Genomic DNA, 72089 nt, shown 5'->3' on the forward strand with positions numbered 1-72089 from the left:
CACCGTTGTTTTTATGAGGCACACACGGTACGTAAGTCTTGAAACAAATATTAAGATAAACTAAAATAAAGATAATGCAAATGCAAATGCGATGGTAAAAGTAAAGATGCGGTGATAAATATGTAAACTAGACATGCAAACTAATAAAGATAACTATGCAAAGTTTTTTTTTGTATTTTAGTAAATAATTTGTATTTAAAATAAAAAAGAGCATACTAAGTAAAGTAAAGGGGATTTGTTATGCTTAAAATTGGACCAAGATTTATGGTTTCACTTGACCACTCTGACATAAACATGGTGGCACGAATATAGCTTCACATAACAACGTAATGCCAATGAAACTTAATGTAGTGATTGATACCATATACATATGGGTATCATGTTCTAATGTTAAGATGATGCAACACATCTCACTAATACTTCATTGAAAATACATAACTTCATAAACCAAGTTTAAGATTAAACTAAGTATTGCCTTTGGTAACCGATTTGACATGACATGAATAACAAAAATGAAACATTGATTTAACGAGATCATCTAGTTGTCACAAAAACCAACATAGCACAAGTGTTCATATATCCCAAGTGAGGTCAACAATAGAAACGTAATTAATATAGTAGCAATCCAATATCTGTCACCATCCAATTACTACTACTACCAGATTACTCAACATAACACACACATCCCCATCTCGGGTTCTTAGATACATAGTTTGGTCACAACAAGCATACATGAATGTGGTAACATATGCATCTATCAATACATCAAGCACATAATGAAAATTCACATCTCATAACTCATCTCAAAAGATCCACCAAAAGGGAAATACACATATGGCCACAATCATGCATGGCAGCTCATGTGGTTCTAAATCAATGAAGTGCATACCAATAGTCTAGGGGTGGACTATTCCCTCTTAATTATGGATACCATGAGCATGATCTTGATGGAGGCAGAGGAGTATCGGGGAGGCTGGGGGCGAGTCTATTGGCATTTTCCCTCCAATCTTCGCAGATTCTATCTATTTTTTGTGGCTTCTCTTTTTACGGCCGCATTCTTGTGAGACCGCGATAATGTGTATATGTAGAGATGATTTAAGTTCAAGCTGCATCAGCGATTGTGAAAACCAAGGAAAAACCAGATCAATGAGGTACTGGGACCCCCCATGGTGCGACGGGACGTTTTGGACACGCCATGGGGCCTACTCGATGCCTCGTTGCCCTCCTTGCCCTCCTGGTGACCTCCTTCTGCACGAATTCTTCGTCCTTTTCACAATATTGACTTGGAAAAAAGTACTCTGTTTGAGATTTGGAAGGTTCCTACAAGTCCAAAATACACAAAAGAATGATTTTCTGTTCTGCAAAGTTAAATAAAAAATATTGGAATTTCGTGGGAAATCCTGTAAGTCAATGTAAAACCATGGTGGAACCTCTGTTATAATGCAAACATGAAGGAATATGACATAATAAATTACAGATTTCATGGCAACATTTTACATGTATCACCGCTCTATACACGCAACTGTAATATAGAAGAAAATAATTGCAATCTAGACGTAGATTCGTAATTTCCACTATGTCATGGGATGAGAATGATCATTGAGAGAAGGGGCATTGACTTCCGAAGACCAAATAAATCTATCGTCCAACTTTTTCTTGTCATCACTTCCACATACTTTCCGTACAAAACGACTTCATGCACAATATGTTGTTGATTATGATATTTGTTTGTCTCTCCTCACAATTAATGAATATATACTACTGTGGTGACTAAATTAAATAAGAATCCAAATGTGCAGGCAATACATGTTCTATAATTGAGATCATAGTCATCCCTTGTGCTCTATGACACCATTTCATCTCCAAGAGAGCTAATTGTTTCCTCACTCCGAAAAAACATACCTAACATGGAAGAAGATAATTGCACTCTAGAAGTAGATTTGTTCCTTGTCTTGTCCCCATGCACCAAAATGGCAGCCGGAGACGAAGAGGAATTTTTGGTAGGAGTTTAGTTTTTCTGTTAGCTAGGTTTTCTTGTGTGGTGACTAAATTAAATATGAGATCACATATACAGAATTCAGATCATAGTGACTTCTTGGGCTAGATGACATCATATCACCCCGGAGAGAGACAAGGGGAATCTACTACATGAGCAGTATTTTTGTCATCTACGTTTCTCTTGTCTTAACTTTTTATGTACTTTCTATACGGACCGATATCATGCATATTTATATGTCATTGGTTATGATTTTCCATCGTATAGATTTCCTTTGCAGTGACTTGTGCGTACTTTCCATACAAACGGTCTTCATGTCGTAAATATATTCTTCATTATACTTGTTCGTATGTCCCAACACTTAATGCATATACACTGGCATGTTGATTAAGTTAAATAAGAATTCACATATGCATACATTACATGTTTTATAATTGAGCACATACTGATCCTTTGGGCACTATGACATCATCTCATCCCCAAGAGAATGCAATTTTGAGTTCTAACATTTCAAAAAAATGACATGGCACTTCTATTAGGAGATGGTTCCCTACGATATCCATTGTGAACTACCGAAAACTTAGTTGTCCTAAAAACAAAATAACCGTACTAGGAGCACAAACCTAACATCAAAGAAACAAGTACACTCTAGATGCAGATCTATGGTTTCTACCTTGTACTAGCATGAGAACGGCCGCTATACGTTACTGATTTTTCTTTTTAGTTTCTCTCTGGTAGTTAATGAACATATTAGTGTGGCGATAACATTAAATAATAAATCATATTATAAATATAAGGCATGCTACAAAATTGAAATCACATTGATCTCTTGTGTGATGACATCATCTCATCCTCAAGAGAGTGAAGTCTGCGCTGCTTTATTTCTTCCGACTCGTAAAGAATTTACACGGCTCTTCTACTATAAGACAAGGGGAATCTACTGCATGAGCTAGATATTTTTGTCGTCTAGGTTTCTCTTGTCTTAACTTTTTTATGTACTTTCTATACGGACCGACTTCATGCATTGATTTGTTGTCGTCGATCTTTATCTTGTCGTAACGTGATGGTACTTTCCGTACGGATTGACTTCATGCATACATATAATGTTGACTATGATATTTGTTTGTCTCTTCTAGCAGTTAATGCATATACACAGGTGTGGTGGTTAAATTATATAAGATTTCACATATGGAGACATTACATGTTTTATAATTGAGATCACAGTCATCCTTTGTGCTCTATGGCATCATCCCGTCCCCAAGAGATTCCAATTTTAAGTTCTAACTTGTGAACAAAAAAATTACACGACACTTCTACTAGAAGATGGTTTCCTACAATGCCTGATATGGACTACCTAAAACTCTCAGCTACCCTTTAAACAAAACTATCGCATTGGCTAGGAGCAGAAACCCAACATCGAAGAAAAAAACGCATTCTCGATATAGATATTGGCTTCTTCCTTGTAGTAGCACGAGAATGGCCGCTAGAGACAAGAAGGCCGGCGGGGTTATCGTCGGGTAGCTTCTTCTTGTCATAACTTTCCTGTACCTCCGTACGAACCGGCTTCACGTAGTGATACATTATTGATTGTCCTTTCTAGTCCTCTTCAGTAAGTAATGCACATATGAATGTGGCGGTTAAATTAAATAAAAAAATCACGTGTATTCAATTGAGATAATGTAGTGAACCCTTAGACGCATTCGTAAAAAAAAAACTTAGGCGCCATGGCATGCTGCGCAAATGATATCATGGTGATCTCCTAGGCACCATGCCATCATCCTCGATCGTGATCAAGATAGCGTGACCTTCGTCGCTTTCTCTCTTCTAATAACTCGCAAAGAATTTACATGGCTCTATTTCTACTCTGAGATGGCATCCCATAATGTTCATTGCTGGCTCCATAAAACTCTTTGCTACCTCCAAAAGGAAATAACAAATTGAGGACGCTCGATTTCTGCAGGAGTTTAAACAGACAGCTAGATGTTCATTCAAAAAAATCGACTACCTTCCAAAAAGGGGTCCTAATTACTTACGCTGCACACACTAGTACAGCCAGTGTCCACCCCATACACGAAAATCTCCCGTATCCCAATCATGTCTTGCACAAACATGAACAAACAACAGAACATTGATGTGGGGTTCGGAAATGGACGGCCGGGATGGCCAGCCGGTCCATGGCCGGGAGCCGAAGACCAGGCGCACGCCGTCGCCGCTCGTCCCGAGGCCGCCGTGAGTGACGTCCCCGGTGCGCCGAATCGCGCAGCCCATCCATCCTCTGTGCTGTGGCGTAGCGCGCGGTCCACAGGCGCCCCCGTAGGCCGGGTCGAGTTGGAATAAAGCGAGGCTGACCTTAATAACTAACTACTGCGTGTCGGATCTGCGCCCGTACCCGCTAGGCAGTCCATGGTGCCACGTCAGCCGTCGCCTGGGGCGCTGTTGGCTGGCTACGGGTACCCTGGGCCGCTTCTTCTCCGGGGGTATTTATAGGCGCCGAGAGAGAAGCGCTCCTCACACCGTCCTCTCCGATTTAGAACAGGGGCCTCCTCGCCATTACAAAAGCTTCCTTCCTTCCAGATATCATTGGCAGATACATAGAGGCCACGTAAACGGTGGTGTAAGGATAGGCCGTGAGATATAATTAGTGGTCACTTGGGTGGGCTGCTGGTACTCTGGCGATCGCCGGAGCGATGACGACATCGCCGGCCGGGTCGGCCGGGTCCCCGGGGTCCCCCGTGGCGGCGCCGGATCAGGTGGCCGCGCGCGACGCCGTCATCGGGTGGTACCGCGGCGAGTTCGCCGCCGCCAACGCCGTCATCGACGCGCTCTGCGGCCACCTGGCGCAGATCGGCGGCGCCGGCTCCGCGGCCGAGTACGACGCCGTGTTCGCGGCCCTCCACCGCCGCCGCCTCAACTGGTTCCCCGTCCTCCACATGCAGAAGTTCTACTCCGTCAACGACGTCGCCGCCGAGCTCCGCCGCGTCGCTGACGCCCGCGCCGCCGTCGCCGCGGCGGCAGCGTGCTGCTCCGACGAGGAGGCCGCGTCCACGGTGATCCAGGAGCCCATGATGGACGAGCCCGTCGCCGCCGTTGAGCAGGCGCCCGCGCCCGTGCCGGAGCACGTGCACGAGCCTGTGCAGCAGGTCGAGGACGCGGCTGCAGCGGTGGAGGAGGCGCACCCTGAGGAGGACGCCGACAACGCCGTCCCCGTGGTGGACGCGGAGCAGGAGCTGGACGGCGAGGATTCCTCGGGAGATTCGTCGGAGCGGAAGGCTGCCTCCACGGAAGACGACGCCGTCCCCGACGGCCGTAAGTACAACCATCCCTATTTATTTATTTATCCATCCATCCATCCTCGCTCTCGTGCACAAATTATTAATCTCATTTCCAGCGGCCTCCAGAAAATTTCCTATTCCGTCATCCGCATTCGAATTTCCCCGAACCGGCCGTGTTTCTTCCGTTGGTTCATCTGCCCAACCGATCTTCAGGCGGTTTCGGCCAACGTTGGATCCGGTCGCCACCTGCCTTCCATGGATTTCTCCGCAAGCTTTCCCACTTTTAAAAATAAATATCCCCTGTTTTATCGGGGCCTAGTCTAGCATAATAACCCAAAAAGGGCCCGAATCAGGCTTCGAAACCACGCTTTGTTTATTATGGTACGGTACCCTGGCGCCACTACTGTTGCTAAAGCGAGCGAACGGCCAGGTTAATGCATGTTAACGTGCCGGGTCGTGGAACCGCCGCGCGGGGCTCCACTCCGGTCTGGTGGTTAGGGTGAAAAACCTTGAGCGAGAGCGCCAATTATTTCCGTGCAGAGTCCCACCGAAGGCTTAGCATATCGGACGGCGGAGGCAGGCTCGGCCGGTGAATCCCGGCCGCCGGTGCCGGCGGCGGCGGCGGCCCGGCGAAACGGGATCCGTAAAACCCTACGGGCTTTCCCTCTGTGAGGCAGCTTTATTTTGTGTTAGGTTCGGCTGCAGTGCACGCGCGCGCCCTCGGCCACCCTTTTGGTGTCCCGTGGAAAGGACTGCCCAGTACGGCCGCTACCGGCCAACCGGTAATTACCTCATGCTCACTTTACCGCGGCCACTTTACCGATTATTAATTAATCAATCAATCAACGTTAATTAATTAATTATTATCGGGCGGGTGGCGCAGAGCAGAAGGCGCCGCGCCGTGACGGGGAGTTTGGCGCGCCCGTGGCCTCGTCCTTCTCGCTCGCGGCGGCGCACCATCGAGAGCATCGTCCTTCTGCTTTGTAGCCTGGTACAGCCTGCCTGCCGCCGTGGGGTTCCTCCATCTGGTGCACCAGCGATGATACTCTGTATTTCCGAGTAGAATATTTCAGGTGAATCTGCCCAGCATGTGCACCGGGGGTCTCACGCTCTCACGGGATTTGGCGAGGACCGTCTCGACAAAACTAGCGATGGCACCAACCCTCAAGGAGCGCTCTCTGCTTTGGAGCCGTGCTCTGACTTTGGGGCTCTGTGTTTCTTGAGTGCTGCTTTGGCTTGTGAGGTGATGCGAGGATGGTTTGTCATCTTCATCTTTGGGCTAGAGTGACGAGTTATCATGCTTGGCTTTCCTACATGGTAGTACGTAGTAGAGAACAAAACTCAAGGAAAATAAGAAAACAATTGGACATGCTTTATATCGGGAGGCCAATATAAAGTAGTAGCAGTAATGTGGAGATGGACAAATTACTTGTATCTTGATTCGTCATCTATGTCTTGGAGCTTTGTCGACGACACCTGGCGTTTCTGCGCCGCGCGACGTATGTGTGTCGCGTGCGAGTTGACTTTTTTTTTCTTAATCTAGGGTAGTTGACAACAAGAAAATTTCGATAAATTATTATCTCTGAATTGCCATGGTTAAACATGGAAGGTTTCCTAATTGTTGTCTACCTAGCTCACCGGTGATTCTCGCGGAGAGCGACACAAGTGATTTTCAACCCTGTAAATTGCAAAATTGACCGGGAGGTGATGTCTTCGTTTTTTCTAAAAAAAAAATCAGATGCCGTGTCTTTGCATTTTTTTTTCCCTCTCTCTGGGGAAGCTAAAAAAATCAAAAATTGTGACACATCATAACCTGTCCTAGTAGTAATTCGAGGGGTAAACACCGGCCGAAAAATCAATTGTCAAATCTTCTCCAAGTCACGAGTCTTGTGTACAAGTCCTACAGGACTTTTGGGAGACATGCCCTGCGGCAGGAAGCGTGGCAAGCGATCAAGCCTCCTCGTGCTGCCGTGGGTCTCATGAGGAGGAGCGTGCGCGTCAGTCCAGTCAGGCTGCCTGCGTAGCGAGGTGGAGCCCGGCGGTCTGCCGCGACGACCCGTCTGATCGCAATCAAACGGAAGTATAAATGGACCCACATGACCACCGCCGTGCAAAATTAAATTCTCTGCCCCACGGCCCGTGCTGCACGTGTCGGACGGCCACTCGGCTGGACGTTCCAGAAGCCGCAACCTCCGGCAGCCGAGGCTGGATCTGGCAGCGCCGTTCCGATCGGAGCGTACGTGCTCGTCCCCGGTGAGCTGTACACGTGGTTGGGCTTCTGCCTGGCTGGTGGGACCAAGAACAGTCCACCTGGACCATCTGGCCGCCCTCCTTCTCGAAACACCCCTACTGGTCTCCTCCATATAGCGCCATCCTTGTGGAAATCAGTGTGCATCATGGGGCCGGGGCTGCTGCTTCGCGTCAGTCTTCAGCCAGCCGCCTGCGGGGCACACGCAGGGGTAGGTGTCTGTTCAGAGCCAGTGAGGCGTGTTACGCACGTGATTATATTATGATCATCTTATGCGTTTCTGAATTGATAATTCAGGTTAACAGCGTAGCCAATGTCCGCATATGCACGTGGCCGTTTTTACATGCTTCGCTGACGCGATCATCGTTGCAGCTATACCTTGTCAGCTTGCTGATAGCCATCACCAATCTCTGGAAGCTAGACTTTATTCTACTCCGTACAACTGTACAAGATTTTCGGCGACCTCTTCAAAATTAACGACTGAGAGACCGCTACCTTTGGAAAGGAGAGGAGAAAAAGAAAATCTTGTGTTCTTCATGTCTCTAGGATAGTATGATTGACAATTGCGAAAGGAGGCAATGCATAGAATGGTCTAACATCACGATCTTGATGCCTTTTTCTTCTTCTCGCAATAATTGAGCACGTATTGGTCCCTGCTTGCAGCTTGGTGCTTGGTGCTCGCCCTGCCCCCACACTTATGCTATACTGTGCAAATGTCCATGTACATTCAGCTTCAGGGAATCTCCCTGTCTACACCCCGTCTTTCGTTATTGCGTTATCACGAAAGACAGCCTCTCTTTTCCTGCACGCCGTAGGCCGTACCGCGTAGAAAATGACACGGAGTAGACTACAGCTTGGGGTCGAGGACGTTTCCTCCTGTGCTATGATGGGGATCTCGGAAGATCTAATAATGAAACCGCACCATGCTTTGGTTTTGTATATATGTTTGAATCATCAAAAAAATGGGTGATCAGCTGGACCCTTCGTTGCCGCGTGACTGTGCCCACTAACGAACCTTAGGGGTAGGTGAAGATCAGATTGTGCCGTTCCAGAAAAGCTGAGACCAAATAAATTCCGTATTTCATAATTTTTTCTTACGGAATCTCCTGTCCAAAACCTGCTGGTGATGACCTACCATGCATGCTAACCTCATTTCTCGTCTTCTGAACACCTTTCATGCCACACCTGCTTCTTGTAAATGTGTTTCTTATTGCGAGCTAAAGGATGAGCCAACGAGAACCGAATTTTACTAATGACACAATCCCTCTGTATTTATTTACTGCATTTGCTGAAGCAGTAGTTTTTTTTTTCTCCCTCAAGAACGATACAACACTTCAAAACATTTTGCGTCCCTTTTGCACTCGAACTAGTCGAAATGCACAGTTGTGCAAATGCTCCGAACCCTCTCTGAGATTCTATATTGCTCAGCAGATAACACCGATCAAGGATCGCAAGGCAGCCTGCCAGAGAGCTACCCTATCTGCTCCGACCACGAGGACTGCATCGCCCGCCCCGAGAGGATCAAGATCCAGAAGGGCTTCATGGCCAAGGAGTCCGTCAAGGGGCACATGGCGAGTTCCATCTTTACACCACTCGGCAAACTTTCCTTATTGGAAGAACTAGAGATGCTGTAGGAAGTAGTAGCACTTCCACTGATCTACCATTTCATAACAGCTCTTTGTGAAGGTCCTGTTTTCTAACGGATGTTTATAACCTTGTGTTATCAGGTTAACGTTGTGAAGGGCCTGAAGATATACGAAGATGTGTTCACCACATCTGAGCTCGTGAAGGTTGCTGATTTCATCAATGGAATTCGTCAGGCTGGCAGAAATGGAGAGCTTTCAGGTAAGTTGTGTGCTTCTGCTTTGGCGCCTCTTGGTTCTTGAAATGTTAAAACATTGGCATTTGCGCATTTGTTTCGTCGGCCGCTATTTATTTTCCTGCTTTTTCTGGTGTCCATTCCTTTCTGGTTACTTCTGTTGTGTCCACAAGACCACAACTAACCTTTGATATTATCCAGTTGATGCTTTCGAGATACCAGATATTCCTTACGGCTGCTAGCACCTAATTGTGGTCCTAGTTCGGCCACTACTGCTTTTTCTGTCGGGGGTGATGGTTTTGTCTGATATACTTCTGTGTAACTGACTCAGTATCTACATATTGTAGGTCATAGCAATTGTCTTCACATATAGGCTAAATTAGTATAGCGACTGTCTCCATATATAGGCTAGCAGGTTGTAGGCTAAATTAGCTATTATTATTACATAGAACACTGCCGGTCATCCTAATCTAGAAAATACAAACTTGAATTTTAGAAGAAAAAGTCATCAACCTAGTGACTGCAATACCTGGCCACTTTGGACGTGTTGTCATCCTAATCTAGGAAATACAAGGGCATTGCACCCAAAGCTGTGCATGTTGACTCATGTAAGACCTCAGCCTGATAGCCTTGTTTGGTTCCTGAGTATGATTTAGTGTTAAGTTTTGACATAGAGACCACAACCTTGTTATGGTTATATATGGTTTTGGCCATATTTTTTATAATAAGAAAGTAAGCTGCCTGAACTTGACTAGCTTCCTTATGGGCGCTTGGCTAATTTGTCTCTTGAAATGTTTGCCCCTGTGCTGTTGCCTTCCCCATTTTGATGCTAATTCTCTAGTTTCAAAATTTAGGTGAAACATTCATATTCTTCAACAAGCAGATCAAGGGGAACAAGAGGGAGATCATTCAGCTCGGCGTCCCTTTATTCCAACACACCACAGAGGAAAGCAATTGTATGTTCAGGCAAAATGGCAGCCCATACTACGTTCTCTTGAGCATACATACAGTTGCAAGAATATTCTTTTCGGTGTGTGGGATATTTGCATGAATATCCCATCTCCAGACAATGAAAGGCCCTAGTGATTGATGTCGTAACTTACACCTGTCTTGGCTTCGCCTTGTGTGCAGGTCACATAGAACCAATCCCAGTTGTCCTGCAGGCTGTCATTGACCACCTTGTTCTTTGGCGCTTAATACCAGAAAGCAGGAAACCAAACAGTGTCATCATCAATTTCTTCGATGAGGTAGGTGTTGTTCTGCTGTTGTTGTTTAATTATAGAATACACATAACTAAATGAAACCAAATGAGCTTTTGCTTCTGTTACTGTCGTGAGATTTGCTGTCAAATTCGAGCCACAACTGAGTCTGGACACACTTTTCTTCCCCTTTAAAACTAGCCACTTGTGTATACAAATAGCAAACTGATTTTGGAGATTACAACTAGTGAATTCTTTTAGGGCCAACTATCCATATTCAATATTTGTGGTCCTTACAAGAAGATACGCCCAAATCATTGCTCCTCATGAAGTGTAGTAGTACTATGCAGCTTTGCACGGTGCAAGCTCATGGTAAAAGTCACGGGTGTGGAAAAGTGAAAAAACGTGAAATTGTTTCACAGGATGAAAGGAAAAAAAAGAAGAATCCCATTTCATATGTACTTGCTAGTACTAATGTCATCGAGAGTTCATCTGTCTGAAACTTGTCGAGTTGTTGGTCTCTGACAGTTCGTTAAATTGTTTCACAGGATGAACACTCGCAGCCCTACTTCAAGCCTCCCCATCTGGACAACCCCATTTCCACTCTCCTGCTGTCTGAGACCTCAATGGCATTTGGAAGGTCACTTGTCACCGACAACAATGGCAACTACAAGGGACCCCTGACACTCTCACTGAAGCATGGGTACGTACACTTAAACAGCAGTGTTTTGATTACTGAAAAAAAAATCTTCAAACTGAGGAGAATTTGCATAAAATTGCACGAAAAATGATTAAATTCAAAAAATATTCAGCGATGGTCAGGAACACTTCTGCTTACCACTTAACTTACTATCAGTGGCAATCCACATCTTCCTGAATTTTTGCTCTTACTGTTTCATCTAGTCAAAGAAAGCATTCAGCTGTTACTATAGCTTACTATTATTGATGATCTTTGCAGATCACTTCTTGTGATGCGAGGGAACAGCGCGGACATGGCACGCCACGTCGTGTGCCCGTCGTCCAACAGGCGCGTGAGCATCACCTTCGTGAGGGTGAGGCCATCGACGCCGGTGGACCTCAGCCCGCTCCCATCGCCCACCAAGGCCATGACGCTCTGGCAGCCTCCGCCGACCGCGGCAGCCGCTGGCATGCAGAAACAGCCCCACGGAGGGAACGGGGCCATCATTGGCTACGGTCCTGCGCCGCAGGCCATGCTCGCCCCGGCGTGGGGAATGGCCGTGCGCGCGGCGCCCATGATGATGGTTGCGCCGGCGAGGCCAATGGTGATGGCGCCCTCAAGCAACATCAACAAGAGGATGGGGCGCGGCGGTACCGGCGTGTTCCTGCCGTGGACTGTCGGGCCCAAGAGGTACAACAAGCACCTCCCTCCGCGCATCCAGAAGCGCCGGTTCTCGGCGATGATGTCGCCGATAGAGACACAGGGCTGAAGAAGCACCGGGCAGACAGACATTGATCCACCACGCCACGGGCGGCGTATTCGTTCGATCTCGTAGGCTGCATACCTCCGGTTCGTGGAGCGGGTTTTCTTCTTCTTCCGAGGCAAAGAAAAAGTTCAGAAACGCGCGGGCAGTGTCTGTCACTGCCCTCCCTGTGTATTTTGTTGGTGACTGACTCTCGTCGTCGTCCTCCTCTTCAGAAGTGGTGTTGGTATTTTTTCTTTCTTGTGGGGTTTGTTCTGCCTGTAATTTAGCTGAGTTTGTGGCCTTGTGAGTAGCACAAGGCCGAAGCGGTACGTAGAAAATATGATTAGGGATAGGTGAGCTCAGAATCAATCAAAAACGTTTTTTTGTCTATCATCTCCGGTTCCTAGACAGAACTGGATGCATATGGATGTTGCTGTTCATGTTCTTCCGAGTTTGAGTTTGCCTATCTATATAGAGGTAGAAGATGAATTAGTTTCGTGTTGCTCCCTTGTGGAATGTGGTCATATGGATACATCTGGGAACAGCAGGAGAAAAGAAAAATCACCTTGACTTACATAATCTAATTTGAGTTCACTTATTACAGCATCCACCATTCCAACCGGTCAATTAAATCTGATGGGTCAGCTTCCCATAAAACCACTGAAAAGCAAATATAAACCAGCAAGCGTGTTTCAGGTGACCAGTCATTTGTTATTTCAAAAGAAGCATACTATCACATAACCAAATATGAGTTTCACCTGAAACAAAATGGCACATGTGAATCGAAACCCAAAGTGCTCTCTACAAGTCTGCCCTGCCATGGGACCAGCCAAAAAAAAAAATACAAACACAAGGCACAGAGACGATCGAGGAAATTCAGTCCAACATTCTTCATCAGAGACCAGGTGTGCTGTTGTTACGGTGAAGGCAAGTCGCAACCTCACTGCATGCCCACTGAAGAATTTGCCTGTATCCAGGGTAGAACTGCACATAGCAACTTAGCCTGACTTTGACAGGAGACACAAACGATGCGGGCAGCTGCCACTCTGTTTCCCACTTTCACTCCATTTTTCTTTCGTCTTCCCAGAGATTTGAACAGCAATATGAAACATGAAATATTTTTTCCTTATTAAATAACACAGACTTCATGCGGTTCCAAGCATGAACTGTACATGCATCACAGCAACTGCACTCTAAATCATGAAGAGTCACAACTACGTACATCATCCATACCCAACACAAAGATTCTTGAGGCTGGAACACATCCTCCAGTTGCATAATAGCATCCTAAATTTCTAATGTAGTACCCCACCTCCCCTCCATTCCATATCGTGCTGATTTAGTACAAAATATTGTACTAAATTAGCGATGACTAATATGGAATGGTGAGAGTATAAATTAAGGAGTTTACACCAAAAACAAAAGAATAAAATGTTGGTTCTGGCACCGCCAGTTAAGAGATGTATTTATATCAGCTTCGATAAAATGCAGCTCACTCCTCCTTTATGGCACCTTTGTCCCTGGCACTTCTGTTTCAAGTTGATTTTAGAGTCAGAAATATCAGAAGAGCAAACTGAAATAGACAATAATAGTTCAATAGTGGATGGTGCAATGGTGCTCCAATGTCTTAATTATACATTTATTAAAAATATATAGATGAATGCCTCAATATCTCTTCTAGTCTGAAGTTCTTAGTTAGGCATCACAAACCAGACATCACACAAGAAAAAAAAACCGGTACCAACTGGGGAATGATATCCCTCCATTGGCTATACGTTGTTAGATAGAATACAAAACCTCTCCGTGCTTTTTAGCACGAATAGCACCCCTTAGGAGTCCGCGCTTTGCGTACGATTCGAACTCAGGATTGGCGGGTTCGGCACCTTGAACTCCTGCCACTGAGCGCGTTCTCACCACTGGTCACACAAGGAAAAAACAAGTACAACATACGAGAATTACGGTGGAGAACCTGCAGCTGCTCCCCACCCCAAATCCCACCCTGAGCTTACCATCTATAGCCGTTCGTTATTAGTACCTGTACGCAGTTTTTGCCTTGTATTACAGGGGAAAAGTAGTATCTGCAGCGTATCAATTTGTTTCTTTAATGCCCGCTAATGTCATACAGAAGGATCAGATAGGCATTAATCCACCCCCCCCCCCCCCCCCCCACACACACACACACACCTCCTTCCATTGGGCTGGTCACCCCTCTCCTTCCTCCCCCTCCCCTACTCCAAACGTCGGCATTAATTTCCACTCATGCCTCCTGTCCTCGACTCCGTGGCGGCCCAGATCCATGTTCCGCCATCAGGAAGTATGCAAGCCTCGTCGTCTTCTTCATCCCCTTCGACAGCAACCGCCGCCAGCCCCTCCATCCCGATGCCACCATCGGCAAGTGGTCCACTAGTGAAGCTGTCACCAGATCCGGCCTCCAGGTGCCCCTCCTATGCAAACTCTATGTTTCTAGAAGGAATTGATGCCAACTTTTTCTTTTATGCGGTCCTTTGGTTGGTTCGAGTGTTACGGAAGCAAAATCTTTCTGTATTCTCTCATGCCTTTTGATACTTCATTGTCCTCATCATGTAGAGTGATCTAGCTTAGCTTGTGTTGGAAGGAATTAGTCTAAGATTTTTGATTTATTAAGACCGCACATACAATTCTCTCCCCCCCCTCTCGAGTATCCGATACTTTTCTCTGTTCTTCAATGGTGATTCAGTGAGATTGTACACGGGACCATGTGACATGATGCAAAATTATGATGTTATAAAAGGGATCCAGTAGGTCATTGTATCCTATTTTTTGTGCTCGTGTTGCAGAGATTCATATAAACCATTTTCTTGATGTTTTTGTTGAACCAAGAGGTCTATTCTTGGTCCAGCAGACATTTTTTTTTCAAGGGAATCTCGACAATAAATGTCTATAGATAGCTTGCTCTGGATAATTTCATTTGTTAATCTGTATATGTAAAACATGTATGAGAAATTAGTATCAAAAATCAATTTCTGGATCGCATACAATACTTTTTAATATCAGAATTTATTTATTGGGTCATATAAGAAATTTGTTAATATCAGAAATTAATTGGATCCAATCTGTACCGTCCTGTTCTTGTGACAATTGCACCAGCACATTTAGTGCATCCATGTGGTGTATTTCCTTTCAGAGTTATAGTCATTTAAATCTAAATTTCCTAATTAATAACACTACTTTGTCCAGTGATCGCGAAGTAACACTACACCGACCAGGATATGGGGGTACGGCATGTCCATGAGCCATTAGTTTGCGTCCTCCACTATGTTCTATAGCTTCTAGTGACCAATATATCTGGACTGAATACATAATCATCGTGATATATCTGAATTGGAAAACATGCATAAACACAAGTCTGATAGTGTAAATTAGGCAATAGACAACTTAAATCCACACGAGTATCATGCATTAGCATATAGGGTATGGGATCGTCATTCAATTAACTCTGCATCTGTCATACAGAATTGCTGAGGTTCACAGTTCATCAAATTCATAATATGAAAAATTGAAAAGTAAACACTTCTTTCTTAAAGACTACATTAAAAATAGAGTGTTATATGAACACTCCTAATACTACAGACCATCTATTTTACTCTATGGCAGAACTAGTCAAGAAGTGAGTCATTCATTAAATAAACATGTTCAGTTTGTATCGATCTCTTAATTGCAGCAGATAAGTCTTAACCTATTCACCTGTTAGGAATCCTAGTTATGCAATCAACTAGACAAGACACTAACGTAATGCAGATTGCAAAAGGTAGTTCTCGGCAGGAGCATTATGCATAACACCCAAAGGTCAAACAGAGACAAACCTTGCAGCAGCATCCTTGGGCGCAGGAAATGTGGGAGGCCAGACCATCATAAAAGGATAAATGTGAACAAAGAATTGTTCATGTGCTGTCAAGTCGACTTTAAGCAACTCCCTGCGCTTAATATCCAAGTAGAGTATGGATGTACCCATCACCACGAAGATAAACTCAGCATTGTCCCCCGCCTCTTTCATTCGGACAACAGTATGCTTGTCCCCCACAGTGTGGTCCACCGTCCTCAAGGCAGCAAACATCTCACGCAGACAAACGGTATCCACCAGCGACCAATTGCTAGTGGTGCTACTATGGAGCCAAATGCGAAGTTTCAGATCCTTTAATTGAATGAGATAAACCCCAGAATCATCATCTGTCTTTGCTAACTGGACATCTCTATCAAGAAATTCCACCCCTTCGGGGAGCTGAATTGTGAAGGAACTCGAGTCCTTCAGATCCACCACAAGGATGCCGCGCAAGATGGCCGCCACACATCTCTTATTGTCGGCAAGGACAATGCTTTGACGGCTCAAAGCGCCCGCCATATAAATCTTGTTACCAATAAGCAGAGGTTTTGGTTCCGACGGCAGATAGGGAAACTCTGTTGTGACTGAGGTGTGCTTGCTCCAGACACCGCCTTGCAGCGTATAAACGTGCACCGTGTATCCATGATCGATAGACTGCATCAACAACCACAGGTAGGGCATGCCGCTGCGGTCACCTTCTCTGAAGAGGAGCTTCTCAAATGTGTAATTGGCAGGAGTGACATGGTCGAGCGGGGGTAGCTCCGGGACAACAGGCATGCTTCTTGATGGGAAGAGCGGGCTGTACACTCGAATCGTCAGTCCGTTGCCGCCGTGCTCGGAGATGATGATGACGCTGCCGTTCGAGCAGTCCCAGATGAAGGAGTCCAGCTCGAAGCTGGCACGGCGGCAGACGGCGGTGAGCTCCGGATGCTGAGGCAGCATCTGGACGAAGCGCGGGGCGGCCGTGGCTCCCGTGGCGATGTAGAAGCCGAGGGGGCGGAGCGGGTGGAGTTTGCGGAATCGGCGGAGGAAGGCTGGGTCGGAGGCGTGGCCGAGCCACCGCTTGCTGACGAGGGCGGCGCGGACGAGGTCCGTAGGGAAGGCGAGGCGGGCCATGATCTCGCAGAGGAGGTTGTCGTCGTCGAGGACCTTAGCCTGCGAGGGGGGCTGCGCCGGCGTTGGGGAAGTCGGCGGCCGCGGCCGCTTGGGTTCCATGGCGATTTGGTGTGTGAGATTGGGTTAGGATAGAAAGGAGAGGTAGCACGGTAGGATTTTCACTTTGACGGGACAGGCCTTGAACTCCAGCCCACCGCCTACCCAAGTCCAGCCCACGTGATCATTTTTCCTGTTAGTCAGTCGTAATTACATACTACCTCTCGTCTCAATTAATTAACCCATGCGCATGCCTAATCAGTAATCACATGCTTGAGCCTCTCTCCGTGTCAATTAAATCCGATCGGAGGAAGTAGTACCACTTGTGATCCCTGTGGTAAGCGGGAGCCTCCTTCCCGCCTAAAGCAGCTTGTTTATGGGCCTCCCTGTCGCAGCGTAACAAAAGGTAGTCCGTCCTTTTTCGTTATCTTTTTCTTTTTTCTATTTTCTTTTTTTCGTTTGCAAGACATTTGAAATCTAAAGTTTTAGAGAGATGAACTTTTTGAAATTATAAAAAAAAAACAATTTTAAAACTAAACATTTTTTGGAATTAAACATATTTCAAAGTGAACATTTATTAAAACTGAACTTTTTCAAAATCCAAACAAATTTTACTTTTGAACAAATTTCCAACATAAACAAATTTAGAAATAGAGAAAATTAAAAAATTCAAATCTGAACGAATTTCAAAAATTTCGAAATCCAAACAAATTTCGAAATCTGAACCAAATTTCAAATCTAAACAACTTTCAAAATCTGAAAAAAAAATCGAAAAATTTCGAAATTGAAAAAAGTACATAAATTGAAAAGGTTCGAAATAAACTGAACAGAAAACCGTTGAAAAACCTGAAAATCGGAAGAAAAAAACCAGAACCTAAAGGGGACGAAAAGCAGTCCTTCGTTAAATGGGCATGGCCCAGAGCTGCTTGCCCTAAGCGGCGACCCAGGTTTCCTCCGCAATGAGCGAAGAATAGGCTTTGCGGATCCCTCTTCTCTAGGTTTCCCTATACCTCGCCCAGCAGCGCGCGCGAGGGAGTCATCGCCAGCAGGCGGTCCCGGGTGGGCCGGCCCATTGGCTTGTTCGCTTACAGGAAATAAGCAGTACCATCTTAACATTCGTACACGAACCTAACTGTAGCCTAATAGTTTCAACACTTGTCCGAGGTGACCCGAGTTCGAACCCAGCCACGTGCAGGATTCCCAATAATTTTTCAAATTTAAGAAAAAATTAATTTCGAGCTAAATTTGAATTTTGAACAACTTTAGAATCTGAGCAAAATTTGAATTCGAACAATTTTTCAAATCTAAGAAAAATTTGAATTCGATTTTTTTGAATATGGGCAAAATTTCAATTCGAAGAAATTTGGAATCTGAGCAAAAATTGAATTCTAATAGTTTTTCGAATCTGAGCAAAAGTTGAATTCAAACATTTTTAAAACCGGTCAAAAAACAAACAAATAGGCCAAAATCGCACAAAACCCACTAGAACCTTCTAGAATATTCATAAAACCGGAAAAACCGAAACCATTACACCACCGATTGCTTCTGTGTTCAACGGGCCGCGGCTAAAACAGTTTGTTCCCATAGCGATGCCTATTAACACGCGCCAATGAGCGATAAATAGGGATTGGCCTATTCTTCGCTCATTGCGGGAGCGAGCGGGCGCTCCGCTCAGAGCGGGATAGAGCAGGCCCAACCCGTTAGCAAGGCAGCGTCTTCCTTTGTTTTTCTTCTTCGGGTTTCTCTGTTTGCTTTGATTTTTCTCCGGTTTTGCTGGTTTCTTTCCTCTAGTTTCTGTTTTGCCGAATGGTTCTTCTAAACTTTTCAAGTTTTGAACTTTTATTGAGTTTGAATTTTTTTAAATTTTGAATGTTTTTTGAATTTTAACAATTTTTAAGTTTGAACATTTTTTATTTTGAACTTTTTTGAGTTAGAATTTTTTAGGTTTAATCTCTTGTGAAATTTGAAAAAAAATTTATTATGAACATTTATTAATGTAAAACTTTCTATATTTGATTTTTAAAAAATTGTTTATTTTTAAAAACGGTTTGATTTTGAATTTGTTCGGTTTAGAATTTGTGTAGATTTTCATTTTTTGTTCGATTTTAAATTTGTAAAGATTTTGAAAATCGAAGCAAATGTGGAAATTAAACTGTCACGAACTAGATAGAACGGGAAAAGAGCTACATAATAAATGGGCCTTGCTAGCTTAGTTCCTTTAAGTGGAGCTCCACTCGCTCCCGCTTAAAGCGGTGAATAGGTCCTCCCGGTCCCACTGGCGAAAGGCCAGAGGAGTACGAATGCATCGTTTTGGTGGACGGGCTCCATGTAGCCTGTTTTTTCAAAGAAAAAAAATCAATTTGCACTTTGAAGTTTCTTTTAAATAAAAAGTCTTACATGTAGATAATAATGACTTCTACCTTGTGTGTAAGAAATCGGTGTGAAATTATATGTACCATACTAAACGTGAACAGCTTCGATTTTTTTTGTAGTTTTCAGTTTTCTTTTGATTGAACGCCGTTTGGTCTACATGGATTTTTTTTATGGATAAGACTCGGTACTTTGTAGTATTTTTTGTGGTACCTGCGAGTTGGTGTATTGGTGGTGAGCTGTTGTGGTGCATTGTTTTTTTTTTTGTTCTTTATCAGTGTGGTGTATTGTTTGTGTACACGTAGCAGTGACATGGCTGGGATAGTGGCGGGTCCGAGACACCATGATCTGCAGTATCTGTCGGGCGTTTGTGTAGTTTTCTACTTGATATTTGTAGGGCCTTGCTAACGTAGGTTTGGTTTGGCTAGGTGGCAAACTTTCGCGAGGTCATCCTTAAAATATGTATGTGGTCGGTCCTGGTTGTCGATGCGGTCTATCGATCATCGATATACGGTGCACATTTATATGCTACAAGGTGGTGTTTGGAGCAAACATACCTCATCCACAACAGAGTTTCCTTATCTGCTGTCGGAACCAAAACCTATGCTCATTGATAATAAGATCTATATGGCCACCACTTTGAGTCATCAAACCATTGTCCTTGTCGACAATACGAGATGTAAGGCGACCATCTTGCGGATCATCCTTGTGGTGGATCTGATTCAGACTTGAGTTTCTTCACAATTGAGCTTCCAGAAGGGATGGAGTTTCTTGATAGAGATGTCCTAAAGGCAGATGATGGTCTGAGGTCTAATCTCATTCAGGTGAAGGATCTCAAACTTCGCATTTGGCTCCATAGTAGCAGCACAAGCTATTGGTCGTTGATGGATACGTGTCTACGTAAGATGTTTGCTGCCTTGAGCACGGCATATCACACTTTTGGGGGGGGGGGGGGGGGGGGGTATTGTTGTCCGAATGAAAGAGGCAGGGGACAATTCTGAGTTTATCTTCTTGGAGATGGGTAGATCCATACTCTACTTGGATATTAAGCGCACATAGTTGCTTAAAGTCATGACTTTACAGCACAAGTTATTTGTAACTCTCATATGTCATTAACTATATTTATGTGTTGCTTCGCATAAAGTTAGTTTTAATATTGTATAAAAACATTATCTGGTCACTACCATCATGTTCCTTGTACTGTCACTTGTGTGCATTGATACATCCAAAACGTATCTACTTTTCCGAACACTTTTATTGTTGTTTGCCCTCTATCTTGTATGTTTTGAATGCAACTAACACGGACTGACGTTGTTTTCAACAGAATTGCTCTGGTGTCTCATTTTTGTGCAGAAATTCAACTTCCAGGAAAATTCCCGGAAAATATCGCAAAATTCATATTTCACCCGAAGACTCACGGAGTCAGAAGACAAGACGGAGGGGGCACAAGGGGCCCACACCTGCCCTAGGCACGGGCCAGGCTTGGACGCGCCTAGGGGTGGTCTGGCCCCTCGGCCAACCCCTCGACCTCTCCTTCGCACTATATAAAGCCACTGACCTGAAAATACCGGGGGGTTCGACGTTTTTTCAGAAAGAGTTCCGCTGCTCCGCCGCCACCAGAAACCCCAATTCGGGGACCAGAAACTTCGTTCTGGCACCCTGCTGGGATGGGGAATTGGAGGAGATCATCGCCATCACCATCACTGATGCCTCTCCACCAACCATCCATGATTCCCCCATCCATGTGTATGTAATTTCCCGTTGTAAGCTGTAGGGGATGGTAGGGATTGGATGAGGTTGGTCATGTAATAGCTATAAGATTGTAATTGGCATAGTGCCTGGTATCCGTTGTTAGTATTTTTGACATTGTTGTAACTTGTTATGCTTAATGCTTGTCACTTTGGGTCCAAGTGCCATGATCTCAGATCTGAACATGTTATTGAATCATGATGATAATTATTGTTTTTTATCATGCCTGCAAGTTGTGTACACATATTGTTGTCCGGAACCTGAGGCCCCAAAGTGATAGAAATTGGGATAACCGGAGGGGATAGCTATGATGTGAGGATTGCGTGTGTTCACGGAGTGTTAATGCTTTGATTTGATACTCTATTAAAAGGAGTACCTTAATTACCAGTAGTTTCCCTTGAGACCCCGCTGCAATGGGCTGGTAGGACAAAAGATGTCGTGGAAGTTTCTCATTGCGAGCACGCACGACTAAATAGGAACACATGCATATGGTTATTTTATACTAGGATGCTTATATCATTATTATTCGCAATGCCCATGTCTTGTTATTATATGAAATATCTCATTCATGTAGCACCCATTCATCCATCCTTATGCCTACAGTATTTTAATCTTGTTGTCTACTGCAATCATCGCTACTGTTGTTTTCATTTCACTACTGATGTTACTTCACTACTACCACTGTCATAAAACTGTCACTACTGATAAACTGTTGCAAGCAAGTCTATTTTCAGGTGCGGGTGAATTGACAACTCATATGTTAAAGCTTATAAATATTATTTGGCTTCCCTTGTGTCGAATCAATAAATTTAGGTTTTACTTTTCTTGAAGACTGTTGCAATCCCCTATACTTGTGGGTCATCAAGACTATTTTATGGCGTCGTTGTCGGGGAGCATAGATTTATTTACAAGCTTACTTGAAGGTGATATTGTTCGCTGCAAATTATTTATTATGGGGAAAGCTCATGAATCGAAGTTCCCTATATTGCCATCCACTACAAGAAGAGGTACAACTCTGAACACCTCTGTTGCTCTCGATTTGCCATCTGCTATGAGTAAGCTTCTTACTCCACCACATGCTGCTACTTCTGCTAAATTTGATAATGCTCCTGATGATTTTGATGATGCTTCTACTGTGCTTGATAAGAATGGTTCGTTAGGTCCTTTCCTAGATACTACAATTGCTAGAGCTAAACAAATTGAAAATGCTGAAAATATTGTTACACATGTTAGTTCACCTGAAGCTAGAGGGGATCCTAATTATGATCTTGATGAAACTTACATTGAACTTGATGATGACTTCATTGATGAATGTCATGCTACTAGATATGCAAGTGCTATGAAAAGTCTTCTTGCAAGACGAGCTGTTAGATATAAATTGTCTCCTGATTCTAAGTTTGCTACATCTCTTATAAATATTAGAGATAAGGATTATGATTTCTCTCTGGTTTTATCTTACATATCTATTTTTTTAGAAAGAACCTTTCTGTGGTACTGAAAATGAAAGTGCTATGAAACATATGAATGAACTCTCTACTCTGAGCAATTTATTCTCCGATGATATTAAAATACACACTTACATTGTCATTAAAACTTTCCCTTTCTATCTGAAAGGAGCAGTTAAAATTTGGTATGATAATTAGTCTGCCAGATCTATTGATAGTCCTATTGGTTTGGTTAATGCTTTCTTCTAGAAATATTTTCTTGCTAGTGCTCAACATGCTGCTTTGTAGAAAATCTTTGACTTTGTGCAGATAGAAGGAGAGAAATTTCCTGAATCTTGGGCAAGATTTTGTTCTTTAATTAGAGCGCTACCTAAACACCCATTAGCTAAAAATGAACTCCTTTATATATTCTATAATGGACTAACTGTTGAATCTAGGACATACCTGGATAGTTGTGCTGGTTGTGTTTTCAGGAAAAGAACTCCTGCTGAAACTGAGAAATTATTGGCCAAAATAAGCAAGAATTATGATGATTGGACTACACCGGAGCCAATACCAAAACCGAAGAAAAGGAAAATGATTGAATTAAATGATGAAGTGATGAGGGAAGCCAAGAAAACTCTTAAGGAGAAGGGTATTTAATCTGTAGGTGTGAAGAATCTACCACCTATAGAAGAATTATGTATGCCAATCCCTCGTTCTTCCACTATTGAGGTACACTCTCTCCAACGCTTTGATAGTAGAGATATTCCCTACTCCAAACCTCCTGATCAATGCTTAGATGAATTTGATAATTATATTGTTAAGCAAGATAATTTAAATAAGAGAGTGGAAAATCACCTAATGGAAAATTCTAGAGCTATCAATAATTTGCATGATATTGTGGAAAGAACCTCTAATGATGTTAAAATGCTTGTTAAACATTTCCATATGGTTCAAATTCAAATTTATTAGCTCACTAAAGTGCAAAAAAGATTTCTAGTTAATCCTTCTAGGGAAAAACATGCTTATGAAATACTCCCTCCGTTCCTTTCTATAGTGCCTATAGATTTTTGGCACGGAAATTAGCGCAAGAGTATTTTTACACAAGACCCCCTGGCTGAACGATTTGAGATCAGACTAAAATTAGAGAAATCGATAACTTCCTAACTTACTGTAACAAATCCCACAAATCTGTCTGGTTGATTCTCAATATATGTGCAGCCAGGTTTAATTAAAGAAAGAAAAACATTGCTTCCTAAATCTAAGCAATCCTTGGGGTCATGCATTAGGAATCTCAATTAAGTGTTTCCTATTTTGTGTGGATTTTTTCATGCATGTCGTGTGGGAGTTGACCGGTGGAGGGGGTAATTAAAAAAAAAAGCCAAGCTACAGCCTTATATTGTGAAACAAATGCCAAAAATCTATAGGCATTATAGAAAGGAACGGAGGGAGTAAGAACTAGAAGCGGTGTTTCTACTCAGGATCATTTATATCTTGAAGGACATCCAAAGAGAATTGAACAAAATTCTCAATAAATTAATGATGCTAGGACTAAGTCTAAGAAAAAGAAGAAAAAACACAAAACTGTTGTAGAATCCTCTGAACTTGCTAAAGATCCTAATAGTATATCTATTTTTGATGCTGAAATTGAAAGTGGTAATGATAAAAATGATGCTTCCGATAAAGAATAAATTGAAGAAGAAGCTGAAAAGCATACCAAGAATATAAAATACACTAAGGAAGATTTCATTGCTACTAAACATGGTAGTGAGAGAGAACCTTGGGTGCAAAAACCAATGCCTTTTCCTGATAAGAAACATAAATCGAAGGAAGAAGAGCACTATAACAAGTTCTGTGAATGGATGAAACCTTTGTTTTGCAAATTTCTTTGACTGGTGCTATTAAATTGCCTCCTTATTCAAAGTATATGAAAGATATTGTCTCTAATAAAAGGAAGATTCCAAATGAGGAAATCTCCACTATGCTCGCTAATTATTCTTTTAATGGTAAGGTTCCAAATAAGTTTGGTGATCCAGGTATACGCACTATTCCATTCTCCATCAAAAATAGTTATGTTAGAACTGCTTTATGTGATTTGGGAGCAGGAGTTAGTGTTATGCCTTTTTTCTCTCTATAAGAGACTTGATCTAAAAAATTAATAACAACTGATATATCCTTGCAAATGGCTGATAAGTCTACTACTATTCCTGTTGGTATATGTGAGGATATTCATATTCAAGTTGCTCATAATTGTATGATATTAACTGACTTTGTTGTGCTGGAAATGCCTGAAGATGATAATATGTCTATTATTCTTGTGAGACATTTTCTTAACACTGCAGGGGCTGTTATTGATTGCAACCAAGGAAAAGTAACTTTCAATGTTGATAACAAAGAGTATACGGTTTATTTTTCCAAGAAAATTGATAGCTTTCAATGTAGACTGTCGGGCCCAAGAGGTACAACAAGCACCTCCCCCCGTGCATCCAGAAGCGCCGGTTCTCGGCGATGATGTCGCCCATAGAGACACAGGGCTGAAGAAGCACCGGGCAGACAGACATTGATCCACCACGCCACGGGCGGCGTATTCCTTCGATCTCGTAGGCTGCATACCTCCGGTTCGTGGAGCGGGTTTTCTTCTTCTTCCGAGTCAAAGAAAAAGTTCAGAAACGCGCGGGCAGTGTCTGTCACTGCCCTCCCTGTGTATTTTGTTGGTGACTGACTCTCGTCGTCGTCCTCCTCTTCAGAAGTGGTGTTGGTATTTTTTCTTTCTTGTGGGGTTTGTTCTGCCTGTAATTTAGCTGAGTTTGTGGCCTTGTGAGTAGCACAAGGCCGAAGCGGTACGTAGAAAATATGATTAGGGATAGGTGAGCTCAGAATCAATCAAAAACGTTTTTTTGTCTATCATCTCCGGTTCCTAGACAGAACTGGATGCATATGGATGTTGCTGTTCATGTTCTTCCGAGTTTGAGTTTGCCTATCTATATAGAGGTAGAAGATGAATTAGTTTCGTGTTGCTCCCTTGTGGAATGTGGTCATATGGATACATCTGGGAACAGCAGGAGAAAAGAAAAATCACCTTGACTTACATAATCTAATTTGAGTTCACTTATTACAGCATCCACCATTCCAACCGGTCAATTAAATCTGATGGGTCAGCTTCCCATAAAACCACTGAAAAGCAAATATAAACCAGCAAGCGTGTTTCAGGTGACCAGTCATTTGTTATTTCAAAAGAAGCATACTATCACATAACCAAATATGAGTTTCACCTGAAACAAAATGGCACATGTGAATCGAAACCCAAAGTGCTCTCTACAAGTCTGCCCTGCCATGGGACCAGCCAAAAAAAAAATACAAACACAAGGCACAGAGACGATCGAGGAAATTCAGTCCAACATTCTTCATCAGAGACCAGGTGTGCTGTTGTTACGGTGAAGGCAAGTCGCAACCTCACTGCATGCCCACTGAAGAATTTGCCTGTATCCAGGGTAGAACTGCACATAGCAACTTAGCCTGACTTTGACAGGAGACACAAACGATGCGGGCAGCTGCCACTCTGTTTCCCACTTTCACTCCATTTTTCTTTCGTCTTCCCAGAGATTTGAACAGCAATATGAAACATGAAATATTTTTTCCTTATTAAATAACACAGACTTCATGCGGTTCCAAGCATGAACTGTACATGCATCACAGCAACTGCACTCTAAATCATGAAGAGTCACAACTACGTACATCATCCATACCCAACACAAAGATTCTTGAGGCTGGAACACATCCTCCAGTTGCATAATAGCATCCTAAATTTCTAATGTAGTACCCCACCTCCCCTCCATTCCATATCGTGCTGATTTAGTACAAAATATTGTACTAAATTAGCGATGACTAATATGGAATGGTGAGAGTAGAAATTAAGGAGTTTACACCAAAAACAAAAGAATAAAATGTTGGTTCTGGCACCGCCAGTTAAGAGATGTATTTATATCAGCTTCGATAAAATGCAGCTCACTCCTCCTTTATGGCACCTTTGTCCCTGGCACTTCTGTTTCAAGTTGATTTAAGAGTCAGAAATATCAGAAGAGCAAACTGAAATAGACAATAATAGTTCAATAGTGGATGGTGCAATGGTGCTCCAATGTCTTAATTATACATTTATTAAAAATATATAGATGAATGCCTCAATATCTCTTCTAGTCTGAATTTCTTAGTTAGGCATCACAAACCAGACATCACACAAGAAAAAACAACCGGTACCAACTGGGGAATGATATCCCTCCATTGGCTATACGTTGTTAGATAGAATACAAAACCTCTCCGTGCTTTTTAGCACGAATAGCACCCCTTAGGAGTCCGCGCTTTGCGTACGATTCGAACTCAGGATTGGCGGGTTCGGCACCTTGAACTCCTGCCACTGAGCGTGTTCTCACCACTGGTCACACAAGGAAAAAACAAGTACAAAATACGAGAATTACGGTGGAGAACCTGCAGCTGCTCCCCACCCCAAATCCCACCCTGAGCTTACCATCTATAGCCGTTCGTTATTAGTACCTGTACGCAGTTTTTGCCTTGTATTACAGGGGAAAAGTAGTATCTGCAGCGTATCAATTTGTTTCTTTAATGCCCGCTAATGTCATACAGAAGGATCAGATAGGCATTAATCCCCCCCCCCCCCACACACACACACACACACCTCCTTCCATTGGGCTGGTCACCCCTCTCCTTCCTCCCCCTCCCCTACTCCAAACGTCGGCATTAATTTCCACTCATGCCTCCTGTCCTCGACTCCGTGGCGGCCCAGATCCATGTTCCGCCGTCAGGAAGTATGCAAGCCTCGTCGTCTTCTTCATCCCCTTCGACAGCAACCGCCGCCAGCCCCTCCATCCCGATGCCACCATCGGCAAGTGGTCCACTAGTGAAGCTGTCACCAGATCCGGCCTCCAGGTGCCCCTCCTATGCAAACTCTATGTTTCTAGAAGGAATTGATGCCAACTTTTTCTTTTATGCGGTCCTTTGGTTGGTTCGAGTGTTACGGAAGCAAAATCTTTCTGTATTCTCTCATGCCTTTTGATACTTCATTGTCCTCATCATGTAGAGTGATCTACCTTAGCTTGTGTTGGAAGGAATTAGTCTAAGATTTTTGATTTATTAAGACCGCACATACAATTCCCCCCCCCCCCCCCCTCGAGTATCCGATACTTTTCTCTGTTCTTCAATGGTGATTCAGTGAGATTGTACACGGGACCGTGTGACATGATGCAAAATTATGATGTTATAAAAGGGATCCAGTAGGTCATTGTATCCTATTTTTTGTGTTCGTGTTGCAGAGATTCATATAAACCATTTTCTTGATGTTTTTGTTGAACCAAGAGGTCTATTCTTGGTCCAGCAGACATTTTTTTTTCAAGGGAATCTCGACAATAAATGTCTATAGATAGCTTGCTCTGGATAATTTCATTTGTTAATCTGTATATGTAAAACATGTATGAGAAATTAGTATCAAAAATCAATTTCTGGATCGCATACAATACTTTTTAATATCAGAATTTATTTATTGGGTCATATAAGAAATTTGTTAATATCAGAAATTAATTGGATCCAATCTGTACCGTCCTGTTCTTGTGACAATTGCACCAGCACATTTAGTGCATCCATGTGGTGTATTTCCTTTCAGAGTTATAGTCATTTAAATCTAAATTTCCTAATTAATAACACTACTTTGTCCAGTGATCGCGAAGTAACACTACACCGACCAGGATATGGGGGTACGGCATGTCCATGAGCCATTAGTTTGCGTCCTCCACTATGTTCTATAGCTTCTAGTGACCAATATATCTGGACTGAATACATAATCATCGTGATATATCTGAATTGGAAAACATGCATAAACACAAGTCTGATAGTGTAAATTAGGCAATAGACAACTTAAATCCACACGAGTATCATGCATTAGCATATAGGGTATGGGATCATCATTCAATTAACTCTGCATCTGTCATACAGAATTGCTGAGGTTCACAGTTCATCAAATTCATAATATGAAAAATTGAAAAGTAAACACTTCTTTCTTAAAGACTACATTAAAAATAGAGTGTTATATGAACACTCCTAATACTACAGACCATCTATTTTACTCTATGGCAGAACTAGTCAAGAAGTGAGTCATTCATTAAATAAACATGTTCAGTTTGTATCGATCTCTTAATTGCAGCAGATAAGTCTTAACCTATTCACCTGTTAGGAATCCTAGTTATGCAATCAACTAGACAAGACACTAACGTAATGCAGATTGCAAAAGGTAGTTCTCGGCAGGAGCATTATGCATAACACCCAAAGGTCAAACAGAGACAAACCTTGCAGCAGCATCCTTGGTCGCAGGAAATGTGGGAGGCCAGACCATCATAAAAGGATAAATGTGAACAAAGAATTGTTCATGTGCTGTCAAGTCGACTTTAAGCAACTCCCTGCGCTTAATATCCAAGTAGAGTATGGATGTACCCATCACCAAAACGATAAACTCAGCATTGTCCCCCGCCTCTTTCATTCGGACAACAGTATGCTCGTCTCCCACAGTGTGGTCCGCCGTCCTCAAGGCAGCAAACATCTCACGCAGACAAATGGAATCCACCAGCGACCAAATGCTAGTGCTGCTACTATGGAGCCAAATGCGAAGTTTCAGATCCTTCAAGTGAATGAGATAAACCCCAGAATCATCATCTGTCTTTGCTAACTGGACATCTCTATCAAGAAATTCCACCCCTTCGGGGAGCTGAATTGTGAAGAAACTCGAGTCCTTGAGATCCACCACAAGGATGCCGCGCAAGATTGCCGCCACACATCTCGTATAGTCGGCGAGTACAATGCTTTGACGGCTCAAAGCGCCCGCCATATAGATCTTGTTATCAATAAGCAGAGGTTTTGGTTCCGACGGCAGATAGGGAAACTCTGTTGTGACTGAGGCGTGCTTGCTCCAGACACCGCCTTGCAGCATATAAACGTGCACCGTGTATCCATGATCGATAGACTGCATCAACAGCCACAGGTAGGGCAGGCCGCTGGGGTCACCTTCTCTGAAGAGGAGCTTCTCAAATGTGTAATTGGCAGGAGTGACATGGTCGAGCGGGGGCAGCTCCGGGACAACAGGCATGCTTCTTGATGGGAAGAGCGGGCTGTACACTCGGCTCGTCAATCCGTTGCCGCCCTGCTCGGAGATGATGATGACGCTGCCGTTCGAGCAGTCCCAGATGAAGGAGTCCAGCTCGAAGCTGGCGCGGCGGCAGACGGCGGTGAGCTCCGGATGCTGAGGCAGCATCTGGACGAAGCGCGGGGCGGTCGTGCCTGCCGTGGCGATGTAGAAGCCGAGGGGGCGGAGCGGGTGGAGTTTGCGGAATCGGCGGAGGAAGGCTGGGTCGGAGGCGTGGCCGAGCCACCGCTTGCTGACGAGGGCGGCGCGGACGAGGTCCGTAGGGAAGGCGAGGCGGGCCATGATCTCGCAGAGGAGGTTGTCGTCGTCGAGGACCTTAGCCTGCGAGGGGGGCTGCGCCGGCGTTGGGGAAGTCGGCGGCCGCGGCCGCTTGGGTTCCATGGCGATTTGGTGTGTGAGATTGGGTTAGGGTAGAAAGAAAGGAGAGGTAGCAGCACGGTAGGATTTTCACTTTGACGGGACAGGCCTGTGAACTCCAGCCCACCGCCTACCCAAGTCCAGCCCACGAGATCTTTTTTCTTGTTAGTCAGTCGTACTTACATAGGTACCAGTGTACCACCGGTGATCCGGATCACTATGGTAAGAGCATCCCATTCGTCTCCCCACGAGGTCAACTCCAGTGGCACGACGTATTTTATTGTCCGCGCGTATCCATTTGCGTCACGCGGCGGACGCTAAAATGACCGTTTTTCGTTCGCGCGTTCGTTTGCGTCTGCTCCAACGGTCCAACGTATTTTTTTTGTTTTTTTTTTCTCTTTTTCATTTCAACGTAGTTCCAAATATTACATATTGGAAGATTATTTTACAAACTAATACATAGTTTGGAACATGGTTTACACAAACTAATACATAGTTTGAACCATGGTGGACACAAATAAAACATTGCAAAATGAGGAAACCAGTTGTGTTGATTTCCGTATGTTCACTGCCAAAAAGAACATTCGAGGGCACACCCAGTCACCCAAACTGGAAAATCCAGCGGGTGACGGTGCCCTTGTTGGTTCTACCGAGGAAGAACAGACAGAAACCTCCACTACTGGCTTCGTCTAGCCCCTAGCCAGATTCGCTCCAAAGAAAGAACACTCTAAGTTCTAACTATCTGTGTCCGAGCCGGATTCACCGGTGTGGTAGTGCATGCGGTAGGGTGTGTCGTCGAACACCTTGAGGATCATCTCGCCGTCCCCCTCATAGAGGAAGGTGAGCTGGCAGCCGGGCTCGAGCGCGAGGTCACGGGCGAACTTGTCCCACCCCGTGTGCAGGTACATCTTGCCCGTCGAACAAGACCTCCACGGTCTAGCGGCAGAAGTTGCAGCTGGCCTCCCATAGCTGCAAATGCGTCAGCTCGACGCCATCGACGAACTCAGCGAACTTGTCCGAGAGCCGCTTGATACCGAGTGAGTCGTCGTCGATGCGCAGGAGGAACTCGTAGCAGCGGTCCTCCTGCGAAGACGAGGAGGGCGCAGGCGACGGCGAGCGCGGGGTCGTAGCTGCTCCACCACGGCGGCCCCTGCCCCGGCCCCGGGGGCGCCCAGGGCCGCGTCCTCGACCGCCTCGCCGGCCACCAGGACCGGCCATGGACTTCCTCGCGGGCATGGCTGCGTCGCAGGAACACCTAGGCGGCGCTACGGTCGAGCTTTGTCGTGGCTAGGATTTCGTTGGAGGAGCGGATGAGGAAGAAGAATGCGCGCCCCCTTTATATAGGTCGGAGGCATGCGGTGGCAGCGGGACGCGTGGCGTCGCCATTAACGTGGTTGGCGGAGGTAGGCTGCGGCCGCTCGGCAGCCGAGGCATAGCCATTAATGTGGCGCAGACTGTCGAAGCGACGCAGCGGCGCCAGTCGCTGGCACGTTTGAGAAGACGCATCGACGCAGGGTCGCTGCCAGGCGGGCCCGACGAAACGTCCGCCAGACACGAGCGGACACTTTGCGCGTCCGCAGAGACGCATCCGAGGCGCATATTTGGGCCAGGTTTGCGTCTCCGCGGACGGCCCGGTCACTTTGCGTCGCCTCACTGGAGGTGGTACCAGACGCATTTCCGGTCACGGTGGACGAAAACGATCGCTCTGCGTCCGTTTGCTTCGCGCCGCTAGAGATGCCCTGAAGCAGCTTGTTTATGGGCCTCCGCGCCGCAGCCCAACAAAAGGTAGTCCCTCTTTTTTCGTTTTGTTTTTCATTTTTCTATTTTTCGTTTGTAAGGCATTTTGAATCTGAAGTTTTAGAGAACTAAACTTTTAAAAATTATTTTAAAAAAATAAACATCTTTAAAACTAAACATTTTTTGGAATTAAACAAATTTGAAAGTGAACATTTATTAAAACTGAACTTTTTCAAAATCTAAATAAATTTCAGTTTTGAACAAATTTCCAACATAAACAAATTTAGAAATTTAGAAAATTTTAAATTTTAAATCGGAACAAATTTCAAAAATTTCGGAATCCAAACAAATTTCAAAATCTGAACAAATTTCAAAATCTGAACAAATTTCAAAAAAGTTCAAAATTGAAAAAAGTACATAAATTGAAACGGTTCGAAATAAACTGAACATAACACGGTTGAAAAACCTGAAAATCGGATGAAAAAGAATAGAACCTGAAGGGGACGAAAAGCAGTCCTTCGTTAAATGGGCTCGGCCCAGAGCTGCTTGCCCTAAGCGGCGACCCGGGTTTCCTCCGCAATTAGCGGAGAATAGGCTTTGCGGATCACTGTTCTCTAGGTTTCTCTATACCTCGCCCACCCTATACATCGCGTTTAGCGAGCCGGACGGGACGCGCCGCTCATGGCGTTTCCATGATGGGCCTGGCCCAGCGCGACCATCACGCCCGCATTTGTGCACCAGGCCACCAGCGCAACTTGAAGTTGTTTAGTATTCTTGTTGGCTAGCTGCGTAAATTTAAGTGCATGCACGTTTTCATCCAGGGACAATTCCAGTTTGCAAAAAATTAAACATTTTCTGATATATCTTTTTTTAAAGTGAGCATTTTTTAATCAGAACATTTTCGAAATTTGAACAAATTTCGAAATGATTATTTTTTAACTATTTTTAAAAAATCTAAGCAAATTTAATTTCGAACGAATTTTATTTTGAAACAAAATTTTAAATTTAAACAATTTAAAATATGAACAAAATTTAAAAAGTTCAAAACTAAAATATGTTCAAACTTAAAATATGTTCAAACTTTGAAAAATGTTCGAAACCTGAAATATGTTCAAACTTTGAAAAATGTTCGAAACCTAAAATATGTTCAAACTTTGAAAAATGTTCGAACCTAAAATATGTTCAAACTTTGAAAAATGTTCGAACTTTGAAAATTTTAGATTTGAAAAATGTTCAAACCTAAAATATGTTCAAACTTTGAAAAATGTTCGAAACTTTAAAAAGTTTAAAAGTTGAAAATGTTCAAAAAAAAACTGAATGAAAAACAGGAGAGAACTGACAAAACCGGAAGAAATTTCGTATATCGGAAAGCCAGATCGAACAGACCGATTCATATATGTGCGCGGACAGACTTGACGCAGGATAAAATGGGCCTGGCCCAGCAGCAACTTTCTTCAGGCGGGAGCGATCCTAACGCCCGCAATAAGCGGTGAATAGGATTTGCCCCTCGCCCAGCAGCGCACGCGAGGGAGTCATCACCAGCAGGCGATCCCGGGTGGGCCGGCCCATTGGCTTGTTCGCTTACATGAAATAAGATTAACATTTGTACACGAACCTAACTGTGCCCTAATGGTTTCAACACTTGCCCATTAGCAAGGCAGCGTCTTCCTTTGTTTTTCTTCTTCGGTTTTCTCTGTTTGCTTCGATTTTTCTTCGGTTTTGCTGGTTTCTTTCCTCTAGTTTCTGGTTTTGCCGAATGGTTTTTCTGAACTTTTCGAGTTTTGAACTTTTTTTTAAGTTTGAACATTTTTAAATTTTGAACGTTTTTATAATTTTAACAATTTTTTAGTTTGAACTTTTTTTGAGTTAGAAAAATTTTCAGGTTTGATCTTTTTTGAAATTTGAACAATTTTTATTATGAACATTTATTAATTTAGAACTTTCTATATTTGATTTTTAAAATTTGTTTATTTTTTAAAATTGTTCAATTTTGAATTTTTTTCAGCTTAGAATTTGTGTAGATTTTGATTTTTTGTTCGATTTTAAATTTGTAAAGATTTTGAAAACCGAAGCAAATGTGGAAATTAAACTGTCACGAACTAGATAGAACGGGAAAAGAGCGACATAATAAATGGGCCTTGCCAGCTTAGTTCCTTTAAGTGGAGCTCCTCTCTCTCCCGCTTAAAGCGGTGAATAGGTCCTCCCGGTACCACTAGCGAAAGGTCAGAGAAGTACGAGTGCATCGTTTTGGTGGACGGGCATCATGTAGCCTGTTTTTTCAAAGAAAAAAAATCAATTTGCACTTTGAAGTTTCTTTTAAATAAAAAATCTTACACGAAGATAATAATGACTTCTACCTTGTGTGTAAGAAATCGGTGTGAAATTATATGTACCATACTAAACGTGAAGAACTTCGATTTTTTTATAGTTTTCAGTTTTCTTTTGATTGAAGCCGTTTGATCTACATGGATTTTTTTATGGATAAGACTCGGTGCTTTGTAGTATTTTTCGTGGTACCTGAGAGTTGGTGTATTGGTGGTGAGCTGTTGTGGTGCATTGTTTTTTTTGTTCTTTATCAGTGTGGTGCATTGTTGGTGTGCACGTAGCAGCGAGATGGCTGGGATAGTGGCGGGTCCGAGACACCATGATCTGCACTATTTGTCCGGCGTTTGTGTCGTTTTCTACTTGATATTTGTAGGGCCTTGCTAACGTAGGTTTGGTTTGGCTAGGTGGCAAATTTTCGCGAGGTCATCGCTTAAGATATGTATGTGGTGGGTCCTGGTTGTCGATGCGGTCTATCGATCATCGATATACGGTGCACATTTATATGCTACAAGGTGGTGTTTGGAGGAAGCACACCTCATCCACAATAGAGTTTCTTATCTGCCGTCAGAACTAAAACCTCTGCTCATTGATAATAAGATCTATATGGCCGCCACTTTGAGTCATCAAACCATTGTCCATGTCGAAAATACGAGATGTAGGGCGACCATCTTGCGGATCATCCTTGTGGTGGATCTGATTCAGAATCGAGTTTCTTCACAATTGAGCTCGTAGAAGGGGTGGAGTTTCTTGATAGAGATGGCCTATCTCTATCAAGAAATTCCACCCCTTCTGGAAGCTGAATTGTGAAGAAACTCGAGTCCTTCAGATCCACCACAAGGATGCCGCGCAAGATGGTCGCCCTACATCTCGTATTTTCGACATGGACAATGCTTTGACGGCTCAAAGCGCCCGCCATATAAATCTTGTTATCAATGAGCAGAGGTTTTGGTTCCGACGGCAGATAGGGAAACTCTGTTGTGGCTGAGGTGTGCTTGCTCCAGACACCTCCTTGCAGCATATAAACGTGCACCGTGTATCCATGATCGATAGACTGCATCAACAGCCACAGGTAGGGCAGGCCGCTGCGGTCACCTTCTCTGAAGAGGAGCTTCTCGAATGTGTAATTGGCAGGGGTGACATGGTCGAGCGGGGGTAGCTCCGGGACAACGGGCATGCTTCTTGATGGGAAGAGCGGGCTGTACACTCGACTCGTCAATCCGTTGCCGCCCTGCTCGGAGATGATGATGACGCTGCCGTTCGAGCAGTCCCAGATGAAGGAGTCCAGCTCGAAGCTGGCGCGGCGGCAGACGGCGGCGAGCTCCGGATGCTGAGACGACATCTGGACGAAGCGCGGGGCGGTCGTGCCTCTCGCGGTGGTGGCGATGTAGAAGCCGAGGGGACGGAGCGGGTGGAGTTTGCGGAAGCGGCGGAGGAAAGCCGGGTCGGAGGCGTGGCCGAGCCACCGCTTGCTGACGAGGGCGGCGTGGACGAGGTCGGTGGGGAAGGCGAGGCGGACGATGATCTCGCGGAGGAGGTTGTCGTCGTCGAGGACCTTAGCCTGCGAGTGGGGCTGCGCCGGCGTTGGGGAAGTCAGCGGCCGCGGCCGCTTGGGTTCCATGGCGATTTGGTCTGTGAGATTGGGTTAGGGTACAAAGGAGAGGTAGCACGGTAGGATTTTCAATTTGTCGGGACAGGCCTGTGAACTCCAGGTCTCGAGCCCACCGCCTACCCAAGTCCAGCCCACGTGATCTTTTTTCTTGTTAGTCAGTCGTAATTAGATAGGTTACCACTGGTGATCCCTATTCTCCGCTCATTGCGGGAGAGAGCGGGCGCTCGCCCAGAGCGGGATAGAGCTGGACCGGCCCATTAGCAAGGCAACGTCTTCCTTTGTTTTTCTTGTTCAGTTTTCTCGGTTTGTTTCGATTTTCTCTGGTTTTGCTTGTTTCTTTCCTCTCTCGTTTCGGGTTTTTCCGAATGGCTTTTTTCTGAAACTTTTCTAGTTTTGAATTTTTTTGAGTTTGACCATTTTTTAAATTTGAATTTTTTTGGAATTTGAACAATTTTTTAGTTTGAACATTTTTTTAGTTTGAATTTTTTTTCAGGTTTGATCTTTTGTGATTTTTTTTTAAAAATATGAACATTTTTTAATTTGCAACTTTTCATATTTGAATTTTTGAAATTTGTTTGATTTTGAAATTTGTTCATTTTTTGAAAATCATTCGATTTTGGATTTGTCCGGTCTAGAATTTATGTAGATTTTGATTTTTGTACGATTTAAAATTTGTATAGATTTTGGAACCGAAGCAAATGTGGAACTTAAACTGTCACGAACGAAACAGAAAGAGAAAAGAGCGACAGAATAAATGGGCCTGGCCCAACTTAGTTCCTTTAAGCGGAGCTCCGCTCACTCCCGCTTAAAGCGGTGAATAGGCCCTCCCGGTACCACTGGCGGAAGGCCGGAGGGGTACGAGTGCATTGTTTTGGTGGACGGGCTCCATGTAGCCTGTTTTTTCTAACAAAAAATCAATTTTCACTTTGAAGTTTCTTTTAAATAAAAAATCTTACGCATAGATAATAATGACTTCTACCTTGTGTGTAAAAAAACCAGTGTGAAATAATAAGTACTATACTAAGCGTGAACAACTTCGATTTTTCTTGTAGTTTTAAGTTTTCTTTTGGATGAACCCGCCGAACTGACACGTGTGTTTCCTTGTTAGTTTGGTCTACATGGATTTTTTTCTAGGTAAGACTCGGTGCTATGTAGTATTTTTGGTGGTACCTAAGAGTTGGTATGGTGAGATATTGTGGTGCATTGTTAGTGTGCACGTAGCAGCGACATGGCTGGGACAGTGGCGGGTCCAAGACGTCATGATCTGCACGATCTGTCAGGCGTTTGTGTCGTTTTCTACTTGTTATTTGTAGGGCCTTGCTAACGTAGGTTTGGTTTGGCTAGGTGGCAATTTTTTGCGAGGTCATTGCTTAAGATATGTCTGTGGGTCCTGGCTGTTGATGCAGCCTATCAATCATGGATATACGGTGCACGTTTATATGCTGCAAGGTGGTGTTTGGAGCAAGCACACCTCAGCCACAACAGAGTTTCCTTATCTGCTGTCGGCGGAACAAAAACCTCTGCTCATTGATAATAAGATCTATATGGCCACCTCTTTGTGTCGGCAAACCATTGTCCATGTCGACGATACGAGATGTAGCTAGGGCGGCCATCTTGCAGGGCATCCTTGTGGTAGATCTGAAGGATTTGAGTTTCTTCACAATTGAGCTCCCAGAAGGGGTGGAGTTTCTTGATAGAGATGTCCTATTGGCAAATGCAGATGATGATTCTGGGGTTTAATCTCATTCAGGTGAAGGATCTGAAACTTTCCATTTGGCTCCATAGTAGCAACACAAGCAATTGGTCGCTGGTGGATACCATTTGTCTGCGTCGGATGTTTGCTTCCTTGAGCACGACAGACCACACTGTGGGGGGCGACAATCATGTTGTCCGATTAAAGAGGCAGGGAAAATGCTGAATTTATCTTCTTGGATATGGTTGATCCATACTCAACTTGGAACGCACGGAGTTTCTTGAAAGTCTTTGACTTGATAGCACAAGCTATTTGTAGCTTTCATATGTCATTAGGTGTATTGATGTCGGGATGACTTTATGTATGTCAAAGGATTAGGAACAATTGGCTCAAGGCTGAGGAGCAGTCGGCTAAGGTCGTGGCTAGCCGCCTTGGGGCCAATTGGGACCACATCTTGGCCGGCTTGGTCATGGCTTTTCACTAAGGGTGACCCCAGCGGTCATTGGCTGAGGCGGCCCCACAGAGCGGCTCTATATGATTTTCTCAAAATAAATAGACGACCCCTGTGTTCATTGGCTGCGGAGGCCTCACAGAGCGACAATATATGATTTTCTCTAAATAAATAGACGACCCCACTGGTCATTGGCTGCCGCAGCCACACAGAGTGGCAATATATGTCTTTTCCTAAAAAATACACGACCCCACTGGTCATTGCCTGCGGCAGCCCTATAGAGCGGCCCCATTTGTCATTGGCAGCACCGCATATACAATCAGGAAATAAAATGGCTCACATGTCAGTGATAGATGGATGGCTGCTCTGACGTGTCTCCTGACCCTACCCGTCAGCACGAGACTGTCAGGGAGGAACTGCCCGTGTGCAGCCCCACCCATCAGATTAACGGTCAAGGCCTCTGACCAGACGGCTACCGGCCGTTCCAGCACTTGTGACTGTTTCAAACTAGAGGGAGGGGAAAACTGAGGAAAAGTTAAGCGGCTGGGGAAAACTGAGCACAACTAAGGACCAGAGGGCACGAAAATAGAAATCCCTGTTTAATAATCTTGCTTAGCAAATTCTAGCTTGAATTACTTAAAATAAGTCCTAAGCTCATCATGGTTAATTCACTTGCTAAGGTGATGGTTCAAGCTATAACACAATATTCCATTTGGGCAACTAAGCAAGGTACTTGGAAGGCAAAATAGAATTGGATATTGGTTTCACTTAAATATCATTTAAGTTTAAGTATAACTGGCTTGGTTTATACTTGTGATCCATGATACACAAGTTATGTTTATGTATGGATTCCATGTGGAATGGTTTAGGTTTTGGTGATACTTCACTAATTGAAGTATAAATGGGCATGATGTATGGCAGGGTTCTACTTATAATCCCAAGTGATACATGTATTGGAACTCAAATGTGAACCATAGTTTTAGTGGTGATCACCCAAGTGATACACAACCTAGAATTAGGATATGAGCATAGACTATAGTTATGTTTATTTGGCTAGGGTTACTCCTCCTCACTTTGTTAGAATTCTTGTATCAAGGCAATGCTAGGGTTGTCTCAAGTGTTTGAATAAACAAGGTTTGAGTTAATGCCATCACTCCTCCACTCAAGGCATGAGGATTGATCAGGGGTTAACTACTAGTGATATACCTATCATTTCATGTGATAAATGGTATCTAATTATCCCACAAGTTTTTACCATCTAAATCTACAAAGCATGGTCATGCACTGGACATGATCAACTTATTTCTCACTAATCTCTCTTTATTATTCCTCTCATCACACTCATCTAGATCCTTAGGGTTTAAGATCATTACCCAATTTGTAATGATCAAGGTATTGGCCTCATAATGATTCATTAGTGAATCATGGTTCTCCTCTCCAAGATCAAGTATTGGTCAATATACTTGAATATACACTTTTAGCTTGAGTTATCTTGGATAGGTAGGGTTCCTCTAGGGTTTATGATCATTACCAAGGTGTAACGATCATAACATTGGCCTCCTAAAGAATTACTAGAGAAATAGGTTCTTACTTACCATCAAGTGTTGGCTTGATGAAGTAAGGTTGAGTTCTTAGCTTTTATTTATTATAACATCAGTTAGTATCAACAATTACCCCACTTGGATAGGGTTGGAATGTCAACCTAGGTTTCTACACAATAGATGGTAAAAATACATGTGGATGATCCTCTCATTTCTCAGAGGTTTATTAGAAATGAGTTTGGGAAAAATAAGATTGGAATAGTCAAGGTTTAATAAGGAACTAATGTGAATGTCCTTGACTGGGGCTTAATATTGTAGTTGAAGATATACCATGTGAATCATGGTAAGAATATTTATTTAGTAAAAGACATGGAAAGGATAAGTTAAGAATAGTTTCTTGTTTAATTGTGTTCTTTGATTTATAGTTGAATAATTATTCATGTGTTGTTGTAAGGAATGTCATGTTGAGATTTTTTATAAGATCTTGTAGTTGACCCTTACTTAAGGTGTTGTTTGTTGTAAAGCTAATTCCATTTGATCTAGCCCATATATCAAATCATCTCTACCCAAACAAGGTTTTAGCAAAGATCACAGTGAAGTTTATAGCGCTTGACTTGATGAACTACTTCAATTCCAGCAAGTCAAGTGAAACTTCAGTTACCGTGACAAGTTATATTTAAAAGCGCAAAAATTTCTCGGATTTTCTATGCATGAATGCAATGCACACTTTGGTGTTTCTCTCATTTTGTAGCCTCTAAACCTGGGATATTACAATCTTGGATCTCGGTGTAGGGTTCCTTGTTGGCTACACTCCAAGTGGTTACGTCCCTAGAGGTGCTGCCGGTGCCTATGTTTCGAGATCGTCGTCGATGAGCGGTGAAGAAGCCCTCGATTGCTTTTGTGCTACTTTTTTCAGGGCTTAATTATAAAGTGCAAGGACTAGGCTGTATTTTCCTTTACATTTAGGTCCTATATGTAATTGTGTTATCACCACTGAAGTAATGTATGCTACGTGGCCTATTCCCTTTTTTTAAAAGAACAAAATACTGATATGAGAGCCTATAGCAACTCTAGTGGATCACGTTGTCCTTCTAAACCCCACTAATATAGCTTCTATCCCTCAAAGTTTATAAGACCCTCTAAAACATCCCCTATAATTTGTAAATCTAGGGAATTGCTACAACCTCTATACCACGGTAGAGAAATTCCGGCCAGTGTGACTCACTCGTCCGTCTCTCTCACCATATCATCCCTTTGCCGATGACATCGTCGCGTTCCTCTACTTCCATTCCCACATCTAGCTGCAAAGAGTCGCGCCGCCACGAAGTCCCACCTCCACGTGCCTTGTCATCCGCCGTCCATGCCTACCGCGCCTCATGTGACTAGTCGTCGCAAAAGTTGCTGGATGAAGATCTAATGATGGGTTAAATCATGTAAATATTGTAGTATTTCAGAACTCAAATAATAAAGACATATATTAGATGGGATTTACATACTAGCAATACTCTTTACTGTAATATGGATCCAAGATCATATATCACTCGCCCAAACCCCGCATATATTTGGATATTGGTTATGATGTGTTGATAATGCCCCCTTTCTCTTATTAATGTGGGAACATTTTTTTTGACTATTTTGCTATGCCAAAATGATCTAGTTTTTGTCAATGTTTTTCGCGTGGGGCTGTAAGAGAAGTTTGAGACCCACCAGTTGCAGGAGATCGACTTGTTTTTACCTTGACCTGAAAATTAATGAGCCAAATATCAGTGCCATATATTGTTCGATTGGAGAACGAGCTTACCTTTGAGGCTTTGAGCCACCGCTAGCTCGCTCGATTTATTTAGCTTGATGTCTCAAAAAAATACAATTTGTCTAATAATTATGTTATGTTATATTACCAACCTGTGGTTGGATGGTTAGGAGGGCAGTGGCACCCCAAGCCCACCAGAGTTCAAATCCCAGATTTGACACTTTGGTGTCTCATAAAGGCGGAATATTCTTCAGTGGGAGGCGATGTTCCCGTCGACAGCGAGGCGCCTGTGGTGACTTCGTCAATCTCAAGACCCGCCGGATCAGTTCCTCAACGCAGTCTTTTGGAGGTGCTCATAGGGGTAGGGTGTGCGTGTGTGCGTTCATAGGGGTGAGTGTGTGCGCGTATGTATGAGCGTCTTTGATTGTACTGTGTTTCGCAAAAAAAAAAAAATTATTACCTTACACACAACCCAAATATGCCCGGACAGGAACGGTGGCCTCCGCCACCGCAGGGCACCATATGGTTTCCACCATCGGCGCTACGGTCCTGGTGGTGGCTTCCGCCGCCACCATCGCGGCAACCGCTTGGTACCCCGCAACAACCGCCATGGCAACCGCTGGACAGAGCGCCGCCACTCCGCCGGAGACCCTGGACCAAGCACGGCTGTGCGCCGGGAACATACCCCGTTCATGCACCCGGTGGCCGCTGCTGAACCGGTCGTCGTCGACGTGCCGGAGATTGCGGAAGAAGTGGTCGTCACCGAGAACGAGATTGAGGCCTCTGCCTCCCACGTCACAGCAGATCCGGAAGATCTGATGCCGCCTCCGCCGGCGTTCGTCGTCCCGCCCATGGAATGGCTACTGGGCGGGCCGAGCGCGGGTGGCTTGTCGACGACCCCGAGCGCGAGTACTCCGATGATGAACTTGAGACTCCGCCGCCGATGATGCGCTACTTTGAGCGCCATGGGAACAGGCCACGCCCCCTGTCCCCGACGCCCCCCGACGAGGTCGCGGAACACTTCGGGCCGCCGGGCTACGCCGATATAACGGAGTTCTTCCAACCGCCCGTTGATGTTGCCGCGGACGCGCCCCCGACGGCACTCCCCGACCTCAACATCCCCGCACAAGAAGTGGAGGAAGAGAAGAACGAGGAAGCGGCGCCGTCCCCCGCCATCCCTACGCCCTCGCCTGAAGCCCGGGTACTCCTCCGCCGCTTCGCGTCGGCCATGGCGGTCCGCCCCGCCGGAATCCGCATCGGGACTTGGCCGCCTGAGGAGCTCGGCCTCACCGGCCGCGCCATCGAGCTCCGCCTCAACGAGGTCGCCCCCCACTCCTCCTCCTCAGCGGAGGGGCCGAGCCATCACTGATGAAACCGGCCGGCGGCAGCGAGCGCTGGTATAAGGCTGGCCATAGTGGGTAGTATCATATAGTAGTATCATGTATATGATACTTTTGTATGATACTAGATCCATAATGCATAGTATCATAGATTAGTATCATAGTTTCGCTATATTAATTGATTTGTAGAATCCCAATACAAATTTGTGTACAAGATTTATTTGATAGTAACTTTTCTCGTGATGTGCGCTATGATACAGTATCTACCTATGCTACTCTAATCTCCTCTCTCATCCATAATTACCTACCACGTCAATATTTTTGGTGAAACTGGGATGCATGATACTAGCTATGATACTAGCAGTATGACTAGCCTAAGGCAGGATTGGACAGAAGCAAGGGGATTAGGAGAAATCGTGGGGGACAGTGGAAGGAGACGACGGGATTAATTATCCAGTAGTCTGTGTCTATCCTCTACCACACTTTTGACCCCTGGTCCAAGCGGTGCCGCTGCCGACATGCTGTGGGCCAAAAAAAAAAGGGCTTTTCATGCCACCAAAATAAATAACATGCTTATTTAGCTATTGTACATGCTGTAGCAGATTAGTACATATATCTATAGAATCTGCACATCTACCACTATAGATGTATCGTGTACTGTAAAGCAATGTCTAGCATCAGTTTGTACTTTGTTTAGTTTGGCAAATTAGTTTGACAATGTATTGCATTGTAAATTAATATTCTAGACCTTATGTCTATTAGAAGTCACAAGTATGTAATGTGCAATGTTATTAATATATTTGCCTCTAGCATATTATAACATGTTATTTGGTACAGCAATTTTATCCCGCGCTCTAAATTCATCCGCGTTCAAATTGTTCCTCTAGAACAAATTTGTTGCTTACCAAAATAAATTTTACTATCAAGTAAAATTAATTAAATGCATGATCATACATGCAGGAAAAATAGGTGACATCAGTAAAAAAGAATTCCAAGAACTACAACTTGATGGAAGTAACTATCTATCATGGACCATGGATATGAAAATAAATTTAAATGGTCGTGGCCTTGGTCCCGTGATTATCACACCCCCCGAAAATGCTCCAGAAATACCCCAAGTGGCAAAGTATGCGTGACGTGGGCATTACCCTTCGGGTAACTATTATTGCCCTATCCTGTACGGTCCAACTGGAGGCCCATGAACCCGATGGCAAGGTAGACCACTACGTCGGTGCCGAAGAAGATTCCTTGAAGAACAAGACGAAGAAACGAATAAAACAAGAAAAGTCTAGAACTAGGGTCTTTTGTAACCTAGTCGTACCCGGACAGATCTCTCGAGACCTGGCCCCCTATATAAGGGCCAGGAGAGGGGCTGCCGAGGGACAGAATCAATCTTAGCAACTTTTGATGGGGTTCGTAGCATAGAAAACAAAAAAATTCCTACCGCAAGACGAATAAATCCAAGATCTAATCTATGGAACACCCAAGATCTAATCTACAAGATCGGAGCAACGAGATTGATGTGAGACTAACCCTCGAAGATTTCCAAAGCCTACGAGATTAGATCTCGTTGTTGGTGTAGACGATCATCCCCAGTGCTGCAATCCGGCAGCACTTCCGTACTCGGTCGCGCGTACGGTATCGATGAAGCCCGTCCTCTCCCTGTTCCAGCGAGCAGCGGAGGTGTGGTAGATCTCCTCCAAGTTCCAGCAGCACGACGGCGTGGTGGTGGTGGTGGAGGAAGAAAAGCTGCAGGGCTTCGCCTAAGCCGGAGCAGCATATGGTGGAAGAGAGAGGCGGCCAGAGGAGGGGACAATGGATGGGCTGGCCGGCCACCCCTCCCCTCTTTATATAGGGGGCCAAGTCGGCTGGGGTGGCCCCCTTTCCCATCTAGGGTTAGGGGGGCGGCGGCCAAGTGGGGGGAAGAGGGATTTCTTCCCCCCAAGTTGATCCCCCATAGGGTTTTGGGGAAACCCTAGGGGTTTGGCCGGCTGGGCCTTGAGGGGCATGTGCCCCTAGCCCATTAGGCTAGGGAGCACCCCCTCGGCCCATGCTAGGCCTCCTAGGGTCGTGGGCCCACTGGTGGGACCCCCGGAACCTTCTAGAACCTTCCCGGTCATCCATCGGAAAAATCCCGAACTTTTCCGAAACCTAGAAATCAACTTCCCTTATATGAATCTTATTCTCCGGACTATTCCGGCCCTCCTCGTGACATCCTGGATCCCATCCGAGACTCCGAACAAACTTCGTCTCCATACCATATTCAAATCTACTCATGCGACATCGAACTTTAAGCGCGTCACCCTACGGTTCGCGAACTATGCAGACATGGTCGAGACTCCTCTCCGAGCAATAACCAATAGCGGGATCTAGAGATCCATAATGCCTCCCACATATTCAACGATGACTTAGTGATCGATTGAACCATTTACATACGATGCCGATTCCCTTTGTCACGCGATATTTTACTTGTCCGAGGTTCGATCATCGGTATCTCCATACCTTGTTCAACCTCGTTACCGACAAGTACTCTTTACTCGTACCGTGGTATGCCATCTCTTATGATCCAATCATATGCTTTCAAGCTAATCAGACGACATTCCACCGAGAGGGCCCAGAGTATATCTATCCGTCATCAGGATGGACAAATCCCACTATTGATCCATATGCCTCAACTCACACTTTCCGAATACTTAATCCCATCTTTATAACCACCCATTTACGCAATGGCGTTTGATGTAATCAAAGTACCCTTCCGGTGTAAGTGATTTACATGATCTCATGGTCGAAGGACTTAGGCAACTATGTACCGAAAGCTTATAGCAAATTGCTTAATGACTTGATCTTATGCTATGCTTAATTGGGTGTATGTCCATTATATCATTCACCCAATGATATAACCTTGTTATTAACAACATCCAATGTTCATGATCACGAAACCATGATCATCTATTAATCAACAAGCTAGTTATACAAGAGGCTTACTAGGGACTCCTTGTTGTTTAAATAACACACATGTACCAATGTTTCGGTTGATACAATTATAGCATGGGATGTAAACATTTATCATGAACACTAAGATATAACAATAACTAATTTATTATTGCCTCTTGGGCATATCTCCAACAGTCTCCCACTTGCACTAGAGTCAATAATCTAGTTTACATTTCTAAAGATATAACACCTTGGCCTTCTGGTGCTTATCATGTTTTGCTCACGGGAGAGGTTTTAGTCAACGGATCTGACACGCTCAGAAACGTATGTATTTTGCAATTCATTTGTGTCTCAACGCATCACTCATTTTCCAAATGAGTCGGCATATATGTTCAGTCTTCTGGTGGAACCTTAATTCCGCGGTCTGAAATATGTCACTAATATTGTCACATACAATATAGCTTCAAAGTTCTGACACTATCGGAACTACACCAAGTTCTCAAAGAACTCCTCGACTTAAACATCCTCAGTCACTGTCAAAACAATGACATACTCTGCCTTCGTTTGTAGAATCTGTTACAATATTTAGAACTCATCTAAATCTAGCATAGACATACTCTAGCTCATTGTGTTACCCTTTTAAATAACACTTAGCCTAATTGAGATTGAAATTTTACTTTTATATGTGACCAAACTAATATCGGTGCAACACTTTACAGCGATTTGTTTGTCATTACCCATATAAAATATATATATACCCTTGGTTCTTCTAAAGCACTCAGGGATATTCTTACTGTTGTCCAATGATCATTACATGAATCATTCTGGTATATGCTTGTAACACTTTAGAGCACAGGACATCTGACTTTGTACATATTATTCATGTTCTAAAATCACTCATGTGCTTTTACTCATCGAGTATCAAATATACTCAAGTCTTGTTAAACCTTCACATGGAAAAGAACACCTTCTTAATATTTTTATATTGAACTACTTCAATATTCATTCTATGTACTTTGACTTAAACTTATTGTGTGTTTCAATCTATCTTCATAGATCTTGACACTAAATATGTTTCAGTGCATATCCTTTCATTGAAATTAATTCTCAATGAAACCTTTTAATCAAGTATATAATTACATCTTTTATAACCAACTATATGTCATCTACATAAAGTATTATAAATATGTCTCAGCGCTCCCACTTAATTTCTTGCAAATGCAAGCATCTTCATCTTTTCTAATGAAATCAAAACTCTTTTGATTATTTCATCCGGTGAAGATTCCAACTCCGCGATACTCATTTCATCCAATTGAAGTTTGTATACCTATCTAGTATTCCACGGACCAGCAAAACTCTTGGTTGTATCTAGTATACATCCTTCATACACACTTCTGGTAAGGAATGATTTCTGCCATCCCTACTATCATATCTCATAAAAGAAATATGTAGCGATTACTAGAATAATCCACATAGACTATAAGCATTGCCACGGAAGATCTAATCTTATCGCAGTCAACTCTTTGAACTTGGTCGTAAACAACTTTTCGATAAGTCAAGCTTCTTTAAGGATATTCCATCCAAGTCCATCAATTTTATAGATCTATTTACTTTCAAAAAGTATTCATCTATCTTGGATTTCATGGCGTATAGCCATTTTAATGGAGTCAGGGCCCATCATAACTTCTTTGTTTGTAGTTGGTTTATCATTGTTCAAAATCAATCCTTTGTCCACAAATCATTTGTTTGATCACAAAGTAAACCATTCCTACAAGGTTCAATATGTACTTCGATCTCCATGGCTAAAACACTTTGTAGTCATGGGAGCCATGATCGTCGTGGCCGCTTCCGGAACCATTTCTGATGCTGCGGTACTCTGATAATTATGCTCAGGTTCATAAACCTTTATCAAGTACTATTGTCCTCCCACTCAAATACTTCGCTAGAAAACTATTTCTTGGAAATATGCAAGTAACTTCAACAAACACTTTTGTCTTTTACTTCATTGTGGAAAGAATTCCCAATTATGGGATAACAACAAAGACATTCATCCGGTTTTGGTTGTAAACTTATTTACTTATACCAAAATTTAAGAAAAGACTATTAGGGTTTATACCCATGCCATAACTTGTATGGTGTCATTTCAACGGATCATGATGATGCTCTAGTTAGTGTAAAAGCAGTAGTCTCTAAAGCATAATCCACAAAAATATAATGGCATCAATATTTTATCTCATCATTGATCCAACAAGGTTTGGATACATCTCTCGGATACTCCATCATCACTATGATACTCTAAGAAACGTGAGTTGTAGAACAATTTCATAACTCTCTTAGATGTTCGCTAAAACTCGTAATTCAAATATTTCCACCATGATCCAATCATAGATATTTTAATTTTGTATTACGATGATTTCCACTTCATGCTAAAATTTATTTGAATCTATTCAAATGTCTTAAATTTCTTCCTTATCGAATATATCCACACATATATACTCAATTCATTGTTGGAAGTTTTCATGAAGTAGAAGAATCTCCCGCACACAACTATGCCCAGTGAACCATATACATCACCATGTATGTTTCCACTAAGTTAGTTGCCCGTTCAACTCTTGGCCTATGAACGATATTTAAGTCATTTCCTTTTAGAAGAGATTTGCAAGCGCCAAATGATTCAAAAATCATATGACTCCAAAAATTCCATTCAAATGGAGTTCCTTCAAGCGTTCCTTTCTAGCATGACCTAAATGGCGGTTCCACTAATGAGTGGAATTCACATCATTTGCCTTATGGCATTTCAGCGTCAGTGTTATGTATGTGTATTTCACCATTAAGATTTATAATAACTTATCCATCGTACATGGAGTAATGTCATAATTTGAACAACTCATTGTTTTCATTTGACCAGAGCAAAATAACAATTTATTGAGTTTTTTATTATAAATTCTAAGGGCTAGGTAGAATGCCAACGACAAACATAATAACACTTTATTATGTTCCAGACGTGCATTATTACCATATTCCTTATCAGTCACTTAGGCCATCGTATTCTTGTATTGCCTTGTATTGTATGACATCTCATACCAACCAATCTGGTACAAATACCCAAGAATTTTATTATGTGACCAAACAAAGAATACATCCACAACATGTATATCATTTGTATACACCTGAGTTAGACTTTCTAGTCTTTTCTTTCTTTCTGCCAAAATATCTTTTGTAGTTTTTCTTTTAGCTTTCCTCATTCTCAGAAAACACTTCACCTTCAATAACTTCTAGGTACATTGGTCAAATACCAATAACCTTGAGGTTCTTACTTTAAACTTGATCATCATATGACAAGTGTCCCAGATTTCACTACTAGTAATTTTGTAATATGATGAACAATTTCACTCATAATTTTATCCATCATATCATGACGACTTTCCGAGACCATGTCTGTACATGCTAGGCTCGTAAAGTTTAACCTCAGTATTCGCATGTGCAAATCTGGCTTGGACCCGTTGTATGCACACGTAGAATCTATCACACCCGATCATCACGTGATGTTTCGAAACGACGAGTCTTAGCAACGGTGCATACTAAGGACGATCACTTCATGGATATGCGAATATCGTTAGTGCCCAACTTAGTTGGAGGATTGGGACGCCTGGCGTCTTCAACCTTCGTACATTCCCATAAAACTTATGAGTTTATGTAGTCTCACTAGATTATATTCTATCATCTTGCAATAAGGTCTTAGATATCACATATATCTCATACCTCGCTTGTTTCTGAAAACAAAATTTTCAGCTCCTTACTTTTCAAACAGATTTGAACTTCAAGTTTCACGGAGACAAGATGATTCTAGGTACTAATTGAAACCCTTGTTCTTTGAATCATCAATGTGAGGTTTACTAAAAGTTTGCATTAGGACTAAATCATATCTTGATTCTTTAACAATACGGTACCAGTCTGTAAAGTTACTTGTCAGACTTAACAATGTTTCTATCTCAATTACAAGACTAGCGCATGATACGTCTCCAACGTACCTATAATTTCTGATGTTACATGCTTGTTTTATGACAATACTTACATGTTTTGCTTGCACTTTATAATGTTTTTATGCATTTTCCGGAACTAACCTATTAACGAGATGCCGAAGGGCCAGTTGCTGTTTTCTGTTGTTTTTGGTTCCAGAAAGGCTGTTCGTACAATATTCTCGGAATTCGACGAAATCAACGCCCAGAACCTTATTTTTCCCGGAACCTTCCAGAAAGTCAGAGGGGGACCAGAGGGGAGCCCTGGGGGGCCCACACAATAGGGCCGCGTGGGCTCCACCCAGGCCGCGCCGGCCTAGTGTGAGGAGGCCCCGTGGCCCCTCCGACTCCGACTCTTCGCCTATTTAAGCCCTGGTGACCTAAAACATCGATACGGATTGACGAAACTCCAGAAAGACTCCAGGGGCGCCACCACCATCGCGAAACTCCAATTCGGGGGACAGAAGTCTCTGTTCCGGCACCCTGCCGGGACGGGGAAGTGCCCCCAGAAGCCATCTCCATCGACGCCACCGCCTCCATCATGCTCCGTGAGTAGTTCCCCCATGGACTACGGATTCTAGCTGTAGCTAGTTGGTACTCTCTCCCCCATGTACTTCAATACAATGATCTCATGAGCTGCCTTACATGATTGAGATTCATCTGATGTAATCGGTGTTGTGTTTGTTGGGATCCGATGGATTGTTATATTATGATTAGTCTATCTATAAAGTTTATGAAGTTAATGTTGCTGCAATCTTGTTGTGTTTAATGCTTGTCACTAGGGCCCGAGTGGCATGATCTTAGATTTAAGCTCTATACTTATTGCTTAGATTGTATCTACAAGTTGTTTGCACATGTCTATGTCCGGAACCAAAGGCCCCAAAGTGACAGAAATTGGGACAACTGGAGGGGAAGGCTTAGGTATGAGGATCACATGTTTTCACGGAGTGTTAATGCTTTGCTCCGGTGCTCTATTAAAAGGAGTACCTTAATTTCCAGTAGATTCCCTAGAGGCCCGGCTGCCACCGGCTGGTAGGACAAAAGATGTTATGCAAGTTTCTCATTGCGAGCACGTATGACTATATATGGAAAACATGCCTACATGATTAATAATCTTGATGTTCTGTCTTAATGCTATTTCAATCCTATCAATTGCCCAACTGTAATTTGTTCACCCAACATTTGTTATTGGAGAGTTACCACTAGTGTAGATAGCTGGGAACCCCGGTCCATCTCTCATCATCATATACTCGTTTCTACATGTCATTGGAAGTAGTATCAACTATTTTCTGGTGCCATTGCCTCTGTGTTACTATTATCATGCTGTGTATTCTTTGTTACTACTGCTCTCATATTACTGCTGCTTTCACATCACCCCTGTTACTAGTGCTTTTCCAGGTGCAGCTGAATTGACAACTCAGTTGTTAAGGCTTATAAGTATTCTTTACCTCCCCTTGTGTCGAATCAATAAATTTGGGTTTTACTTCCCTCGAAGACTGTTGCGATCCCCTATACTTGTGGGTTATCAAGACTATTTTCTGGCGCCGTTGCCGGGGAGGCATAGCTCTACTCATAAGTTCACCTGGGGAGTACACTCCACCTCTCTCTCTATTTTATTTTGTTTTGTTTTGCTTAGTTTACTTTTGTCTGGTTTATTTTTGCTTAGTTTATTTCTGTCTAGTATTACTTTGCTTAGTTTACTTTTGTCTAGTTTGTTCTTGTTTTGTTTTACTTTTCTCATATACCCAAAAATCCATAAAAATTTGAAAAACCTAAAAATTAAAAACTGTTTTTATGGAAGAACCTACAACCTATTTGGAGCTTATAGAATTATATAATAATTATAGAGAATCAAGAACGGGAATAGTTATGAGTGATGTGATAGAAAAATTGAATACAATTGCTAAAATCTTGCTTAAACGCCATGATATAAACTGTTGCTCTAAACAGGATACTAAACATCTTAAATTTCAATGTGGCTTTAGTGAGGAAGTTTTAATTAAGAACTATAATTGGAACATCTATATTCATCTTGGGTTCGAAGAGGTAGAACAATTTGTCATATTTATGGGAGCCTCTGAGATAGAATCCTTCATGTCTAAAAATTATGAAACTTGTGTTGTTTGTAAGGACCTTAAAGATTATGTCTCTTCTATCCTTAATTTTTTCATAGAAAGCTACAACAATAATCCTTATATCATTGATTATAAAGAGAGACTCATTAATGCACAAGAATGCACTCACAATTTGCAGGAACCTGTGGAAGAAGAAATTGATGAACCTGAAAGCTCATTAGATGAAAAAGAAGAGGAGAGTGATGAACAAAAGGAGGAAGAATGGATTAGCTACCCATGCCAACCTTCTAATGAGAGTAACTCTTTATCTCTTACATTATTTGATTGTCCTCCATGCTTACCAAAGGAGGATGAATGTTATGTTCCCGTGGATTCTCTTGCAATATTCCCTATGAGTAAAACTTGTGAGAATAATTATGCTACGGTTATCTATGATAAAACATGCTATTTTGATAAATCTTATGATAATGCTTTGTTTGTGCCTGATGTTGAGATGCATGGTACTAAAGAGTTTTGCTTAGCAAATGTTTATGATAAATCTCTAGATGATGGTCCTATGTTACTTGATAATATTAATTGTACTACTAATGAAAATGGGATTGGAGAAGTCTTGACTTTATCTATGAGTCCCATATCTCTTGAGATTGATCGATCATCTTGTTATATTATTGATAAAAGTGGGTTTGAAAGTTTTAATCCTACTATTTTTGAGCTTGATAAAAATTATGTGTTTGTAGATCATGGAAAGTATGTTGCATGTGATAGTTATATTGTTGAGTTTATCCATGAAGCTACTGAAAATTATTATGAGAGAGGAAAATATGGTTGTAGAAATTTGCATGGTACTAAAACACCTCTCTATGTGCTGAAAATTTTGAAGTTACTCTTGTTTTATCTTCTTATGCTTGTCACTTTGTTCTTCATGAATTTATTTGTGTACAAGATTCCTATGCATAGGAAGTGGGTTAGACTTAAATGTGTTTTGAATTTTCTTCTTGATGCTCTCTTTTGCTTCAACTCTTATTTCTTGCGAGTGCATCATTAAAACTGCTGAGCCCATCTTAATGGCTATAAAGAAAGCACTTCTTGGGAGATAACCCATGTCTTTATTTCGCTACTATTTTGTTGTGTTTTGGAAGTTGTTACTACTGTAGCAACCTCTCTTTATCTTTATTTTATTGCAATGTTGTGCCAAGTGAAGTCTCTAATAGAAGGTTGATGCTAGATTTGGATTTCTGCGCAGAAACAGATTTCTTGCTGTCACGAATCTGGGTATGATTCTCTGTAGGTAACTCAGAAAAATCTGCCAATTTACGTGAGTGATCCTTAGATATGTACGCAACTTTCATTAGTTTTGAGTTTTCTGATTTGAGCAACGGAAGTACCTCTTAAAAATTCGTGTTTACTGGCTGTTCTGTTTTGACAGATTCTGTCTCTGTTTTTTTGCATTGTCTCTTGTGGACTTTAAGCAAGGCTTTCTAGACGTGGAGAGCTGTAGCTAATGTTTTATTGAGTTCTTGCAATGTGTCACTACAGGGCTAAAGTGGATTAAAGTCTTTTGAGTACTAACCCCTCTAATGAAGTTTATGAGAAGTTTGGTGTGAAGGAAGTTTTCAAGGGTCAAGAGAGGAGGATGATATATGATCAAGAAGAGTGAAAAGCCTAAGCTTGGGGATGCCCCCGTGGTTCATCCCTGCATATTTCAAGAAGACTCAAGCGTCTAAGCTTGGGGATGCCCAAGGCATCCCCTTCTTCATCAACTTATCAGGTTTCTTCTATTGAAACTATATTTTTATTCGGTCACATCTTATGTGCTTTACTTGCAGCGTCTGTGTGTTTTTATTTTTGTTTATGTTTGAATAAGATTGGATCCTAGCAATCCTTGTGTGGGAGAGATACACGCTCCACTTTTTCATATGAACACTTGTGTTCTTTGCTCTTACTTTTAATGTTCAATGGTAAAAGTTGGAAGCTATTGCACTTATTGATATTTGGTTGGAAACAGAAAATGCTTCATATTGTCTTGGATATTTTGATACTTGGCAATTGTTTTGAGCTCTCAAAGTAGATCATGATTAAGCTCTTGCATCATGTAGTTTAAACCTATTAGTGGAGAAATACCGTAGAGCTTGTTGAAATTGGTTTGCATGATTGGTCTCTCTAAGGTCTAGATATTTTCTGGTAAAAGTGTTTCAGCAACAAGGAAGACAATGTAGAGTTTTATAATGCTTGCAATATGTTCTTATGTAAGTCTTGCTGTACCGGTTCATACTTGTGTTTGCTTCAAACAACCTTGCTAGCCAAAGCCTTGTACTGAGAGGAAATGATTCTCGTGCATTCAAAACCTTGAGCCAAAACCTATGCCATTTGTGTCCACCATATCTACCTACTATGTGGTATTTCCTGCCATTCCAAGTAAATACTTCATGTGCTACCTTTAAACAATTCAAAAGTTATTATCTCTTATTTGTGTCAATGTTTTATAGCTCATGAGGAAGTATGTGGTGTTTATCTTTCGATCTTGTCATTTACTTTTGACAGACTTTCACAATGGACTAGTGGCTTCATCCGCTTATCCAATAATTTTGCAAAAAGAGCTGGCAATGGGGTTCCCAGCCCCAATTAATTAACTTGCATTAATAATTCTCTTCACATGCTTTGCCCTGATCTATCAGTAAGCAACTTAATTTTGCAAATAGACACTCCTTCATGGTATGAATGTTGGAAGGCACCCGAGGATTCGGTTAGCCATGGCTTGTGAAAGAAAAAGGTTGGGAGGAGTGTCAACCATAAATAAAACTAAAATACATGTGTAAACAAAAGATAAGAGGGATGATCTACCTTGCTGGTAGAGATAACGTCCTTCATGGGAGCCGCTCTTGAGAGTCTGGTTGATGAGGTAGTTAGAGTGCCCACATGATTTAATCCCTGCTTCCCTCTGCGAAGGGCCTTTCTTTTACTTTATGTTGAGTCAGTTTACCTACTTCCTTCCATCTTAGAAGCAAACACTTGTGTCAATTGTGCATTGATTCTTACATACCTGCTTATTTGCATTCATCATATTACTTTGTGTTGACAATTATCCATGAGATATGCATGTTGAAAGTTGAAAGCAACTGCTGAAACTTACATCTTTCTCTGTGTTGCTTCAATGCCTTTATTTTGAATTTATTGCTTTATGAGTTAACTCTTATGCAAGACTTTTGATGCTTGTCTTGAAAGTACTATTCATGAAAAGTTTGGCTATATGTTATCTATTTGTTAGCAACTATAGATCATTGCCTTGAGTCACTGCATTCATCTCATATGCTTTATAATAGTATGATCAAGATTATGTAAGTAGCATGTCACTACAGAAATTACTCTTTTATCGTTTACCTACTCGAGGGCGAGCAGGAACTAAGCTTGGGGATGCTGATACGTCTCCAACGTACCTATAATTTATGATGTTCCATGCTTGTTTTTTGACAATACTTACATGTTTTGCTTGCACTTTATAATGTTTTTATGCATTTTCCGGAACTAACCTATTAACGAGATGCCGAAGGGCCAGTTGCTGTTTTCTGTTGTTTTTGGTTCCAGAAAGGCTGTTCGGGCAATATTCTCGGAATTCGACGAAATCAACGCCCAGAACCTTATTTTTCCCGGAACCTTCCAGAAAGTCAGAGGGGGGCCAGAGGGGAGCCCTGGGGGCCCCACACAACAGGGCCGCGCGGGCTCCACCCTGGCCGCGCTGGCCTAGTGTGAGGAGGCCCCGTGGCCCCTCCGACTCCGACTCTTCGCCTATTTAAGCCCTGATGACCTAAAACATCGATACGGATTGACGAAACTCCAGAAAGACTCCAGGGGCGCCGCCACCATCGCGAAACTCCAATTCGGGGGACAGAAGTCTCTGTTCCGGCACCCTGCCGGGACGGGGAAGTGCCCCCGGAAGCCATCTCCATCGACGCCACCGCCTCCATCATGCTCCGTGAGTAGTTCCCCCATGGACTACGGGTTCTAGCTGTAGCTAGTTGGTACTCTCTCCCCCATGTACTTCAATACAATGATCTCATGAGCTGCCTTACATGATTGAGATTCATCTGATGTAATCGGTGTTGTGTTTGTTGGGATCCGATGGATTGTTACATTATGATTAGTCTATCTATAAAGTTTATGAAGTTATTGTTGTTGCAATCTTGTTGTGTTTAATGCTTTTCACTAGGGCCCGAGTGGCATGATCTTAGATTTAAGCTCTATACTTATTGCTTAGATTGTATCTACAAGTTGTTTGCACATGTCTATGTCCGGAACCAAAGGCCCCAAAGTGACAGAAATTGGGACAACTAGAGGGGAAGGCTTTGGTATGAGGATCACATGTTTTCACGGAGTGTTAATGCTTTGCTCTGGTGCTCTATTAAAAGGAGTACCTTAATTTCCAGTAGATTCCCTAGAGGCCCGGCTGCCACCGGCTGGTAGGACAAAAGATGTTATGCAAGTTTCTCATTGCGAGCACGTATGACTATATATGGAAAACATGCCTACATGATTAATAATCTTGATGTTCTGTCTTAATGCTATTTCAATCCTATCAATTGCCCAACTGTAATTTGTTCACCCAACATTTGTTATTGGAGAGTTACCACTAGTGTAGATAGCTGGGAACCCCGGTCCATCTCTCATCATCATATACTCGTTTCTACATGTCATTGGAAGTAGTATCAACTATTTTCTGGTGCCATTGCCTCTGTGTTACTATTACTGCTGCTGTGTTACTATTACTACTGCTCTCATATTACTGCTGCTTTCACATCACCGCTGTTACTAGTGCTTTTCCCGGTGCAGCTGAATTGACAACTCAGTTGTTAAGGCTTATAAGTATTTTTTACCTCCCCTTGTGTCGAATCAATAAATTTGGGTTTTACTTCCCTCGAAGACTGTTGCGATCCCCTATACTTGTGGGTTATTAGCGCATGGTAGATAACGGATGCCAATTCTACAGACTTAATCCAAAATACTATTCAGACTATGTTCATGATAATTAGTTCATGTTTTAATCTAATTACTAATGAACTCCCACTTAATACAACATCCCTCATGGTTGTTAAGTGGTACACGATCCAAATCCACTACACCAAAACCGATCATCACGTGAGATGATGTAGCTTCAATGGTGAACATCAACATGTTGATCATATCATCCATATGACTCGTGTTCAACCTTTCGGTTTCCTGTGTCCCGAGGCCATGTCTGTACATGCTAGGCTCGCCAAGCAAACCCAAGTATTCCGCGTGTGCAACATGGCTTACACCCGTTGTATGTGAACGTAGAATCTATCACATCCGATCATCACGAGATGCTTCGAGACGACGAACTGTAGCAACGGTGCATACGAGGGGAGAACACTTTATTATCTTGATATTAATGTGAGGGATCATCTTATAATGCTACCGTCGTGATCTAAGCAAGATAAGATGCATAAAGGATTAACATCACATGCAATTCATAATATGTGATATGATATGGCCTTTCTTCTTGTGCTTTTGATCTCCATCTTCAAAGCACATGAGCATGATCTCCATCATCACCAGCATTGCACCAAGGTCCATGGCGCCGCTTCATGGTTGTCCATCACTTATAGCTACTATAACAACTACTTGAAATAAAGCTATTACATGATGAATAGACACGCATGTCTTAACAAATTTAAAGACAACCATTAGGCTCCTGCCGGTTGCCATAATACAATAATGAACATCTCATACATCAAATATAATCATCATCACATGGCCATATCACATCACCAAACCCTGCAAAAACAAGTTAGACGCCTCTAATTTGGTTTGCATATTTTACATGGTTTAGGGTTTTCGAGTAAGATCCAATCTACCTACGAACATGAACCACAACGGTGATACTATTGTTGACAATAGAAAGTGAAAATTGCAATCTTCACTATGGTGGGAGAGACAGACACCCGCAAAGCCACTTATGCAATACAAGTTGCATGTCAAGCGTGGAGCAAGTCTCATGAGACACGGTCATGTAAAGTTAGCCCGGGCCGCTTCATCCCACCATCCCGCAAGATGCAAAGTACACAAACTAAAGCAACAAAAGCATCAACGCCCACAAAACCATTGTGTTCTACTCGTGCAACAGATCTATGCATAGACATGGCTCTGATACCACTGATGGGGTTCGTAGCATAGAAAACAAAAAAATTCCTACCGCAAGACGAATAAATCCAAGATCTAATCTATGGAACACCCAAGATCTAATCAACAAGAATGGAGCAACGAGATTGATGTGAGACAAACCCTCGAAGATTTCCAAAGCCTACGAGATTAGATCTCGTTGTTGGTGTAGACGATCATCCCCAGTGCTGCAATCCGGCAGCACTTCCGTACTCGGTCGCGCGTACGGTGTCGATGAAGCCCGTCCTCTCCCCGTTATAGCGGGCAGCGGAGGTGTGGTAGATCTCCTCCAAGTTCCAGCAGCACGACGGCGTGGTGGTGGTGGTGGTGGAAGAAAAGCTCCAGGGCTTCGCCTAAGCCGGAGTAGCATATGGTGGAAGAGAGAGGCGGCCAGAGGAGGGGACAATGGATGGGCTGGCCGGCCACCCCCTCCCCTCTTTATATAGGGGGCCAAGTCGGCTGGGGTGGCCCCCTTTCCATCTAGGGTTAGGGGGGCGGCGGCCAAGTGGGGGGAAGAGGGATTTCTTTCCCCCCAAGTTGATCCCCCCTAGGGTTTTGGGGAAACCCTAGGGGTTTGGCCGGCTGGGCCTTGAGGGGCATGTGCCCTGATACGTCTCCAACGTATCGATAATTTCTTATGTTCCATGCCACATTATTGATGTTATCTACATGTTTTATGCACACTTTATGTCATATTCGTGCATTTTCTGGAACTAACCTATTAACAAGATGCCGAAGTGCCGATTCTTTGTTTTCTGCTGTTTTTGGTTTCAGAAATCCTAGTAACGAAATATTCTCGGAATTGGACGAAATCAACGCCCAGGGTCCTATTTTGCCACGAAGCTTCCAGAAGTCCGAAGAAGAGACGAAGAGGGGCCACGAGGGGGCCACACCCTAGGGCGGCGCGGCCCCCCCTTGGCCGCGCGGCCCTGTGGTGTGGGGCCCTCGTGCCGCCTCTTGACCTGCCCTTCCGCCTACTTAAAGCCTCCATTGCGAAACCCCCGGTACCGAGAGCCACGATACGGAAAACCTTCCAGAGACGCCGCCGCCGATCCCATCTCGGGGGATCCAGGAGATCGCCTCCGGCACCCTGCCGGAGAGGGGAATCATCTCCCGGAGGACTCTACGCCGCCATGGTCGCCTCCGGAGTGATGTGTGAGTAGTCTACCCCTGGACTATGGGTCCATAGCAGTAGCTAGATGGTTGTCTTCTCCCCATTGTGCTATCATTGTCGGATCTTGTGAGCTGCCTAACATGATCAAGATCATCTATCTGTAATTCTATATGTTGCGTTTGTTGGGATCCGATGAATAGAGAATACTTGTTATGTTGATTATCAAAGTTATGTCTATGTGTTGTTTATGATCTTGCATGCTCTCCGTTATTAGTAGATGCTCTGGCCAAGTTGATGCTAGTAATTCCAAGAGGGAGTATTTATGCTCGATAGTGGGTTCATGTCTCCGTGAATCTGGAGGGGTGACAAGAACCTCTAAGGTTATGGATGTGCTGTTGCCACTAGGGATAAAACATTGGTGCTATGTTCAAGGATGTAGTCACTAGTTACATTACGCGCAATACTTAATGCAATTGTCTGTTGCTTTGCAACTTAATACTGGAGGGGGTTCGGATGATAACCTGAAGGTGGACTTTTTAGGCATAGATGCATGCTGGATGGCGGTCTATGTACTTTGTCGTAATGCCCAATTAAATCTCACTATACTCATCATAATATGTATGTGCATGGTCATGCCCTCTTTATTTGTCAATTGCCCAACTGTAATTTGTTCACCCAACATGCTGTTTATCTTATGGGAGAGACACCTCTAGTGAACTGTGGACCCCGGTCCAATTCTCTTTACTGAAATACAATCTACTGCAATACTGTTCTACTGTTTTCTGCAAACAATCATCTTCCACACAATACGGTTAATCCTTTGTTACAGCAAGCCGGTGAGATTGACAACCTCACTGTTTCGTTGGGGCAAAGTACTTTGGTTGTGTTGTGCAGGTTCCACGTTGGCGCCGGAATCCCTGGTGTTGCGCCGCACTACATCCCGCCGCCATCAACCTTCAACGTGCTTCTTGGCTCCTCCTGGTTCGATAAACCTTGGTTTCTTTCTGAGGGAAAACTTGCTGCTGTGCGCATCATACCTTCCTCTTGGGGTTCCCAACGAACGTGTGAGTTACACGCCATCAAGCTCTTTTTCTGGCGCCGTTGCCGGGGAGATCAAGACACGCTGCAAGGGGAGTCTCCACTTCCCAATCTCTTTACTTTGTTTTTGTCTTGATTTATTTTATTTACTACTTTGTTTGCTGCATTATATCAAAACACAAAAAAAATTAGTTGCTAGTTTTACTTTATTTACTGTCTTGCACTCTATATCAGAAACACAAAAAATTAGTTACTTGTTTTACTTTATAATATCATGCATGTTTTTATTTCACTAGTTAAGCATAATGGAAAACAACAAAAATATGAGAGATCTTTATGAACTTTATCTTGAATTAGGACATGATGTGTTTGAAGAGAGAATTAAAAAACCCATGGAACTTTATATGCATGCTAATGGGAATGTTATTACTATGGATGCTTTGAACACCATTGTTGCTAATGCTATGGAAAATTCTAAGCTTGGGGAAGCTGGCTCTGATGAGCATGATCTTTTTAGTCCCCCAAGCATTGAGGAGAAAATTTTCTTTCATGATTACAATATGCCTCCTATATATGATGATAGCCACTTCGTTGAATTTGCTCCCACTACAACTAATAAAATTGATTATGCTTACGTGGAGAGTAATAATTTTATGCATGAGACTCATGATAAGAATGCTTTATGTGATAGTTACATTGTTGAGTTTGCTCATGATGCTACTGAAAATTATTATGAGAGAGGAAAATATGGTTGTAGAAATTTTCATGTTACTAAAACACCTCTCTATGTGCTGAAATTTTTGAAGCTACACTTGTTTTATCTTCCTATGCTTGTTACTTTGCTCTTCATGAACTTGTTTATTTACAAGATTCCTATGCATAGGAAGCATTTTAGACTTAAATGTGTTTTGAATTTGCCTCTTGATGCTCTCTTTTGCTTCAAATACTATTTCTTGCGAGTGCATCATTAAAACTGCTGAGCCCATCTTAATGGCTATAAAGAAAGAACTTCTTGGGAGATAACCCAAGTGTTATTTTACTACAGTATTTTTGTTTTATATTTGAGTCTTGGAAGTTGTTTACTACTGTAGCAACCTCTCCTTATCTTAGTTTAGTGTTTTGTTGTGCCAAGTAAAGCCGTTGATAGAAAAGTTCATACTAGATTTGGATTACTGCGCAGAAACAGATTTCTTTGCTGTCACGAATCTGGGCTGTTTTCCCCTGTAGGTAACTCAGAAAATTATGCCAATTTACGTGAGTGATCCTCAGATATGTACGCAACTTTCATTCAATTTGAGCATTTTCATTTGAGCAAGTCTGGTGCCTCGATAAAATTCGTCAATACGAACTGTTCTGTTTTGACAGATTCTGCCTTTTATTTCGCATTGCCTCTTTTGCTATGTTGGATGAATTTCTTTGATCCATTAATGTCCAGTAGCTTTATGCAATGTCCAGAAGTGTTAAGAATGATTGTGTCACCTCTGAATATGTTAATTTTTATTGTCGCTAACCCTCTAATGAGTTGTTCTAAGTTTGGTGTGGAGGAAGTTTTCAAGGATCAAGAGAGGAGTATGATGCAACATGATCAAGGAGAGTGAAAGCTCTAAGCTTGGGGATGCCCCGGTGGTTCACCCCTGCATATATCAAGAAGACTCAAGCGTCTAAGCTTGGGGATGCCCAAGGTATCCCCTTCTTCATCGACAACATTATCAGGTTCCTCCCCTGAAACTATATTTTTATTCCATCACATCTTATGTGCTTTTCTTGGAGCGTCGGTTTGTTTTTGTTTTTTGTTTTGTTTGAATAAAATGGATCCTAGCATTCACTTTATGGGAGAGAGACACGCTCCACTGTAGCATATGGACAAGTATGTCCTTAGTTTCTACTCATAGTATTCATGGCGAAGTTTCTCCTTCGTTAAATTGTTATATGGTTGGAATTGGAAAATGATACATGTAGTAATTGCTATTAATGTCTTGGGTAATGTGATACTTGGCAATTGTTGTGCTCATGTTTAAGCTCTTGCATCATATGCTTTGCACCCATTAATGAAGAAATACATAGAGCATGCTAAAATTTGGTTTGCATATTTGGTCTCTCTAAAGTCTAGATAATTTCTAGTATTGAGTTTGAACAACAAGGAAGACGGTGTAGAGTCTTATAATGTTTACAATATGTCTTTTATGTGAGTTTTGCTGCACCGGTTCATCCTTGTGTTTGTTTCAAATAAGCCTTGCTAGCCTAAACCTTGTATCGAGAGGGAATACTTCTCATGCATCCAAAATACTTGAGCCAACTACTGTGCCATTTGTGTCCACCATACCTACCTACTACATGGTATTTTCCGCCATTCCAAAGTAAATTGCTTGAGTGCTACCTTTAAAATTCCATCATTCACCTTTGCAATATATAGCTCATGGGACAAATAGCTTAAAAACTATTGTGGTATTGAATATGTAATTATGCATTTTATCTCTTATTAAGTTGCTTGTTGTGCGATAACCATGTTCACTGGGGACGCCATCAACTATTCATTGTTGAATTTCATGTGAGTTGCTATGCATGTTCGTCTTGTCTGAAGTAAGAGCGATCTACCACCCTATGGTTAAGCATGCATATTGTTAGAGAAGAACATTGGGCCGCTAACTAAAGCCATGATCCATGGTGGAAGTTTCAGTTTTGGACATATATCCTCAATCTCAAATGAGAAAATTATTAATTGTTGTTACATGCTTATGCATAAAAGAGGAGTCCATTATCTGTTGTCTATGTTGTCCCGATATGGATGTCTAAGTTGAGAATAATCAATAGCGAGAAATCCAATGCGAGCTTTCTCCTTAGACCTTTGTACAGGCGGCATAGAGGTAACCCTTTGTGACACTTGGTTAAAACATGTGCATTGTGATGATCCGGTAGTCCAAGCTAATTAGGACAAGGTGCGGGCACTATTAGTATACTATGCATGAGGCTTGCAACTTGTAAGATATAATTTACATGATACATATGCTTTATTACTACCGTTGACAAAATTGTTTCATGTTTTCAAAATCAAAGCTCTAGCACAAATATAGCAATCGATGCTTTTCCTCTATGGAGGACAATTCTTTTACTTTCAATGTTGAGTCAGTTCACCTATTTCTCTCCACCTCAAGAAGCAAACACTTGTGTGAACTGTGCATTGATTCCTACATACTTGCTTATTGCACTTATTATATTACTCTATGTTGACAATATCCATGAGATATACATGTTACAAGTTGAAAGTAACCGCTGAAACTTAATCTTCCTTTGTGTTGCTTCAATACCTTTACTTTAAATTATTGCTTTATGAGTTAACTCTTATGCAAGACTTATTGATGCTTGTCTTGAAGTGCTATTCATGAAAAGTCTTTGCTTTATGATTCACTTGTTTACTCATGTCATATACATTGTTTTGATCGCTGCATTCACTACATATGCTTTACAAATAGTATGATCAAGGTTATGATGGCATGTCACTCCGAAATTATCTGTGTTATCGTTTTACCTGCTGGACGAGCAGAACTAAGCTTGGGGATGCTGATACGTCTCCAACGTATCGATAATTTCTTATGTTCCATGCCACATTATTGATGTTATCTACATGTTTTATGCACACTTTATGTCATATTCGTGCATTTTCTGGAACTAACCTATTAACAAGATGCCGAAGTGCCGATTCTTTGTTTTCTGCTGTTTTTGGTTTCAGAAATCCTAGTAACGAAATATTCTCGGAATTGGACGAAATCAACGCCCAGGGTCCTATTTTGCCACGAAGCTTCCAGAAGTCCGAAGAAGAGACGAAGAGGGGCCACGAGGGGGCCACACCCTAGGGCGGCACGGCCCCCCCTTGGCCGCGCGGCCCTGTGGTGTGGGGCCCTCGTGCCGCCTCTTGACCTGCCCTTCCGCCTACTTAAAGCCTCCGTTGCGAAACCCCCGGTACCGAGAGCCACGATACGGAAAACCTTCCAGAGACGCCGCCGCCGCCGATCCCATCTCGGGGGATCCAGGAGATCGCCTCCGGCACCCTGCCGGAGAGGGGAATCATCTCCCGGAGGACTCTACGCCGCCATGGTCGCCTCCGGAGTGATGTGTGAGTAGTGTACCCCTGGACTATGGGTCCATAGCAGTAGCTAGATGGTTGTCTTCTCCCCATTGTGCTATCATTGTCGGATCTTGTGAGCTGCCTAACATGATCAAGATCATCTATCTGTAATTCTATATGTTGCGTTTGTTGGGATCCGATGAATAGAGAATACTTGTTATGTTGATTATCAAAGTTATGTCTATGTGTTGTTTATGATCTTGCATGCTCTCCGTTATTAGTAGATGCTCTGGCCAAGTTGATGCTAGTAATTCCAAGAGGGAGTATTTATGCTCGATAGTGGGTTCATGTCTCCGTGAATCTGGAGGGGTGACAAGAACCTCTAAGGTTATGGATGTGCTGTTGCCACTAGGGATAAAACATTGGTGCTATGTTCAAGGATGTAGTCACTAGTTACATTACGCGCAATACTTAATGCAATTGTCTGTTGCTTTGCAACTTAATACTGGAGGGGGTTCGGATGATAACCTGAAGGTGGACTTTTTAGGCATAGATGCATGCTGGATGGCGGTCTATGTACTTTGTCGTAATGCCCAATTAAATCTCACTATACTCATCATAATATGTATGTGCATGGTCATGCCCTCTTTATTTGTCAATTGCCCAACTGTAATTTGTTCACCCAACATGCTGTTTATCTTATGGGAGAGACACCTCTAGTGAACTGTGGACCCCGGTCCAATTCTCTTTACTGAAATACAATCTACTGCAATACTGTTCTACTGTTTTCTGCAAACAATCATCTTCCACACAATACGGTTAATCCTTTGGTACAGCAAGCCGGTGAGATTGACAACCTCACTGTTTCGTTGGGGCAAAGTACTTTGGTTGTGTTGTGCAGGTTCCACGTTGGCGCCGGAATCCCTGGTGTTGCGCCGCACTACATCCCGCCGCCATCAACCTTCAACGTGCTTCTTGGCTCCTCCTGGTTCGATAAACCTTGGTTTCTTTCTGAGGGAAAACTTGCTGCTGTGCGCATCATACCTTCCTCTTGGGGTTCCCAACGAACGTGTGAGTTACACGCCATCATGCCCCTGGCCCATTAGGCTAGGGAGCACCCCCTCGGCCCATGCTAGGCCTCCTAGGGTCGTGGGCCCACTGGTGGGACCCCCGGAACCTTCTAGAACCTTCCCGGTCATCCACCGGAAAAATCCCAAACTTTTCCGAAACCTAGAAATCAACTTCCCTTATATGAATCTTATTCTCCGGACTATTCCGGACCTCCTCGTGACGTCCTGGATCCCATCCGAGACTCTGAACAAGCTTCGTCTCCATACCATATTCAAATCTACTCATGCGACATCGAACTTTAAGCGCGTCACCCTACGGTTCGCGAACTATGCAGACATGGTCGAGACTCCTCTCCGAGCAATAACCAATAGCGGGATCTAGAGATCCATAATGGCTCCCACATATTCAACGATGACTTAGTGATCGATTGAACCATTTACATACGATGCCGATTCCCTTTGTCATGCGATATTTTACTTGTCCGAGGTTCGATCATCGGTATCTCCATACCTTGTTCAACCTTGTTACCGACAAGTACTCTTTACTCGTACCGTGGTATGTCATCTCTTATGATCCAATCATATGCTTGCAAGCTAATCAGACGACATTCCACCGAGAGGCCCAGAGTATATCTATCCGTCATCAGGATGGACAAATCCCACTATTGATCCATATGCCTCAACTCACACTTTCCGAATACTTAATCCCATCTTTATAACCACCCATTTACGCAATGGCGTTTGATGTAATCAAAGTACCCTTCCGGTGTAAGTGATTTACATGATCTCATGGTCGAAGGACTTAGGCAACTATGTACCGAAAGCTTATAGCAAATTGAACTTAATGACTTGATCTTATGCTATGCTTAATTGGGTGTATGTCCATTATATCATTTGATACGCGTAAAGCACACGCCCGTTGGGAACCCCAAGTGGAAGGTGTGATGCGTGTAGCAGCAAGTTTCCCTCAGTAAGAAACCAAGGTTTATCGAACCAGTAGGAGTCAAGGATCACGTGAAGGTCGTTGGTGATGGAGTGTAGTGCGGCGCAACACCAGGGATTCCGGCGCCAACGTGGAACCTGCACAACACAATCAAAGTACTTTGCCCCAACGTAACAGTGAGGTTGTCAATCTCACCGGCTTGTTGTAAACAAAGGATTACCCGTATAGTGTGGAAGATGATGTTTGTTTGTGAAGAACAGTAAAGAACAAGTATTGCAGTAGATTGTATTTCAGATGTAAAGAATGGAACGGGGTCCACAGTTCACTAGTGGTGTCTCTCCCATAAGATAAATAGCATGTTGGGTGAACAAATTACAGTTGGGCAATTGACAAATAAAGAAGGCATAACAATGCACATACATATATCATGATGAGTACTATGAGATTTAATCAGGGCATTACGACAAAGTACATAGACCGCTATCCAGCATGCATCTATGCCTAAAAAGTCCACTTTCAGGTTATCATCCGAACCCCTTCCGGTATTAAGTTGCAAACAACAGACAATTGCATTAAGTATGGTGCGTAATGTAATCAACACAAATATCCTTAGACAAAGCATCGATGTTTTATCCCTAGTGGCAACAACACATCCACAACCTTAGAACTTTCTGTCACTATCCCAGATTCAATGGAGGCATGAACCCACTATCGAGCATAAATACTCCCTCTTGGAGTTACAAGTATCAACTTGGCCAGAGCCTCTACTAGCAACGGAGAGCATGCAAGAACATAAACAACATATATGATAGATTGATAATCAACTTGACATAGTATTCAATATTCATCGGATCCCAACAAACACAACATGTAGCATTACAAATAGATGATCTTGATCATGATAGGCAGCTCACAAGATCTAACATGATAGCACAATGAGGAGAAGACAACCATCTAGCTACTGCTATGGACCCATAATCCAGGGGTGAACTACTCACACATCGATCCGGAGGCGATCATGGCGATGAAGAGCCCTCCGGGAGAGGATTCCCCTCTCCGGCAGGGTGCCGGAGGCGATCTCCTGAATCCCCCGAGATGGGATTGGCGGCGGCGTCTCTGGAAGGTTTTCCGTATCGTGGCTCTCGGTACTGAGGGTTTCGCGACGAAGGCTTTAAGTAGGCGGAAGGGCGGAGTCGGAGGGCCGACAGGGGCCCCACATGCTAGGGCGGCGCGGGCCCCCCTTAGGCCGCGCGGCCCTAGTGTGGCGGCGCCTCGTCGCCCCACTTCGTGATCCTTTCGGTCTTCTGGAAGCTTCGTGGAAAAATAAGACCCTGGGCGTTGATTTCGTCCAATTCCAAGAATATTTCCTTTGTAGGATTTCTGAAACCAAAAACAGCAGAAAACAACAACTGGCTCTTCGGCATCTCGTCAATAGGTTAGTGCCGGAAAATGCATAATAATGACATATAATGTGTATAAAACATGTGAGTATCATCATAAAAGTAGCATGGAACATAATAAATTATAGATACGTTTGAGACGTATCAAGCATCCCCAAGCTTAGTTCCTACTCGCCCTCGAGTAGGTAAACGATAACAAGGATAATTTCTGAAGTGACATGCTATCATAATCTTGATCAATACTATTGTAAAGCACATGAGATAAATGCAGCGATTCGAAGCAATGATGAAGACAATGAGTAAACAACTGAATCATATAGCAAAGACTTTTCATGAATAATACTTTCAAGACAAGCATCAATAAGACTTGCATAAGAGTTACTCATAAAGCAATAAATTCTTAGTAGAAAGCTTTGAAACAACACAAAGGAAGATATAAGTTTCAGCGGTTGCTTTCAACTTCAACATACATATCTCATGGATAATTGTCAACACAAAGTAATATAACAAGTGCAATAGGTAAACATGTAAGAATCAATGCACATAGTTGACACAAGTGTTTGCTTCTAAGATATAAAGAATAGGTAAACTGACTCAACAATAAAGTAGAAGAATGGCCCTTCGCAGAGGGAAGCATGAATTACTATTTTTGTGCTAGAGCTTTTCATTTTGAAAACATAGAAACAATTTTGTCAACGGTAGTAATAATTCATATGTGTTATGTATAAGACATCCTATAAGTTACAAGCCTCATGCATAGTATACCAATAGTGCTCGCACCTTGTCCTAATTAGCTTGGATTAACACGGATATCATTGCATAACATATGTTTCAACCAAGTGTCACAAAGGGGTACCTCTATGCCGCCTGTACAGAGGTCTAAGGAGAAAGTTCGCATTGGATTTCTCGATTTTGATTATTCTCAACTTAGACATCCATACCGGGACAATATAGACAACAGATAATGGACTCCTCTTTAATGCATAAGCATTTAACAACAGATAAAATTCTCATAAGAGATTGAGGATATGTGTCCAAATTGAAACTTCCACCATGATTCATGGCTTTAGTTAGCGGCCCAATGTTCTTCTCTAACAATATGCATACTCAAACCATTTGATCATGAAAATCACCCTTACTTCAGACAAGACGAACATGCATAGCAACTCACATTATATTCAACAAGGGTAAAAGTTGATGGCGTCCCCAGAAACATGGTTACCGCTCAACAAGCAACTTACTAAGAAATAAGATACATAAGTACATATTCTTCACCACAATAGTTTTAAGGCTATTTTCCCATGAGCTATGTATTGTAAAGGCAAAGAGTAGAAGTTTAAAGGTAGCACTCCAGTAATTTACTTTGGAATGGCAGAGAAATACCATGTAGTAGGTAGGTATGGTGGACACAAATGGCATAGTTTTTGGCTCAAGGATTTGGATGCACGAGAAGAATTCCTCTCAATACAAGGCTAGGCTAGCAAGGTTGTTTGAAGCAAACTCAAGTATAAAATGGTGCAGCAAGACTCACATATGAACATATTGTAAGCAATATAAGACTTTACATCGTCTCCTTGTTGTTCAAACACCTTAACCAGAAAATATCTAGACTCTAGAGACCAATCATGCAAACCAAATTTTAACAAGCTCTATGTAGTTCTTCATTAATAGGTGCAAAGTACATGATGCAAGAGCTTAAACATGATCTATATGAGCACAACAATTGCCAAGTATCAAATTATTCAAGACATTATACCAATTACCACATGCAGCATTTTTCGTTTCCAACCATATATCAATGAACGAAGTAGTTCAACCTTCGCAATGAACATTAAGAATAAAGCTAAGAACATATGTGTTCATATGCAACAGCGGAGCGTGTCTCTCTCCCAAACAAAGAATGCTAGGATCCGATTTTATTCAAACAAAACAAAAATAAAAGCAAACAGACGCTCCAAGTAAAGCACATAAGATGTGACTGAATAAAAATATAGTTTCACTAGAGGTGACCTGATAAGTTGTCGATGAAGAAGGGGATGCCTTGGGCATCCCCAAGCTTAGATGCTTGATTCTTCTTGAAATATGCAGGGATGAACCATGGGGGCATCCCCAAGCTTAGATTTTTCACTCTTCTTGATCATATTGTATCATCCTCCTCTCTTGACCCTTGAAAACTTCCTCCACACCAAACTCGAAACAAACTCATTAGAGGGTTAGTGCATAATTGAAAATTCATATATTCAGAGGTGACATAATCATTCTTAACACTTCTGGACATTGCACAAAGCTACTGAAAGTTGATGGAACAAAGAAATCCATCACACATAGCAAAACAGGCAATGCGAAATAAAAGGCAGAATCTGTCAAAACAGAACAGTCCGTTTTTCTGGGACACTTAACTTGCTCAGATGAAAATTCTCAAATTGAATGAAAGTTGCGTACATATCTGAGGATCACATCTGAGGATCACGCACGTAAATTAGCAGATTTTTTTGAGTTACCTACAGAGAATTCTACTCAAATTCGTGACAGCAAGAAATCTGTTTCTGCGCAGTAATCCAAATCTAGTATCAACATTACTATCAAAGACTTTACTTGGCACAACAATGCAATAAAATAAAGATAAGGAGAGGTTGCTACAGTTGTAACAACTTCCAAGACTCAAATATAAAAAAAAGTGCAGAAGTAAAATAATGGGTTGTCTCCCATAAGCGCTTTTCTTTAACGCCTTTCAGCTAGGCGCAGAAAGTGTGAATCAAGTATTATCAAGAGATGAAGCATCGACATCATAATTTGTTCTAATAATAGAATCATAAGGCAACTTCATTCTCTTTCCAGGGAAGTGTTCCATACCTTTATTGAGAGGAAATTGATATTTAATATTACCTTCCTTCATATCAATAGTAGCACCAACAGTTCGAAGAAAAAGTCTTCCCAATATAATGGGACAAGATGCATTGCATTCAATATCCAAGACAACAAAATCAACGGGGACAAGGTTATTGTTAACCATAATACGAACATTATCAATCCTCCCCAAAGGTTTCTTTATAGCATTATCAGCAAGATTAACATCCAAATAAAAAAAATTCAATGGTGGCAAGTCAAGCATATCATAGATTTTCTTAGGCATAACAGAAATACTTGCACCAAGATCACATAAAGCATTACAATCAAAATCATTGACCCTCATCTTAATGATGGGCTCCCAACCATCTTCTAACTTCCTAGGAATAGAAGTTTCAAGTTTTAGTTTCTCTTCTCTAGCTTTTATGAGAGCATTTGTAATATGTTTTGTAAAGGCCAAATTTATAGCACTAGCATTGGGACTTTTAGCAAGTTTTTGTAAGAACTTTATAACTTCAGAGATGTGACAATCATCAAAATCTAAACCATTATGATCTACAGCAATGGGATCATTGTCCCCAATATTTTGAAAAATTTCGGCAGTTTTATCACAAACAGTTTCAGCAGTTTCAACAGTTTCAGGCAGTTTTGCACGCTTTGCACTAGGAGTAGAAACATTGCCAACACCAATTATTTTACCATTGATAGTAGGAGGTTTAGCAACATGTGAATCATTATCATTACTAGTGGTGGTAATAGTCCAAACTTTAGCTACATTATTCTTTTTAGCAAGTTTTTCGTTTTCTTCTCTTTCCCACCTAGCATGCAATTCAGCCATCAATCTAATATTTTCATTAATTCGAACTTGGATGGCATTTGCTGTAGTAACAATCTTATTATCATTATCCTTATTAGGCATAACTTTCAATTTTAAAAGATCAACATCAGAGGCAAGTCTATCAACCTTAGAAGCAAGAATATCAATTTTACCAAGCTTTTCTTCAACATATTTGTTAAAAGCAGTTTGTGTACTAATAAATTCTTTAAGCATGGCTTCAAGACCAGGGGGTACACTCTTATTATTGTTGTAAGAATTCCCATAAGAATTACCATAACCATTACTATTAGCAGAAGGATATGGCCTATAGTTGTTACCAGAATTATTCCTATAAGCATTGTTGTTGAAATTATTATTTTTAATGAAGTTCACATCAACATGTTCTTCTTGGGCAACCAATGAAGCTAAAGGAACATTATTTGGATCTACATTAGATCTACCATTCACAAGCATAGACATAATAGCATCAATCTTATCATTCAAGGAAGAGGTTTCTTCAACAGAATTTACCTTCTTACCTTCTGGAGCCCTTTCAGTGTGCCATTCAGAGTAATTTATCATCATATCATCAAGAAGCTTTGTTCCCGCCCCCAAAGTGATGGACATAAAGGTACCTCCAGCAGCTGAATACAATAGGTTCCGCGAAGAAAAATTCAATCCTGCATAGAAGGTTTGGATGATCATCCAAGTAGTTAGTCCATGGGTTGGGCAATTCTTTACCAAAGATTTCATTCTTTCCCATGCTTGAGCAACATGTTCATTATCCAATTGCTTAAAATTCATTATGCTACTTCTCAAAGATATAATTTTAGCAGGAGGAAAATATCTACCAATGAAAGCATCTTTACATTTAGTCCATGAATCAATACTATTCTTAGGCAAAGATAGCAACCAATCTTTAGCTCTTCCTCTTAAAGAGAAAGGAAACAATTTTAATTTTATAATATCACCATCTACATCCTTATACTTTTGCATTTCACAAAGTTCAACAAAATTATTAAGATGGGCAGCAGCAGCATCATCAGAACTAACACCAGAAAATTGCTCTCTCATAA

At 42.5% G+C, this 72089-nt stretch overlaps 4 protein-coding genes and 1 long non-coding RNA gene across 6 annotated transcripts; 2 read left to right on the forward strand and 3 right to left on the reverse strand.

Annotated features, from left to right (window-relative positions):
- Positions 1-4504: 4504 nt before the first annotated feature.
- Positions 4505-12403, forward strand: LOC127314955 (RNA demethylase ALKBH10B). Of its 2 annotated transcripts, none has more exons than XM_051345499.2 (7): positions 4505-5302; positions 8945-9087; positions 9244-9361; positions 10190-10291; positions 10467-10582; positions 11083-11237; positions 11493-12403. In XM_051345499.2, the coding sequence occupies exons 1-7, from the start codon at positions 4684-4686 to the stop codon at positions 11980-11982; spliced, it is 1743 nt and encodes a 580-aa protein (XP_051201459.1). In that variant the 5' UTR covers positions 4505-4683; the 3' UTR covers positions 11983-12403. The 2 variants fall into 2 exon arrangements, with proteins under 2 accessions (XP_051201459.1, XP_051201478.1); XM_051345518.2 differs by having other exon boundaries at positions 4506-5302; positions 8948-9087.
- Positions 5313-6741, forward strand: LOC127315018 (uncharacterized). Its single transcript, XR_011745353.1, has 2 exons — positions 5313-6050; positions 6157-6741. It is a non-coding gene; the product is annotated as an uncharacterized lncRNA (long non-coding RNA).
- Positions 12404-13062: 659 nt separating the features above from the next.
- LOC127315010 (uncharacterized) lies at positions 13063-17105 on the reverse strand. Its single transcript, XM_051345555.2, has 2 exons — positions 15801-17105; positions 13063-13487 (listed from the first exon to the last, which is right to left on the reverse strand). Exons 1-2 carry the CDS (start codon positions 17030-17032, stop codon positions 13451-13453), a joined length of 1269 nt encoding a protein of 422 aa, XP_051201515.1. The 5' UTR covers positions 17033-17105; the 3' UTR covers positions 13063-13450.
- Positions 17106-26132: 9027 nt separating this feature from the next.
- LOC127314980 (uncharacterized) lies at positions 26133-30144 on the reverse strand. The gene is made up of 2 exons (XM_051345545.2): positions 28866-30144; positions 26133-26557 (listed from the first exon to the last, which is right to left on the reverse strand). Exons 1-2 carry the CDS (start codon positions 30095-30097, stop codon positions 26521-26523), a joined length of 1269 nt encoding a protein of 422 aa, XP_051201505.2. The 5' UTR covers positions 30098-30144; the 3' UTR covers positions 26133-26520.
- A 4667-nt stretch (positions 30145-34811) lies between these two features.
- On the reverse strand, positions 34812-35753 carry LOC139833394 (uncharacterized). The gene has a single exon (XM_071823668.1). The coding sequence runs from the start codon at positions 35751-35753 to the stop codon at positions 34812-34814; it is 942 nt and encodes a 313-aa protein (XP_071679769.1).
- Positions 35754-72089: the final 36336 nt, after the last annotated feature.

Source organism: Lolium perenne, chromosome 1, assembly GCF_019359855.2.
Source record: "Lolium perenne isolate Kyuss_39 chromosome 1, Kyuss_2.0, whole genome shotgun sequence".
NCBI classification, from domain to species: domain Eukaryota; kingdom Viridiplantae; phylum Streptophyta; class Magnoliopsida; order Poales; family Poaceae; genus Lolium; species Lolium perenne.

What these genes read in the sequence shown, in the direction of transcription:
- LOC127314980 (XM_051345545.2), bottom strand. Translation starts at nt 30,097, where the DNA reads ATGGAACCCAAGCGGCCGCGGCCGCCGACTTCCCCAACGCCGGCGCAG. An exon ending in ACCAAGGATGCTGCTGCAAG is followed by an intron (nt 26,558 to 28,865) that starts GTTTGTCTCTGT and finishes AACTTGAAACAG; the next exon opens with AAGTGCCAGGGACAAAGGTG.
- LOC127315010 (XM_051345555.2), bottom strand. Translation starts at nt 17,032, where the DNA reads ATGGAACCCAAGCGGCCGCGGCCGCCGACTTCCCCAACGCCGGCGCAG. An exon ending in CCCAAGGATGCTGCTGCAAG is followed by an intron (nt 13,488 to 15,800) that starts GTTTGTCTCTGT and finishes AACTTGAAACAG; the next exon opens with AAGTGCCAGGGACAAAGGTG.
- LOC127314955 (XM_051345499.2), top strand. Translation starts at nt 4,684, where the DNA reads ATGACGACATCGCCGGCCGGGTCGGCCGGGTCCCCGGGGTCCCCCGTG. An exon ending in CAGAAATGGAGAGCTTTCAG is followed by an intron (nt 9,362 to 10,189) that starts GTAAGTTGTGTG and finishes TTCAAAATTTAG; the next exon opens with GTGAAACATTCATATTCTTC. An exon ending in TCATCAATTTCTTCGATGAG is followed by an intron (nt 10,583 to 11,082) that starts GTAGGTGTTGTT and finishes ATTGTTTCACAG; the next exon opens with GATGAACACTCGCAGCCCTA.
- LOC139833394 (XM_071823668.1), bottom strand. Translation starts at nt 35,753, where the DNA reads ATGGAACCCAAGCGGCCGCGGCCGCTGACTTCCCCAACGCCGGCGCAG.